Source organism: Sapajus apella, unplaced genomic scaffold (genome assembly GCF_009761245.1).
Source record: "Sapajus apella isolate SASKATOON/1434 unplaced genomic scaffold, GSC_monkey_1.0 scaffold64, whole genome shotgun sequence".
Lineage (NCBI taxonomy): Eukaryota > Metazoa > Chordata > Mammalia > Primates > Cebidae > Sapajus > Sapajus apella.
This window is the reverse complement of record NW_022437004.1, coordinates 5,189,029-5,261,117: the sequence shown is the minus strand read 5'-3', so window position 1 is coordinate 5,261,117 and position 72,089 is coordinate 5,189,029. Positions and strand designations below refer to the sequence as shown.

Genomic DNA, 72,089 nt, shown 5'->3' with positions numbered 1-72,089 from the left:
TGAAACCCTCAATAGACCAATAACGAGGGCTGAAGTTGAGGCAACAATTAATAGACTACCACCCAAAAAAAGCTCAGGTCCAGATGGGTTCACAGCCAAATTCTACCAGACATACAAAGAGGAGCTGGTACCATTCCTTCTGAAACTATTCCAAACAATTCAAAAAGAGGGAATCCTTCCCAAATCGTTTTATGAGACCAACATCATCCTGATACCAAAACCTGGCAGAGATTCAACAAGAAAAGAAAACTTCAGGCCAATATCCATGATGAATACAGATGCAAAAATCTTCAATAAAATACTGGCCAACCAATTGCAACAGCACATCAAAAAGCTTATCCATCACGATCAAGCAGGCTTCATCCCGGAGATGCAAGGTTGGTTCAACATACGCAAGTCTATAAACGTAATTCACCACATAAACAGAACCAAAGACAAAAACCACATTATTATCTCAGTAGATGCAGAGAAGGCCTTTGACAAAATTCAACAGCTCCTTTGCTAAAAACGTTCAATAAACTAGGTACTGATGGAATGTATCTCAAAATAATAAAAGCTATTTATGACAAACCAACAGCCAATATCATACTGAATGGGCAAAAACTGGAAGCATTCCTTTTGAAATCTGGCACTAGACAAGGATGCCCTCACTCACTACTCCTATTCAATATAGTATTGGAAGTTCTAGCCAGAGCAATCAGGCAAGAAAAAGAAATAAAGGGTATTCAATTAGGAAAGGAGGAAGTCAAATTGTCTCTATTTGCAGATGACATGATTGTATATTTAGAAGACCCCATCGTCTCAGCCCAAAATCTTTGGAAACTGATAAGCAACTTTAGCAAAGTCTCAGGATACAAAATCAATGTGCAAAAATCATAAGCATTCCTATACACCAATAATAGACTTAAAGAGAGCCAAATCAAGAACGAACTGCCATTCACAATTGCTGCAAAGAGAATAAAATACCTAGGAATACAATTAGCAAAGGATGTAAAGGACCTCTTCAAGGAGAACTACAAACCACTGCTCAACGAAATAAGAGAGGACACAAACAGATGGAAAAACATTCCATACTCATGGTTAGGAAGAATCAATATCAGGAAAATGGCCATACTACCCAAAGTAATTTACAGATTCAATGCTATCCCCATCAAGCTACCAATGACCTTCTTCACAGAACTGGAAAAACCACCTTAAACTTCATATGGAGCCAAAAGAGACCCCGCATAGCCAAGTCAATTCTAAGCAAAAAGAACAAAGCTGGAGGCATCACACTACCAGACTTCAAACTATATTACAAGGCTATAGTAATCAAAACAGCATGGTACTGGTACCAAAATAGATACAGACCAATGGAACAGAACAGAGGCCTTGGAGGCAACACCACACATCTACAACCATCTGATCTTTGACAAACCTGACAAAAACAAGCAATGGGGAAAGGATTCCCTGTTTAATAAACGGTGTTGGGAAAACTGGCTACCATGTGCAGAAAGCAGAAACTGGACCCCTTCCTGATACCTTACACTAAAATTAACTCCAGATGGATTAAAGACTTAAACATAAGACCTAACACCATAAAAACCCTAGAAGAAAATCTAGGCAAAACCATTCAGGACATAGGCATAGGCAAGGACTTCATAACCAAAACACCAAAAGCATTGGCAACAAAAGCCAAAATAGACAAATGGAACCTAATCAAACTCCACAGCTTCTGCACAGCAAAAGAAGCAGTCATTAGGGTGAACCAGCAACCAACAAAATGGGGAAAAATTTTTGCAATCTACCCATCTGGCAAAGGGCTTATATCCAGAATCTACAAAGAACTAAAACAGATTTACAAGAAAAAAACAAACAAGCCGATTAAAAAGTGGACACAGGATATGAACACTTTACAGAGGAAGACATATATGAAGCCAACAAACATATGAAAAAATGCTCATCATCACTGGTCATTAGAGAAATGCAAATCAAAACTACATTGAGATACCATTTTATGCCAGTTAGAATGGTGATCATTAAAAAATCTGGAGACAATGGATGCTGGAGAGGATGTGGAGAAATAGGAACACTTTTACACAGTTGGTGGGAGTGTACATTAGTTCAACCATTGTGAAAGACAGTGTGGCAATTTCTCAAGGACCTAGAAATAGACATTCCATTTGACCCAGCAATCCCATTACTGGGTATATATCCCAATGATTATAAACCATTCTACTATAAGGAGACATGCATATGAATGTTAATTGCAGCACTATTTACAATAGCAAAGACTTGGAACCAACCCGAATGCCCATCCATGATAGACTGGACAGGGAAAATGTGGCACATATACACCATGGAATATTATGCAGCCATCAAAAACGATGAGATTGTGTCCTTTGTAGGGACATGGATGAACCTGGAAACCATCATTCTCAGCAGACTGACACAAGAACAGAAAATCAAACACCATATCATCTCACTCACAGGTGGGTGTTGAACAATGAGAGCACATGGACACAGTGAGGAGAGCATCACACACTGGGGTCTGTTGGGGGAAATAGAGGAGAGACAGCGGTGGGGGGAGTTGGGTAGAGAGAGCATGGGGAGAAATCCCAGATATAGGGGATGGGGAGGAAGGCAGCAAATCACACTGCCATGGGTGTACCTATACAACAATCTTGCATGTTCTTCACATGTACCCTAAAACCTAAAATGCAATTTAAAAAAAAAATACTATTTTGAGGCAGGGTCTCACTCTGTCACCCAGGCTGGAGCACAGTGGCACAATCTTAGCTCACTGCAATCTTTCCCTCCTGGGTTCAAGTGATTCTCATGCCTCAGCCTCCTAAGTAGCTAGGACTACAGGAGTGCACCACCATGCCTGGCTAATTTTCGTTTGTTTTTGTTTTAGTAGAGGTGGGGTTTCATCACATTGGCCAGACTGGTCTTGAACTCCTGAGCTCAAGTGATCTGCTCACCTTGGCCTCCCAATGTGCTAGAATGAGGCACCATGCCTGGCAAAAAAAATTTTAAATCATACAAATTTAGAATTCTATCAGCACACACTTTCCTGTGACATAGTTCAGACAGCAATAGCGTACAAGAAAATATGCTAACATATATATATAAACTTTGTAAATTAAAAAAACAGAAACAGGCATGATTGAGATACATTCAGTCACTGATAACTAGCTGTGCCCTAAGGGACACTATCAAGAGAAATTGTGCTGCAGTGAAAAGCTATATATAGATATACAAGAAAATAAACTGCAAGATTAACACATGCATGTTTAATATTGGAAAAAAAAAATCACAGCCCTCCAAAATTTCTCCATGTTTCAAGTTGATAGTTACTTTTCTCTCAAAACTTTGAGGATTTAATTCTGTTTCTGGTATTCATTGTTACTGATCACTCACTTATATTTGGTGAAATAAAAATAAGCTCCTTTATAGCTCCTTTCCCTTGCTACTTGCAAAATTGTACTTATGGTGTTGTGTAGGCCACTGAAAAATGTCTTAGGTATGAATTTCTTTTTAATTGTATTGTTTGGGATGTTATATTTACAGGATAAAATGACTTTTTTTTTTTTTTTTTTTGAGACGGAGTTTCACTCTTGTTACCCAGGCTGGAGTGCAATGGCGTGATCTCGGCTCACCGCAACCTCCGCCTCCTGGGTTCAGGCAATTCTCCTGCCTCAACCTCCTCAGTAGCTGGGATTACAGGCACGCGCCACCATGCCCAGCTAATTTTTTGTATTTTTTATTAGTAGAGACGGGGTTTCACCATGTTGACCAGGATGGTCTCGATCTCTTGACCTCGTGATCCACCCGCCTCGGCCTCCCACAGTGCTGGGATTACAGGCTTGAGCCACCGCGCCCAGCTGATAAAATGACTTTTTAAAGAAAGTCATAATTATTGTTTCCTCCAGTAAGGGCCCTCCTTGTTCTTGTAGTTGGTTCCATGTACTCTAATTTAGGTATGTTAGGTCTTTCCATTCAATCCTATAGATAAGGGGTTGGCAAACTTTCTCACATTTTCTCAATAAGAGGTCAGATATTAATATTTAGTCTTTAAGTGCTTTTTTTTTCTTTTTTTTTTTGCATTTTGCTTCTCCTGGTGTCTTAATTTGGATATATCTTCCTACTCATTAATTTTCTTTTCAGCTATGTCTAATTGTTTTAGCCTATCCATTGAGATTTTTAAAAACTGAGTCTATGTCAACATCTTCTTTTCTAGAAGTTTCATTATTTTTTTTTCAAATTTGCCTATTCCCTTCCTCCCAAAAGTCTTATTTTTTGTTTTGTTTTGTTTTTAGATGGGGTCTTGCTTTGTTGCTCAGGCTGGAGTGCAGTGGCACGATCTTGGCTCACCACAACCTCCATTTCCTGGGTTCAAGTGATTCTCCTGCGTCCGCCTCCCAAGTAGCTGGGATTACAGGCAGGTGCCACCATGTCCAGCTAATTTTTGTATTTTTAGTAGACAAGGGGTTTCACCCTGCTGGCCAGGCTGGTCTCGAACTCCTGATCTCAAGCCTGCCTTGACCTCCCAGAGTGCTGGGGTTACAGGAGTAAACCACCATACCTGGCCAAAGGAAAGATTTTACAAACAGCTGTTCTACTGAAGTCCTAGGGAGAATGGGGTGCAAGTTAGTAGGGCTATATTTACTGATCCTTATTTCTGCCATTATTTCTGCTTCTACTTATTATAGATTGCTTTTTAATGTTATTCACCTTTGATCATGAGCTAATTTCTTTATCTTGATCCTGCTTCTGCCAATGGCCAGTCTGGGACCTTTAGCTTCCTTAAGACCTTCATTCAACTTTTCCACCTCACCATTAGCTCATGGCACAATTAGTATGCTAACACGGATCCAAGTTCTGACCTAAAGCAAATCCCACCATCCCAGCTGCTGACTGCTCTGGTTGAGGGTGAAAGACCTCCCTCACCTCTTCTGAGACAGGTAGTAACTCAGAAAAATATATCCATGCAGGATGTATTTGTAAAACTGGAAATAAAGTTGATAGATTTCTAACATTCATTCTAATTAATCTCAAAATTCTAATTATTTTAGTTCACTCAACTTTTACAACTTAGAGTGATTATAAATTTCTTACAGAGTGACAGTTATGCAATTCAGAGATTCAGTAGTAAATAGTGACAGTTAAGCAATTCAGAGGTAGCATAACTGACAATTCATTTGGGAAAAAAGAAAGCTGGCTCTCTACCTCATACCTCATACCACATGTAAAAATTTCTTTAATACATCTGATGTAAAAATTAATTATACCCAGATTTTAAGCGCAAAAGGTAAAGATATATAAGAATATTTTATTTAGCATCTTGATGTGAGAATACATTCCTAAACATGGCATAATAAATTAGACACAATAAAAGTTTGACTATACAAAATTTAAAATTGAAAAAAAAAAAAAAAAAAAAAAAAAAAAAAGCTTTGAGGGACAAGCAACAGTTTAAAAACCAGAGCACAAACTGGTAAGAAAAAGATATCCCAAAAGATTGAGTAGTCAAGTCACATGGCAAACAAATATAAGATGACCAAATTCCATCTGTAGTCCAGAAAATGCAAATTAAAGAAATCTTTCCATTCAAATTAACAAAAAAATACAGGCATAATGGCTCACACCTGTAATCCTAACAGTTTGGGAGGCCAAGGCAGGAGGATCACCTGAGGCCAGGAGTTTGAGATTAGCCTGGGCTAAAACAGTGAGGCACCATGTCTACAAACAACCAACCAACCAACCAATTAGCTGGGTGTAGTGGCACACACTTCTTGTCCCCGCTACTAAGGAGCCTGAGGTGGGAGGATCACTTGAGCCCAGGAGTTTGAGGTTGTAGTGAGCTATGATCTTGTGGCTGTACTGAAGCCTGGGCAACAGAGCAAGACCCTGTCTGAAAGAAGACAAAAACATAGTGACACAAAAAAATAAAGACAATAATATCCAATGCTGCTGAAGATAATGGGAAAGTGGTATTTTCAAAGTTATAAGGGAGTAAATTGCTCTAATATTTATTGGATTTAAAATCTATTAACATTAAAACTATTCCCTTTGACCATACTTTCTGACTCAGCAATCCCATTTTAGGAGCTCCACCCTTTGGAAATATAAGCATAATTATATAAATTATGTGATTATATAAACAGGATATTACCTTCATCATTGCTCATGGTGGGAAAAGGCTGTAATCAACTGAATGAACAGGAACTTATTTAAATTATAGCTATACTAATGAATGCTGTACAGCCTTTAAAAATGAATTAGTGTATATCCATCTGATGACTTAATGCTCAAGATGCATTAAATTAATTGCCAAGTAACATATATAGATGATCATATCTTTGTAAAAACAAGTTCCTCAAATCTTCTACATGTTCATATTTCAATGGGCATAAGTAAGACAGAATAATATATAAGATTTCACATCTCCTTTGGGAGGCTGAGGTGGGTGGATCATGAGGTCAAGAGATCACAAGATCATCCTGGCCAACATGGTAAAACCCCATCTCTACTAAAAATACAAAAATTAGCTGGGGTGGTGGCACCTGCCTGTAGTCCCAGCTACTTGGGAGGCTGAGTCAGGAGAATGGCTTGAACCAGGGAGGTGGAGGTTGCAGTGAGCCGAGATTGTGTCGCTGCACTCCAGTCTGGCGACAGAGCAAGACTCCATCTCAAAAAAAATATATATATATCTATATATATCTATATATAGATATATATATTTCACCTCTCAATTTCTGAAGTGGACAGAAACTTTATTTTTTTAGCTATCTTTACCATTAGATATCTAAAAGCTTTATAATTTAAAAATTACAAAATTCATAATTGGTTATAGCATTCATGTATAAATGACTTGTAAAAATTTTTGGACTGGCAAATTGACTGTTGGCTTCTACACAATTGAGTACAAATTAATAAACTGTGTATAATTTAATAAATTATATAGATAGCATTTATAAATATCCAGAATATACAAAGAATTATAAAGAATCAAGAATTCCCATATAGAGTAACTAAAAACCACTGAGTTTCACACTTTAAAGATATCTTTTATCTTAGTAATTAAAAAAAAATTACTACAAAGAAAAAAAGAATGAGCCAAGGATGTGAGGAGCCAACTTACTGAAGAAAACCCAGAAAAACTGCAGTGTAGTGTGTAAGCTAATAATTATTTACAGGAGGAAACACTGATGGTAGAAACCAGACTCGGTAGAATGCCTTTAGGAAGGTAAAAAATAAGAGATTCCCCTTAACTGAGAGCACAATTTATCCTTTGTAATAGAGGAGATAGCAGAGCATATGAATAGTGATGCTTGTAGATGTGGTTATGGAAGTCTGTGGAAGGTATCCTCAGATTGCTTCTGTTCTCAGTGGAAAAGAAGCAAGAATAGGTAGCACAGACTGATGGTGGGTAGTGTTGATTGGCAATCTGAGTAGAATGGAGATATAAAATAGTTGACTCCCTAGGGTGAGTGAATGGACCATGGAAACAGTAAGATTTCTGAGCAGCATTAAGGTGAATTTATGTTCACAAATTTAAAGTGAGGCTGGTTATCATGGTTGCATATCTTTCTCTAACCACACTCAGCTTTCTGAGTGCAAAGCAGGCATTCATATTTAATAAGGATTTGAGCTTTGCCAAGCAAATACAACAAAGAAAGGAGCAATGGAGTTGACGAGGTATGCAAAGGAGTGATTATTAATAATGTACTACAGGCTGAGCACGGTGGCTCATACCTGTAATCCCAACATCTTGGGAGGCTAAGGAGGGTGGATCACTTGAGGTCAGGAGTTCAAGACAAGCCTGGCCAACATGGTGAAACCCTGTTTCAACTAAAAATACAAAAAAATTAGCCAGGTGTGGTGGCATGTGCCTGTAATCGAAGCTAGTCAGGAGGCTGAGGCAAGAGGACTGCTTGAGCCCAGGAGGCGGAGGTTGCAGTGAGCTGAGATTGTGCCACAGCACTCTAGCCTGGGCAGCAGAGTGAGATGCTATCTCAGATAAATAAGTAAATAAATCAGGCCAGGCGCAGTGGTTCACACCTGTAATCCCAGCACTTTGGAAGGCCGAGGTGAGTGGATCACGAAGTCAGGAGATTGAGACCAACCTGGCCAACATGGTGAAACCCTGTCTCTACTAAAAATATAAACAAATTAGCTGGGCATGGTAGCACACGCCTGTAGTCCCAGCTACTCAGGAGACTGAGGCAGGAGAATTGCTTGAACCCAGGAGGCGGAGATTGTAGTGAGTTGAGATTGTACCACTGCACTACAGCCTGGGTGACAGTAAAAAAAAAAAAAAAAAAAAAAAAAGATAAATAATGTACTACAAACTTAGGATAAGCAGAGAAGTAAGGGCATGAAAGGTGAGGTGCTGTGAAAAGCACTAGGATTGATGGATTGTAGGCCTTGGTTAAGTCTAAGGATTGTTGGCGTCAAGGGCCTACAAGGTGTATGCTAGAAAAAAAGATAGGAGAAAGTAGGGACAGAACAGGATGCTGGAAACTGAGACCAAGGGTTTTTGTTATGGGTAATAACAAAGGAGTGATGACAACGGAGTGCGTGGCTGAGGCTAACCTTGCTACTCAAGATCATTAGCAGAGAGGTCAAAGGACTAAGTGTCATTTGGAGAGTGATGGTGAAGTAGAGACTAAAATCTGAGAACAAGAGTGAACTAGGAATGGTAAATGATGATGGGTGATATAGCCTGATGATCAGGAAAAATTTTAAGCTGGAAGATTTTAGGGAGGAGGGAGGTAAGAAAGAGAATGGTCTACAAGCAGCACTACAAAGAAAAACCACAAGAAAACAAGCTCCAAATGAGAGGCTGCAGGAGAAAGCCAGAGTTCTGTGAGAGCAGGGGATCTCAAACTTCAGTGTGTATGAGAATGACCTAGAGGGTTTGTTCAACTATAGACTGCTGGACCTCACATCCAGAGTTTCTGATTTAGTAGGTCTTAAGTCTGAGAACTTACATTTCTAAAAAACCCAGACACTGCTGATGTAGCTGGTCCAGGGACTACACATTCAAAACTCACAACAAAAACAAGAAAGAAAAAATCAAAAGGATTGACTGCACAGAGAGAACATCATTGATGACTTATCATGGATTCTGGAAAACACAATAAAAATGTTCTAGGAGTTGGAGGGGATGTGAGATGGAGCCAGAAAAGGAAGACTTCACAAAATCAGGATTTAGTTGGAGACAGTTATATGTACAACATTAAGAGAAGCCAAACAATCTTTTACTAAAAATAATGTATACTATAGGAAGGATTGGTTATAAATCAATACCTTTATTTGGTAAACTGACTTCAACTAACCCAGTAAAAGTTTGTTGAGTAACTGCAATGTGCCAGGCCCCTTATAGCCTAAGAATAGGTTAAGTGCCAAGTCGGTTAAACAGAGTAACCAAACATAGCTCTCTATAATTTTTTGTATTATGTAAATAAAATTATAATCTTATAGGACAATCTATACTGTTTAGCCCACACAAACTAATTTCTTAGTTAAAATAGGTATAGTTGGGTAAGAATACACTGTCACTGCTGGGCGTGGTGGCACATGCCTATAGTCCCAACTACTTGGGAGGCTGAGGCTGGAGGATCGCTTGAGTCCAGGAGTTCTGGGCTGTAGTGCGCTATGCTGACCAGGTGTCTGCACTAAGTTCGGCATCAATAGTGTCCTCCCAGGAGCGGGGGACCACAAGGTTGCCTAAGGAGGGGTGAACTGTCCTAGGTCAGAAACAGAGCAGGTCAAAACTTCTGTGGTCAAAACTCCCATGTTCATCAGTAACAGGGCCTATGAATAGCCACTGCACTCCAGCCTGGGCAAAAGAGCAAGACTCCATCTCTTAAAAAAGAAAAAAAAAAAAAAATACACAATCACTTTACTTATTTATTTATTTGGCAGGGTCTCACTCCCATCTCTTAGGCTGGAGCGCAATGGCATGATCTCAGCTCACTGCAATCTTGACCTCCTGGGCTCAAGAGATCCATCCCTGACTCCTACCTTTTAAGTAACTGGGACTACAGGTCCCCACTAATTTTTGTATTTTTTTTTTTTTGTAGAGACAGAGTGTCATCCTGTTGCCCAGGCAAGTCTTGAATTCCTGGGCTCAAACAATCTGTCTGCCTCAGCCTCCCAAAGTCCTGGGATTACAGGCATGAGCCACCCTAACTATCGCTTTAATTCTGGCTGTGTCATGAAGGTCACATTACCATTTAGTTACTAGTTAATCATGTTTTTAAAATTCCTGATAATTTAAAGATATGTCAAAAATTTATATTAATTGTAAAAATGAAGTCAAGAAATTTTTTCTTTCGCTATAATAAGTACATACTTTAAATTTTTACTTTAGATTGTATCAAAACACTGCCTGAATCATGTTACACTTCAAGAGTTCAAAATTTTAAAATACATTAAGCTGATACACATGGTTGACACATAATTGCAACTTGAAATAACAGAACAAATATTTTACAGAATATTTAAATAAAAGTCTTACTGTAGTTAAGTAAAATATTTTTAAACATTCATTGCTATCATATGCATACTAAGAAATGTCTCATAAGTTCATATAGAAACTTACATACATAATAATCACTATTAAATATTACAAATAAATATTTTAGTTATTTTGACTCAAATTCAACATCTTTCAAACCGTAGGCAGTATTTTGTTTTGTTTTGTTTTCTTTTTTTTGAGATAGGGTCTCTGTTGCTGAGGCTGGAGTAAAGCAGCACAAACATAGCGCACTGCAGTCTTGACCTCCTAGGTTCAAGTGATTCTCCTGTCTCAGCCTTCCATGTAGCTGAGACTATTGGCATGTGCCACCATACCTCATTTTTTTTTTTTGTAGAGGCGGGGGTCTCACTCTATCACCCAGGCTGGAGTGCAGTGGTGTGATTTCAGCTCACTGCAACCTCTGCTTCCTGGGCTCAAGTGATTTTCCTACGTGAGCACCCCCAAGTAGCTGGGACCACAGGCATGCACCACCACATCCAGCTGATTTTTTGTAGAAACAAGGTTTCACCATGTTGCCCAGGCCAAAACTTCTGAGCAATCTGCCCACCTTGATCTCCCAAAGAGCTGGGATTGTAGGTGTCAGCCACCATAACTGGCAATTCTGGCCAGTACTTCTTTAAATTACATTTCAATATAAATTTTTAATATAGAACCAGCAGAGAATCTTATGAAATCTGACATTCAATGAAACCAAGTATTATTTGTTAGAATCTAAATATTTTTGAAGGCAGACAAATATTAGTTTTAAAAGTTAAAAATTCAACAAGAACTATGTTTTTTATACAGTTTCATATATTCTTCATTATTTTTCACTAATTGAATAAGAAAAGCCATATTCTTCATTTTTAAACAAGCAGGAACTATCCCTTTTGAATTTTCATTGCTTAAAACAAGGCCTATAATAATACATAATTATTTATAGAAAATGAATATCTGAGAATTTATCCAATTTTTAGGGATCCAAAATTATTAAATTTCCTGTAATTATATCATTAAAAAAATAAGCATATAGCTATTAAAAATGTACGTGAAAACTGTTTAATCATTTTAGAGCTGTCAAAATACAATATAAGATTGGTGTCTTGGTATCTGAAAGCAATCATTTTAGCATATACATTTTGAGCTTTTACCATTCATTTTAAGTTGATGGTTAATTTAAAAACTGAGTTTTAATCAAAGTTGTTTTCAAACATTGTCATAATGTCTCTTTGAAGAGTCATATCAATGGTACCCGCCATCTGTTGAAAAAGCAAAAAAATTTTCATATTACTTTAAAAATGTATGCTTTTATTATAACTATGCAATAATGATTATGCCACATTTGGGAACAGATCACACAACATGAAATTTATTCAATAATAATTTATTATTTTTTTCTCAGTTTGAATAAATTTGTACATAATGATTTCTCTCCAAATTCTACCTGATTTATTAATATATTGTTCATGTGATAAATAAAAAACAAAACCTACAAGAATACTAAGAATAAGTTTGACTCTCCTTTACAAGTTAAAGAGACAGTTCAAAGTTGACAAGAGTGGGTATGAATAAGAACATAAACTCTGAGAGCACATTGCCTTACTTCTAATATAAACATAATGCCAGACACAAAAAATTTCTTTCTGAATGAATCAATATCTTCGTTAGGAGAGAGACGACTATAATATGTAACGTTAAAGCTATGCACTTTCCTTGAGTCTGCCATTTACTGTGTAACCTAGTAAGTCTGTTCTATGTATAAGCATTTATGAAGATCAAATCGGATTAAATATGTAACATGCAAGCAAAATGCCATATTAATCACTGAAAAGCTATTTAAAAAATAAGCCAAAGTAGAGAAGAAGTTAATTAAGACAAGGGAAACAAATGTCAACTATACTCTGAAGCCTTTTCTAAATGCCCTTATAGTTAGATATTCTTTAGCATCTAAGATGACACCAAATATTAAAGTTCACGAAATGATTTTTTTTTTGGAGACAGAGTTTCGCTCTTGTTACCCAGGCTGGAGTGCAATGGCGCCATCTCAACTCACGGCAACCTCCGCCTCCCGGGTTTAAGTGATTCTCCTGCCTCAGCCTCCCGAGTAGCTGGGACTACAGGCATGCACCACCAGGCCCGGCTAATTTTTGTATATTTAGTAGAGACAGGGTTTCTCCATGTTGGTGGGGCTGGTCTCAAACTCCTGACCTCGTGATCCACCTGCCTCCAGCTACAAAATGATTTTTAAAAAATAAATCAATAACAGATCAGAGTGGTAGATAAAAGCACTAATTTACAATCAGTTGGTTGGCTTCTTGAATGGAAATTAGCATTCTCATTAGCTATGTGGGAAAATATTTGGAATTATGATTTGCCTACTGAAAGCATATTTAACTTTTATGTCTGACTCTTATAAACCGTAAAAATTTCCTTAAATCTACCTTAGAGACAAAAGGATACTTCTTAAATCTTAACCTAGACTATATTTTTTTTTTTGCCTTTTTTTTTTTAAAACAGAGTCTCATTCTGTCACCCAGGCTCGAGTGCAGTGGCATGGTCTCGGCTCACTGCAACCTCTGCCTCCTGGGTTCAAATAAGTCTCCTTCCTTAGCCCCCTGAGGAGCTGGGATTATAGATGCACACCACCATGCCCAGCTAATTTTGCATTTTTAGTAGAGACGTAGTTTTGCTCCATTGGCCAGGCTGGTCTCGAACTTGACCTCAAGAGATCTACCCACTTTGGCCTCCCAAAGTGCTGGGATTACAGGTGTGAGCTGCCGCAACTGGCCCAGACTACATTCTTATTTTGTTTCTTGAGACAGAGTCTCACTCTGTTGCCCAGGCTGGAGTACAGTGGCATGACCTCAGCTCACTGCAACCTCTGCCTCACAGGTTCAGGTGATTCTCATGTTTCAGCCTCCCAAGTAGCTGGGGCTACAGGTGCACACCACAAAGCCCAGCTAATTTTTGTATTTTTAGTAGAGACAGTGTTTCACTATGTTGGCCAGGCTGCTCTCAAACTCCTGACCTCAAGTGATCCACCCGCCTTGGCCTCTCAAAGTGCTGGGATTATAGGTATGAGCCACCACACCTGGCCCCAGACTACATTCTTAGCAACCAGTTTGTAGGATGCCAAATGCCTAGCCCAGGTAGTTCCCTAAAGTTCTATTTTAAGTCTCCAATATAGGCATTGGATACGTTGTCCTAGTTTAAGTATCAGGTGATACTGCTGTAAGTATCTGGACATACTGCAAAATTATAGAATATATAATGAAACCTGTTTTTATTTAAAGGTTGTATCAGCTTATTTTAGATTTTCTTATATCTTGACTAAAATCTGTGCATGTAGAACAATTATCAACAGAGAGCTGGTTATTCTCTGTACCAATTAACCTTAGATACCATGGCTTTTTTTTGAGATGGGAGTCTCACTGTCACAATCTTGGCTCCCTGTAACCCTCTGCCTCCCGGTTCAAATTATTCTCCTGTCTCAGCCTCCCAAGTAGCTAGCATTATAGGTGCGCCACCATGGCTGGCTAATTTTTGTATTTTTAGTAGAGATGGGGTTTCCCCATGTTGGCCAGGCTGGTCTTGAACTCCTTAACCTCCAGTGATCTGCCTGCCTCTGCCTCCCAAAGTGTTGGGATTACAGTTGTGAGCTGCTGCACACGGCCAATACCATGACTTTTAATACTAACTAATGCTCCCTATAGCTGACACCATAAGCTGGCTATTCTTCTCTGTGGTCCTAAATACACTCTTCAACTATTCAAATTTAAGATCAAAAGTTTGGTCAAGGGAACTGGCATGAGGTGAACTTCTGGGAGCTCTGAAAAGTGTCAAATTATTATTGCTTTATAGAGTATGGCTCTCTCGACTGGGAGCAAGATAAGAGGCTGGGCTGTCAAAAATGATAGCAGATAGATCCAAGGTCAGGTTGTCAGTTATCAAGCTGCTAGACGTGACATCATTAGTCAACTTTCAGTGGGTTCTTAGTCTAGTCATGTTCCAGAAAAGTGCTTAGGATATTGGGAAATTTATCAGGTTACCTAGTTGTGTTGTTGGGTGGCAACTAGGGGGGCAGTGAAATCACTTGGGGGTGACTTAAGTCAGGCCTCTGTGAGTGCCAACAGAAAAAATTTTTACATCACTACAGAAAGACTTTAGGACGACTACTAATGAAATTTAACGATGAGTTCCTTAAAACCTCCAAAAGACATTACCAAAAAGCTTCTATTAAACATTGAGTTCATTAAAATTAAAGTTTAAAATTCAGTTCTTTAGTTGCATTATCTACATTTCCTGTGCTCAACAGCCCTATGTGGCTATTTACTAACATGTTTGTGTACATAAAGCATAGTTGTATCATTGTAGGAAGTTCCATTGAGATCATACTGCTCTAAAGTAAACTTTACCATATGTTACAGCACAATTAAATGTGACTTGTTTCTACCTTAATATTATGGAATATGTGGCTGACAAAACTTGTTATACCTAGAAAATTAATTTGCACTTTAACCAATACTACAGCTAAAGCCAATGGCTCTTTTCTTCTCAAACTAATGTTCTTATATAGCCTATGAATTCACATGTCTTTCCCAGGATTACAAAAATATCTAGCTCTATGGGACCAAGACTGCTGGAAAAAAAAAAAATCTAGCACCCAACAAGGGAACATTCATGACATCTGGTGTTTATGACTGTCAGTTATGCAAAGCAGCAGAAAAATGCTATTCACAAAGAGACTAACTAACTAGTTGAAACTGACCCAAAACTGACATAAATATTGGAATTAGCAGAGAAGCACATTAAAACAGTTATTTTAACTGTATTCCATTTTTTCAGAAATTTAACAGAGATTCACACACACACACACACACACACACACACACACACACACACACTTACTTTTAATAAACCCAAATCACACATCTACAATGTCTGGGATGAAAAATAATACCCTGGGGATTAACAGAAGATTAGACACTGAAGAGAAGACTGGCGAATTTATCAAAAATAAATTCAAAGGGAAAAAATAATTTAAAAAAATTAAAAGACCAGCCCAGGTGCAGGTGGCTCACACCGGTAATCACAGCACTTTGGGAGGCAGAGGCAGGCATATTCCTTAAGGACAGGAGTTTGAGACTAGCCTGGCCAACATGGTGAAACACTGTCTCTACTAAAAACAAAAACAAAATTAGCTGGACACGGTGGCATGTGCCTTTATTCTAGCTACTCAGGAGGCTGAGGCATGAGATCACTTGAACCTGAGAGGAGGTGGAGGTTGCAGTGAGCCAAGATCATGCCACTGCACTCCAGCCTGGTGGACAAAGTGGGATTCAGTCTCAAAAGAAAAAAAAGAAAAAAAAAAAAAAAGGAGCATTAGTGAGCTGTGGGACAACTTTAAATTTTTAAGTGGTCTAATACATAAATAATTGGAGTCCTCACAGGGAAGTGAGGTGGGAAATTATAACGGCTAAAATGTTTCCAAGCTTGATGAAAACTATAAACATACATCTCAAATAAGCTAAACAAATCACAAGAAACATGAAGAAAACAATTGCTGAAACCCAGTGATCAATACACATGTTAAAGGCAAGTAAAGAGAAACATACTATATACAGAAAGACCAAAGATGATGATAATGGACTTCTCAGTGGAAACAATGGAATCAATGAGACTGTGAACAAGTACCTTTGAAGTACTAAAATAAGAAACACTAACATTCTAGAGTTCTAAATTCAGCAAAAGCATCTTTCAAAATTGAAGGCAGGGCGAGGTACAGAGGCTCACACCTGTAATTCTAGCACTCTGGGAGGCAGAGGCAGGCAAATTGCTTGAGCTCAGGAGTTCAAGACCACCCTGGGCAACACAGTGAGACTTTGTCTCTCCAAAAAAAAAAAAAAAAGAAATCAAAAATTCACCGGGTGTGGTGGTACATGCCTGAGGTCCCAGCTGCTGTGGGGTTGGGATGGGAGGATCTCGAGCTTGGGAGGTCAAGGCTGCAGTGAGCCATGATCATGCCACTGCACTCCTACCTGGGCAACAGAGTGAGACTCTGTCAAAAAAAAAAAAAAAAAAAGTGGCAAATTGAAAAACCTGCACATAAATGTGTATGGCAGTTTTATTCTTAATTGTTATAAGTTGGAGGCAACCAAGATGTCCTTTAATAGGTAAGAAATAACTAAACTGTGGTATATTCATATAATGAAATATTGTTCTGTGCTAAAAAGAAATGACCTATCATGATAGCCAAGATATGGAACTAACCTAAATGTCCATGTGTGGCTGAACAGAGAAAATGTGATATATGTAATGGAATAATATTCAGTCTTTTAAAAGAAAATTCCATCATTTTCAACAACATGGATGAACCCAGAGGACATTATGTTAAGTGAAATAAGCCAGCCAAAGAAAGACAAACACTACATGATCTCACCTATAGGTGGAATCTTAGGTTGAATCCATAGAAGCAGAGGATGAAATGGTAATTTATTAGGGTATGGGGAGGGGTTGGGGTAGAGATAAGATATATTATTTAAAGCATACAAAATTTCAGTTAGACAGGAGTTCCAAGAGATTGAATGTACAACATGGAGACTAGTTAAAAACAATGTATTACATACTAAAAAATTACTAAGAATAGATTTTAAGTGTTCACACCACAAAAGGTGAGGTTAGTCTGATGTAGCCATTCCATAAAACATCAATGTATACCATAAATATATATAATTTTTCTGTCAATTAAAATAATTATTTAAAAAAATGATTGAGCTATCAAGTCAAGGAAATGGAGAGGAACCTTAAATGCACATTGCTGAGTCAAAGACAACAATCTGAAAAGGCTGCATAGTGCATGATTCCAACTATATGACATTCTGGACAAGATAAACCTATGGAGACAGTAAAAAGATCAGTGGTTGCCAGGGTTGTAAGGAAGAATGAATAAGTGGACCACAGGAATGTTTTAGGGCAGGAAAACTATTCTGTATGAAACTGTAATGATTGATGTATACCATTATACATTTGTCAAAATCCATAAAAAGTACAACACAAAGGGTGAATCCTAATGTGAACTACAGACTTTGCTTGATTAAACTAAGGCTGTGTTGACTCTGATGGTGGGAGAGGGCATTTATATAAAGGGATATGGCATATAGGAACTCTATACTTTTTCAGCTCAGTTTTGCTACGAATGTAACTGCTCTAAAAAATAAAGCCTATGAATGGGGAAAAAAGGCCAAATAAAGGCATTTTCAGATGCACAAAAGTGGAAAGAACTGACTGCCAGCAGATCTACACTACAAGAAATGTTCAAAGGACATCCTTTATGCAAAATGAAAATTACACTATTTGGATATCTAGATCTAAACAAAGAAATGGGCCAGGTGCGGTGGCCCACACCTATAATCCCAGCACTTAGGGAGGCCGAGGTGGGTGGATAATCAAGGTCAGGAGTTCAAGACTAGCCTGGCCAACATGGCGAAACCTTGGCTGTAATCCCAGCTACTCGGGAGACTGAGGCAGAAGAATCGCTTGACCCCAGGAGGTGGAGGTTGCAGTGAGCCGAGACTGCGCCACTGTACTCCAGCCTGGGTGACAGAGTGAGACTCTGTCTCAAAAAATAAAATAAAAATAAAAAGCAGGCCAAGAGTGGTGGCTGATGCCTGTAATCCCAGCACTTTGGGAGGCCAAGGCAGGCTGATCACCTGAGGTCAGGAGGTCGAGACCAGCCTGGCTAACATGGTGAAAGCCCATTTCTACTAAAAATACAAAAAATTAGCTGGGTGTGGTTGTGCACGCCTGTAATCCCAGCTACTTGGGAGACTGAGGCGAGAATCACTTGAACCCGGGCGGTAGAGGTTGCAGTGAGCCAAGATCGGGCCATTACACTTCAGCTTGGGCAACAAGAGTGAAACTCATCTCAAAACAAAAACAAAAACAAAAGCAACCTCTCATTACATGTTGCCTACAAAAAATTCCCTTTAAATAATAAACACAAGATAAGGTAAAAGTAAAATGATGGAAAGAATTTTACTATGCCAACACTAGTCATAAAAAAGTGAAGTGCCTATATTAAATCTCAGTGTAATTTTCACAGTAATTATTAACAGAATTAAAGATAATTTCATTATGAAAAAGAAGACAAATCAACTTGCCCCGATTAATGCTCTACTTAACAGCAATAAAATACACATTCTTCATGTGCACACAGAGTATTTACCAAAGTAGACCATAAAACAGGCCATAAAATAAGTCTCAATAAATTTCAAAGAATTCAAATCAGATATGTATATGACCACAATGGAATTAAACTGGGAATCACAAACAGAAATCACTAGAATCAAGCCTGGTGCAGTGGCTCATGCCTGTAATCCCAGCACTTTGGGAGGTTGAGCCAGGTGAATCACAAGGTCAGGAGTTTGAGACCAGCCTGGCCAACATTGTGAAACCCCTTCTCTACTAAGAATACAAAAAATTAGCTTAGTGTAGTGGCGGGTGCCTGTAATTCCAGCTGCTAGGGAGGCTGAGGCAGGAGAATCGCTTGAACCTGGGAGGTGGAGGTTGCAGTCAGCCAAGATCACGCCACTGCACTCCAGTCCGTGAGGCAGAGCAAGCCTCTGTCTTAGGAAAAAAAAAAGAAAAGAAAATAGAAAAAGAAGTCACTAGAATTGGAAAATTCCCAAATATCTGGAAACTAAACACTTACAAAATAATCCATGAATAAAAGAAGGAATCAATTTTAGCCTTTAAAATATTATTTTCTGCATATTAGGACTTCTAAATGAAAGTCAGCTTCCTAATCTAGCAGTCAACTGAAGAAATGCTGACCTGGAACAGATGGCCTATTTTCTGGCCACAATTCAGAAGTGGTTTACAGATTTTTAAAGAGTAATAATAATAAGGGATAAATCACTTCACCTACTGCATTTTCCTATGTGCTTAATACATGTTTATTCATTTCACCTTCACAATAGGTATTATTATTCCCACTTTAGGGAGTTAGATAATTGCCTAGGTCTAAGAGTCTAGTAAATTGGCAGACAATTTTTTTTTTTTTTTTTTTTAAGAGCACCATGTTGCTCTGTCACCCACACTGGAGAGCAGTGGCATGATCATAGCTCCCTGCAGCCTCGAACTCCTGGGCTCAAAAGATCCTCTTGCCTCCAGAACCAACATTTTAGTTGTACTAAAGTACTCAGGTAGTATAGTACTTCCAGGATTGATACTCATTGCATTGTGCTTGCCTCCTTTGACTATGACATTTTTAATTTTAACCTTTAATTTTAGAAACTGATAGTCATTAAAGAGGTAAATTTAGAATTTAATAAAATTCCATCACTGAAAAATTACCCCGAATGCATCCTTGAACACACAAAAGACAGTGCTCTGTTAAATCTTTCCCTTGTTAAATTAGATTTAGTAAACTAAAATTCACTTACTGCTTCTCTCCTCCTCCGCTCTTGTTCTTTCTCCCTTGCTAAATTACGGTCTTTGAGAAGCCAGAGTTTGGATTTATCTTGAGCTTCCAATGACTGCTGATGTTCTTTCTGCTCTTCTCCATAGCACTTGTTTTGTATTTTATTTGAAAAAGATTCTACAGTCAATCCATTCCCAAGATTCCTTAAAGAAAAAAAGTATAGCTCAAAGTAGGTTTCAAGTTCCTTAAAAGTATTACAAAAATATATTATTAAATGGCAAATGTAAAGCCATATATTAGACAACCATTTTCAGGTTATAACATTATTTTTAAGCTTTATTTCTGATGCATCAAATTATACATAAGTTAATCTATATTACTAAAGAAATGGGTTTAGAAAACTGTGACCAAGATGAACCACTATCTTCTTACACATAGACTAGAAAACCTTTAAGACGTTTCTGTAAAGTAATGACTATATAATTTAGTAATATTAGTATCTTTAGTGGCTTAATCCCTTGATTATTTCTGTCTTCAAAAGAGATACCACTTAGAAAAAGTATCAATAAAAATGTACTTTTTGCAATTACAATTTGCTCTGTGTTCTGCTAAATAGTTGAATCATAGTCACTTAACAAATAAGAAATTTAATATATTTAAAATACATTCTATATCTCCCAACGCCTCCTTTAATCCAGTAAATTACAGACCTCTGATTTTCTTGAGAAACTTTTGGTTCCTTTGTATTTTGTTCCAAATGTTTCCGTACGAGTTCCTGTGTCCGAGCTTTTACTTCCTTTTCTATGGCTGCTTTTCTAAATTGGTTGAAGAGCTCATCTGAGGATTTCAGTACACCTGATGGTTTCACTGGTTTGCCTAAACTTTTCCATGAATCTGCATTCTTAATCTTTAGATCCTAAAACAAATATATGGTTCAGTCTATGTCTACAGATATAAACCAAATTTTGGAAGGAAGGAAATATTTTTTGATACAGTAATAGATATGATTTTTCATGTACTTTTACTGAAGTTAAAGGTTACCAAAGTCAGAAAAAAAAATACAAAAACGTAATAGATCATCTAGATCACCTAAACTCAATTATTTATCTGGGGCCAAAGTAAAGTAGCACACTTGCCAATTATTTTAAGACATATATATTAACTGCATAATTTAAAGAAAGCATAAAAATAAATAAATCCCTCAGTGTAATCAAGATACTTATGATCCTATAGGGAAAATAAAACAAATGCTCAAAGGATTAATAAGAGGCAAACTAAGATCATACCCTAAAAATGGCATGGAAGTTTGTTGAGAGCCCTCTGACATGGATATATTTTTCCTTTTCGTGGTTAAGAAGAAGAAACTTAAGATGATGTGACTGCTCTTCTTAAACAAGATACACCATGGTTGAGATCAGTGCTGCCCACCAGAAATATATGTAATTTAATGTTTTCTAATAGCCATATTTTAAAAATTTAAGTAAATTTAATATATATATTTATTTAACCAAATATACCCAAAGCATTATTTCAACATATGATACATTATAACATCTATCTTATACAAGACGTAAGACATTTTTCATACTAAGTCATCCTAATTATTTACATTTGTAGCACATTTCAATTCAAATGCTAAATTCCTACTAGAAACAATTGATCTGTAATCAGATTTAATAAAATTGACAGTTGAAAAAGTAGTTATGTATAGTCAAGCTATTCCAAACACATCTAAGTCTTCCAAAACTGAATTGCGTCCATTTTTAATTAAAAGACAAATATTAAAACTTAGTTCCTTTAGCTACATTTCAAGGGCTCAAGTAGCCACGTGTGACTAGAGGCTACCATATTAGATAAGCACAAGTAAGTCTAGATGACCCTTTCTAACAGTTTACGTGTCCATCTAGAATGAGGAAAGAGGACTATGCAATACTAAAACATCCTCTGTTGAATTTTTAACAATAATTATCTCCTTAATAATTATGCTTGATTGTACTTTTGATATATTTCCATGAAATGTAAGGAGAAAACTTGTCTAGGGTCCCATATAAGGCAAAAGAAAATTTATGACTAGATGTATTTATAGGCCTTTTATTTTTGTCCTGAATAAAAGGAGTCAAAACATCCTTCCCTTCCCCTAAACACAAGCTTCACCAATGTCAATGATCAGCCAGTTGTGCTCTTATAAGTAACCAATAAAATCTGTTTTTGTCTCTAATTATGGAATGGGCTAATTATTAGTTCTAGGACTCATTCAACTTAAGCATCTCACCTTCCAACAGAGATTTGAAACAGAACAGGTAATAATTGGTAGTACAGTCATCCCTTGGTAGCTGCGGGGAATTGGTTCCAGGACTTTCCACAGATACCAAAATCCATGGACACTCAAATCCCTATATAAAATGGCACAGTATTTGCACATAACCTGTGCATATCTTCTTATATACTTTAAGTCATCTCTGGACTACTTATAATACCTAATACAATGTAAATTGTTGTTATACTCTGTTGTCTGGGGGAATAATGACAAGAAAAAGTCTGTTGTACATGTTCAATATGGATGCAATTTTTTCCCAAATATTTTCAATCTTTGGTTGACTCAACGGATATGGAACCCATAAGTACTAAAGGCTGACTATATATTTAATAAAGAATAATGGAAGGATAAAATCCTGGTCTCTGCCTCTGTGTTCTGAAATAATTATTTTATTGCAATGAAATTTTGACAGACACTAAGACAGGAAAGTTTGCATGTGGAATTTTTCAGGTATCACAAAGAACGAGAAGACTTTTGACAAGCAGAGATGAGGATGGAAAGCATTCCTGATGGAAGAAAGCACATAAAGGTCTTGCTAGGTTTATCTGGAGAGAAATTAGTAGTTCAGTTTTAATCGATTACAAGACTCCTTAGTTAAGACTGAGAAGTTAGCTTGGGGTCACAACACAGAGGTGCTTAATTTTCACTCTGGTGTCAGAAGTTGGAAACCACTAAAGCTTTCACACAGATAAGTAATTTAAACAGATCAGCAAATCAAGAGGACTAATATAAGAATATTAAAAGTAGACTAGGCCGAACACAGTGGTGTATGCCCATAATCCCAGCACTGGTTTTTTTTTGTTGATGTTTTTTTTTTTTTTGAGCTGGAGTCTCACTCTGTAAGCCCAGGCTAGAGTGCAGTGGCTCAATCTCGGCTCACTGCAACCTCCACCTCCAGGGTCCCGGTTCAAGCAATTCTCCTACCTCAGCCTCCCAAGTAGCTGGGATTACAGGCATGAGCCACCATGTCCAGCTAATTTTTGTATTTTTTAGTAGGGACAGGGTTTCACTATGTTGGCCAGTCTGGTCTTGAACTCTTGACCTCATGATCCGCCCGCCGTGGCCTCCCAAAGTGTTGGGATTACAGGCGTGAGCCACCACACCCAGCCAATCCCAGTACTTTAAGTAAATCACTTGAGCTCAGGAGTTAGAGACCAGCGTAGGTAACATGGTAAAACCCTGTCTCTACAAAATATCAAAAATTAGCTGGGTGTCGTGGTGTGCACCTGTAGTCCCAAGTACTCAGGAGGCTGAGGTGGGAGGATCGCTTGAGCCTGGGAGGTTGGCACTGCAGTAAACTGTGATTATGCCACTATACTTCAGCCTGGCTGATAAAACAAGACCCTGTATCAAAAAAAAAAAAAAAAGTGACTAGATTAGAACAAGGAGAGCCTCAAGTAAGTCAGACCAGAACCACTTATGAAATGTTAAGAGCTCAGATTTAGGCAATAAGGCTTGTTTCTGTGATGCTAAGGGAAAAGAAGATACCTTTAGGCCAGGCAGCACTTTGAGAGGTTGAGGCAGGCAGATCACTTGAGGTCAAGAGTTCAAGACCTGCCTGGCTAACATGGTGAAACCCCATCTCTACTGAAAATACAAAAATTAGCTAGGTGCAGTGGTGCGAGCCTATAGTCTCAGCTACTCAGGAGGCTGAGGCAGGAGAATCGCTTGAACCTAGGAGGTGGAGGTTGCAGTGAGCTGAGATCACACCACCGCACTCCAGCCCGCAAGTCTGTTTCAAAATGAGAAGATAAATTAAAAGATAAAAATAAAAAAAGAAGATCTCTTTAAAGGTAAAACCCAAATAATTTAACACTTCTTTGGCTGTAAAGAACTAAATTGTCAAAAATGATAAAACTTATGAGAGGTCAGGTCTAGTATGTACGAGTCATCTACATAGCAACTAACTGAAATTTCAATGGTGCACATTTAATCAGAAAAGAATAGTAGTAGGCCCTAGTTTCATGCCCTATGAAGACTCTGGGCGGGATGCAGCTATTTAGAGGTCACTGGCCCCTCTAGGGCAGTGGTGCAAATTACAGGTATATGGGAATACCTAGATGCTAGGTAAAATTAAGATTGACTCTAAGGCCAGGCACGGTGGCTCACACCTGTAATCCAAGCACTTTGGAGACCAAGGTGGGCAGATCGCCTGAGGTCGGGAGTTCAAGATTGACTGTCAACTGGGGGTGATTTTTGTCCCTCATCTCCCTGAAGTGGGATATTTGGCTATGTTAGACATTTTTGGTTTCAAATGGGGGTGGGTTAAAGGGCACTACTAGCATCTAGCAGGTAGAGGGTAATGTTCCTGTTAATCAGCTTTCAATGCACAGGCCCACCCCCAAGAAAAATTTTCCCAGCCTAAAATGTTAATAGTGCTATGGTTGAGAAACTCCAATTTAAGATCTAAACAGATAGTGAGAAAATAAGACAAAAAAGAATAATGGATAGAAGGTATAGGAGCAGGAGAACTCCACAGTAAATCTGTTGAATGAAAGGAAATTAAGAACAGAGATAGAAAGGTTAGACATGGTGAGAACGAATACCTTTTCCTGACGAAGAGGTAAGAGAAGAACCACAAAGCTAAGGGCTCTGCTTAGTAGAAAGATGAGAAGTTGAAAGTCTACTGAGTGTAGCAAACCACCAAGGGACACGGTTACCTATGTAACAAACCTGCACATCTTGCACATGTACCCCAGAACATAAAATTTTTTTTAAAAAAAAAAGTCTACTGAAATGACTAGGTTTAATTCCAGCTCTTAGGCAAGATGCTTGGGCCATCGGGGGTGCACTTTATTCATAAAGACTTCCTCAGATTGCTTTTAGCATCAAAATTCGGTAGCCCACCCCCCTTTTTTTTTATGTTAAAGAGATGGGTCTTGCTCTTTTGCTCAGGCTGGAGTACAGTGGCAAAATCAGAGCTGAGTGCAGCCTCAAACTCCTGGGCTCAAGCAATCCTGCTGCCTCAGCCTCCTGAGTAGCTGGGATTACAGGCATGAGCAACTGCACCTGGGCCAAACCTCCTTTTCAATAAGTGTTAACACTGCTTGTAATGAGGCAACAAGGGTGGGAAATGTCAGGAATGGAAACAATTTGCTTGATCCTTTGCTGTGAAGAGAACAAACTACACAACCCTGTTTCTTCTTAAGCTTTTACTCCAATAGTTTAGTGACTTACACCTGTCGCACAAACTTGAACGGTATGACATAGACTTGTTTTGCTGCTTATTTTTGCTGTAACCTCTTTGTCCTGTTGGACATTTTCTTATTGTTTTGAAACTTTGCTTTGGGCCAGTCACAATTATAAAATTTTGTGAAATTAGAAAAAGTATAGTACATAACGAACCAAATGTTTAAGAAAATTTGGGCTGGGCACAGGGGCTTATGCTTATTATCCTAGTCCCTTATGCATGCCAACAAAATTCCTTATTAAGTCAGTTTGAGCTGAGTTTTCTGTCTCTGGGAGGCCAAGGCTGGAGGACTGCTTGAGCCCAGGAGTTAGAGACCAGCCTGAGCAACATAGGGGAGACCTCATCTCTACAAAAAATTTAAAAAAACAAAAACTTTGCAACACTATTCTTTGCATCTTAAAGGTGATGGAGGATACTTCTGTTGTTAAGTAAAACAAAATACAATAAAATAAAAAAATTAATGTTGATTGTCAGAAAAGCCACTTTTGAATGGTTCTTATCCATACTTATCAATAACAAAATACCCACACTAAATATTGCCAGTCTTTAATGATAATAATTATGAGCAGAGAATTATCTAAAAGAATCAAAGATGTTAAGAAAGCACCAGGGCCAAAGCAGTTTGATCCTCGTATGGCAAAATGGTTTTCTGTCTCCAGACAATAATCTTAAACACTAAGGCTAAGACTTGTCCTCTAAAGTACTTGTAAGGAAAAAATAACAAGTAGGGGGTAACAGAACAGGGGGAGGGAGGGAAGGACGGGGAGAGAGAGAATATATAAAAATATCCCTTTCACAGTTTCTGAAAACACCTTGAACCTCATGTATCTTAATGTATTCCAAACATCTAGAATATCTGTTTAAAGAATGATATCAATGAGTAATTTAAAGATTAAGTAGACATAAGACTCCATTAGGAAATCCAAGGGATTTCCTAAATATTCCTAGAATAGATTCTAAAAGGGTTTTATGACATGCTTTAAAACTGGGATCACTGGCCAATATCAACATTATAGAACTTTCAGGTAAACACAAACAGGAGGGCCAGGCACAGTGGCTCGTGCCTGTAATCGCAACATTTTGAGAGGCTGAGGCAGGTGGATCACCTAAGATCAGGAATTCGAGAAAAACCTGGCCAACATGGCGAAACTCTGTCTCCACTAAAAATACAAAAAATTAGCCTAGCGTGGTGGCACATCCTTGTAATCCCAGGTACTCAGGAGGCTGAGGCATGAGAATTGCTTGAAACTGGGAGGCAGAAGTTGCCATGAGCCAAGATCACACCACTGTACTCCAGCCTGGGTGACAGAGTGAGACTCTGTCTCAAAAAATACAAACGAAACAAACAAAACCACACACAAACAAGAGGACCAATGATGGTGGGTAGGGGAAGGGCGTTGCTCACAAGTACTTTTTAAAAATTACATAGGCAAAAATTAGGCTTAGAGATCCAACACTTCATTTAAGTCAGGGCTTTAAATACCACTTGTACCACTTCTAAACCCAATTTCAAATCCCTTCAAGATTTGTTAGAAAAAATAACATTACTTTTACCTTCTGTACAGGAGCTTGACATTCAGATTCTAACATCGTTGTGTCATTATCACCAGATGGACACATCACAGTTATGCCATTCTGAACAGCTCTCGAATCACCTGGATGCACACATTTTTAGAATAGTATAATTAAAATATTTCATCCTACTTACCCAGAATTTGATTTTAATTTTCCTTCCAGGTCAGACGCTATGAAAACAAAGAAACTAATTTTTTGATGCATCATTTAACTTTGGAATATTTTTAGTTAGGGAAAAACTACTGTAAAATATTTCTCATTGGAAAGTTACCATCTTTGCTCTCTTTTTGTTATTTTTGCTTGTTCTGGTCAGCATGAAGTATAGCTGACATCATGGCTCACCCACCAAAATCTGTTATCTGATCCCCTTGCCATTGCAGCTCTCCATTTTATAGACTGACCTCAGCTCCAGAGGTGAGCTGTTTTTTTTTTTTTTTTTTTTTTTGTTACAGGGTCTTGCTTTGACACCCCAGACTGGAGTGTAGTGGTATGATCTTGGCTCACTGCAGCCTCCACCTCCAAAGTTCAAGCAATTTTCCTGCCTCAGCCTCCTAAGTAGCTAGAATGACAGGTACCCACCACCACGCCTGGCTAATTTTTGTATTTTTTGTAGAGATGGGGGTTTCACCATGTTGGCCAGGTTGGTCTTGAACCCCTGACCTTCAGTGATCTGCCCTCCTCAGCCTCCCAAAGTGCTGGGATTACAGGCATAAGCCACCACACCTGGCCAGGCCTTTAAATTTCAACATGAGTTTTGGAGAGGACAAACATTCAAACCATAGCATAAGTTATTTAAAGCAATTTAGATTGCTAACAAAACCTAGTTATCACTAAACATGTACTGAGCACATACTATGTACTGAGCACTAGGAACATAAGGATGACTAAAACATACTATCTATCCTCAGGTATTACATGCCCAGCCTAGAGGTGGGTTTTTATTAGGCCAAGCCAATCATGGTAATTGTATCTCACCATCAGTAACTCATTTAGGAAGAGCAGACCTAAGCCAATGTAGGGCTTCCAAGGGAAAGATGCTGCCTGGGTGGCCAACTGGAGACGGACAAAACACAGAGAGGGGAACTAAGATATCAGACACTCAAAATAGCTTCCAAGGGAAACAGAGATGAGAAATGCAATTAAGTCTGATTCTAAGGTGAGGAGAACAAACTACGCAATCTTGTTAATTCTTTTCATGGAAATATTCCATTTATTATTATTATTGGTGAAGATTAACTACAGAGTGTGAGCCCTGATCAAGCCATGACTAAAAGATTGGCCTATCTTTAGACTATTGATTATGTATGCCAACAAAATTCCTTATTAAGTCAGTTTGAGCTGAGTTTTCTGTCATTTGCAACATGGAACATCCTGATGCATGAAACTTAATTGACCGTTTGATTCAATTCTCTCTAGTCATTGTCCATAGGTTCTAATTAGTGGCTGAAGAACAAGAGAGACAGATCAAAGCTGAGTTGCTATCTTCTTAACTGACCCAAACTAATAAAATCCTGTCCACTTACATATTATAGGGACTTACATTTAAGTTTTTACCACCTGTCAATCCCTTGACTGATTCTCTAGCTAAATCATACTCTGAGGTTGAGGCTAGAAGAGAACAAGGAACATCAAGGACTAGCAGTGGGCACAGGAGGGCACAACAAAACACTGTCAAAGAATGCATGAACAAAAGCTCAAATTTTTAATTTGTATGTCAGAACACAGCCCCAATGTATCCATGTTTCCTCACTTCAACAAGGAAAGGAAGAATATAGTGAGAAAAGCTGTAAGTACAGGACTACCTTCCCTTTTCTGCTTCCTGTCAGTTATTATTTAGGAAGTAGAAAAGTATGTATGGTAAGTAAAATTCTAAAGTGACCCTCAATTTGCTGACTCTAAGTTAGTAAGTGATGATAGTGCCATTATTAATAATTAAAGAGGAAGAATTTTAAATCTGGGGACCAGGCTGCGTGCACTGGCTTAAGCCTGCAATCCCATCACTTTGGGAGGCCAAGGCAGGAGGATTCATTAAGCCCAGAAGTTTGAGACCAGCCATGGTGGGATCCCATCTCTACCAAACAAAACAAAACAAACGAAGAGACAAAAACTTAGCTGGGCATGGTGGCATACATCTGTGGTCCCAGCTACTTAGGAAGCTGAGGCAGGAGGATGGCTTGAGCCCAGGTCGAGGCTGCAGTGAGCCATGTTTATGCCATTGTACTCCAGCCTGAGCGACATAGGAAGACTGTCTCAAAAAAAGAAAAAAAATCTGGGGGCTAAAAGGGAGAATTCAGTTTTTACATGGCTGTATTTGGAATGCCTATGTGATGTTTAAGCAAAAACATTTAATAGAGTTGTATAAACATGCCTGAGGCCTGGGTACATTTGAATTGTAAAAATGAGACAAGAGGGCTGAGTTCGGTGGCTCACATCTGTAATCCCAGCACTTTGAGAGGCTGAGGAGGGCAGATCTCCTGAGATCGAGAGTTTGGGATCAGCCTGACCAACATGGAGAAACCCTGTCTTTACTTAAAAATACAATTAGTTGGGCGTGATGGCACCTGCATGTAATCGCAGCTACTCAGGAGGCTGAGGCAGGAGAATCGCTTAAACCCAGGAGGTAGAGGTTTCAGTGAGCCGAGATCGAGCTATTGCACTCCAGCCTGGGGCAACAAGAGTGAAACTCCATCTCAGAAAAAAAAAAAAAAAAAAACCCCCGCTCCCAGCCTTTTCCATGTTGTAACATGACATGGAAAAAGCTATAACAACCAGGCGGCGGGGGGGAGGCTGTTCCCAGCTCATTGCTTAAGAGCTGAGGGGACACTTGTTCAGTAAGACTGTGCTTTGAAACATGGTTGGTAAACTCTGGAGTAGGTGAAAAAAAAAAAGAGGCTTAAGGATGCAATTCAGAGAATTATCAACATCTAAAGGGAGGAAGATAAAGAGATATCTGTAAAGAACAGAGAGATGGCATGGTTACGAGAGGTGTCATAAAAGCCTAGGAAGTATGACAAGGGTCCAACTCTGAAAAATATTTTTACATGAATGACTCTGTGACACCTCAAAACACTACAAAACTCATCTTTCCTCAGAAACCTATTCTTCATCTGTGTCCCCAGTCTGTCAGCCTGGATATTATCCACCAAGTATCCTGTGAGCCGCCAAAGCTTATATTCCTGTGTTATTAACCCAGCATGTTTTCATATTTTACAGACCTACCCATTCTACTCTTGTAATTTCTTTGAACTTTCCCCTTCTCTTTCCTTCTATCACATTATGTTATTTTCCCCCTATTACTGCAACAGCCCAACTGGTCTCCTCCCTTCTCTGGTCTCTACTCCCCTTTCCTTCAACTCACTTACATAATATTGGCAGATTAATCACCCAGAGGCACACCCTTCACTCAAAAAACCCTCACTGGCTTCCAACTGATTATACTATTATCATTAAGTCCAAAGTATCTAGACTTCATGGGTTAAATGATCTGAACCTGGACTACCTTTCTAGATTATTTTCCACATTCCTGTTTAATCCAACCAAATGTTTAATCACATGGAATTATGAGTTGGCTAAATACCTTCACATTCATGTTGCTTCCTTCATCCAAATGCCTTTCCATCCTAAATATACATAGGTAAGCCTTATTTTTTTTTTCTCCAATATCCAGCTCAAATGATACTTTTATTCTGTAAAATATGTATATGCCAAACAGATCAGGTGGTTCTGCCTTCTTCATCTCCTTAAAGTTCACTTTAGCTTCTTTCAAGGCACATTATTTTTACGTTATATACCAGTTGTTTATTTCTCCTATGAGATAGCAAACTGCTGATTTACTTTTTCATTTGCAATTATGAATTCATGTTTATATTAACAGCCTAAATATTTTAAAAACTCAATGTAATTTAGTGAAGCTTTTAATGAGGTGGGGGAAGGGTAACTATAAGGATAAGAGTAGTAATCTTTTATGGCTAAAAACTTCAACTTATGCCACCCCCTCCAAATGCCTGCAGCACTTTGGGAGGCCAAGGCTGGCAAATCACCTAAGGTCAGGAATTTGTGACCAGCCTGGCCAAAATGGTGAAATCTTGTCTCTACTAAAAATACAAATATTAGCGTGGCGTGCACCTGTAATCCCAGCTACTTAGGAAGCTGAGGCAGGAGAATCACTAGAACCCTGGAGACAGAGGCTACATTAAGCCGAGATCGCACCACTGCACTCCAGCCTGGGTGACGGAGCAAGATTCCATCTTAATGCAACAACAAAAAACTTCAACTTATAAGGAAAAAAAATTAAACATTATCCATCTCTTGTGGAGACTTCATATGTGGGTAGGGGTATGATGAAAACCAGTAACACTTAAAAATTCACTTTTTAATCTTTTATGTACTCTAACATTTTGTCAAACTATTTTTCCAATAAGAAAACTTCAAGATAAATAGTACTTTCACCATTTAATTGTAAAGTTTAAGAAAAAAAATTATTTCCATTGAGATTTCATTCCAGAAAAAGAAAATATCCCTACATATTTTATAGCTCACATACATTTGCAATTTCCCTTGGGCATAGTGTCACCTACAGATGGCAAATGCAAACCACGTTGTTTCTGAAAATACTGCCAACTACAAAAGAACAGCCACTGTGGCACCATCCAAACTTTCCTCTATACATTAGATTGCTAATAGGCATCGCATAAACAGAATCTCAAGTAATATAACAAACTGATTCTTAATGAAGGTGTGGATATTGGCCTGACTTTTCATAGATAGGGTGCTTTCTTAAATTAGGAATAAGAGAACACCTTGACTACATTCTTACCTTTTTCATAGCCTAGTCCTTTTCAAGGTCAAGGCTACCCTAGCATTTTTCTAAAACATACTCTAGTTAAAACAGTAACTTTTTCCTACTTTAGCTCTTTATAATGAGCCTTCAAATGTTCAAATCTCTCCAATTCAAAAACTCAAAACAACCTCTCCTACTCCTCCAAAAAAATCTATCTTCATGTTAAAGCCACAAATATCTTCCCATCCTCTTTACTAACAAAGTTCTTCCAAGAATGGTTTACATTCACTACACTCAAATTCCATTACTTCTCAATTTACAACAATCTGGTTTCTGCCCCATCACAATGGCTACTAAAAAAAGCTTCTGGAAAAGGAAAAATTCTCACATTCCCAACGTAATCCCCTCTCCCCATTCATTATCCTACTTAAGTGCTCTGCAATATGTGATACTCTTGATTTCCTTCTAAAAGAAGGATCTATCTTCCTGGGCTTCTATTACACTATTTTTCCTTTTTCTCTACCTCTGGTTACCTCTTAACTATTTTTTTCTACTTTTACTGAGGAGGTTTTGTTTCTTAGAATTCTGTCCTTAAGCTTTTCTCTTCCTGCTCTGTAGATTTTCCTGGGTGTTTTCATTTATTCTCATGGCTTCAAGTACCTTTTACATGCTGTTAATTCCTAATTTGTAATTCCTGTTACGCCCTGTTAGTTAGTTCTAGAAACCTAATTCTAGTTTTATATTTCCACTTAGATATTCTGTAACACCTCAAAGACGTCCAAAATGAGTTCTGTCTCCTGTTTTCAATCCAACTATTAGATAATTTCCAAGTAGCTCATTCATTCTAACAAAGTCTATCAATTCTGCCACAAAAATACCTTATACATCCACATCCTTTCTATATTTGCTTTATTAGTTTTGGTCCTAATAATTTCTTTCCTAGACTATAGCATTCAGGGTCCTTACTTGGTCGTAACTACATCAGAGCAGCATCTTAACCCATCCTCTAAATAGTAAGCAGCAATTTTTTACCTATTATAAAATCTGGGGCTGGGTGTGGTGGCTACTGCCTGTAATCCCAACACTGGGAGGCTGAGGTGGGCAGGTCACCAGTCTGGAGTTCGAGACCAGCCTGGCCAACATGGCAAAACCCTGTCTCTATGAAAAATATAAAAATTAGACACATATGGTTGGGCATGCCTGTAATCCCAACTACTCAGGTGGCTGGGGCATGAGAATCACTTGAACGTGGGAGGCAGAGGTTGTGGTAAGCAGAGATTACGCCACTATACTCCAGCCTGGTCAACAGGGTGAGACTCTGTCTCAAAAAATAAATAAAGTAAAATGGAATGAAATCTGACTATGCTTCCTATATAAAGCTCCTTGTTGTACGCAAATAAAAGTATACAAATTTGTATACAATTTGTTGCATACAAATTAATAGCACTGCCATTCAAGGTAACTCATGACCTATAGCTATCATATCTTCCAGTATTCTCCAAGTATCTTGAAAATGTATTTCTAAAAAAAAAAAAAAGTAGATATAAATATTTCATACTTTGGATGTTTGTTTATTCTTCTTGAAATGCCCTCCAGTGTGGCCTTACATATTTTCTCCACTGATCTCCATTCCCTTTCCCACATGAAGAGACGTAATTTTAGATAAGGACAAACTGGAATATTCAAACACAGAGTAGGGAGGCCAAGGCAGGTGGATCATCTGAGGTCAGGAGTTGGAGATCAGCCTGACCAACATGGTAAAACCGTTCTCTACTAAAAAGACAAAAAATTAGCCAGACGCGGTGGCGCACGCCTGTAATCCCAGCTACTCAGGTGGCTGAGACAGGATAATTACTTGAAACCAGGAGTCAGAGGTTGCAGTGAGCCGAGATTGCGCCATTGTACTTCAGCCTAGGCAATAAGAGTAAAACTCTGTCTCAAACAAACAAAAACCACACACAGAATAGTAGGGAGCTTTTATACTGAAAGCTGTGAGGAAGGATCCAAATGTCCCCCTCTTCCTCCTAATCTGTGTTGCAGTAAAACAGCTTGGAAATGTATTCTGCTAGGGAGATACCTCTGCCCTTGGGTAGCCAAGTTGAAACCAGGGCACATCTTGGAGGGAAGAAGACATGGACAAGGAATATTCAGATCTGCCTTCAACCTAGGCCTAAATACATCAGTGTCTCAAGGTTTAGGCATGTTCTAGGCTAAACTCATATCATAAGTACCCTTCGTGCCACACATATCCCTTGATCCACCCCCTTTCAGGAAAACCAAGCTGAGACAGGGAAAACATTCCCTTCCAACAAGATATTAAGTCAAATGAATCTAAAAATATAAAAATTTAACCAGTTTTAGATATATAGGAACTACCATTAGGCTAGTTTTTCTAGTCCAAGTTTCCTTAACTGTTAACTCTTTTATATATCTGTAACTTCATTTCTTTACCTGTAGAATCTCTATGTATCTTTCTCTTACGGGTAGGTAGGTAGGTAGGTGGGGTGTGTGTGTGTGTGTGTGTGTGTGTGTGTGTGTGTGTATGTAAAATGCATGTATATTATACACATATGTGTATATAATTTATATGTAACATAATATTTATATATGTAGTGTATATATATCATACTAATGTACATAATTTACATGAAAGGAAATTGGGTGTGAACTGTATAATTTTCTTTCTTTTAAATATAACAAGTGTCTATAGGTATAAAGCAGATAATTTCTAACGATGTGCTTCAGTGATTATTTGTAACCCAGAATTTACTAGTTATGATTATTTGTATTTCCCAGATATTTAACATTTAAGATGACCATAGCATTTTCATATACATATAAGTTTAGAAGTCAATTTCTCCGTAACAGTTATTTGTTAATTTCTTACCTGAGGGAGGCAGAATTTGTAAAGGTGAAATGTTTTTCACAGTCTGTAAATGTTGTAATTCTTGATAATTAAATCCTAATTGGTGGTGATTTGGTGGTATTATACATGAAGGTGTGGTCTGATGAACAAGGGTAGTATTAGCAGAGGTTGTATCTTTCACAGAATATTCTCTCTGTTAAAACAAAATCAAATAAAGTTATCACTTCATTTTAACACACAAGAAGTACACCTAAGAGAACAGAAACACAAGAGGCAAGAATATAATTTAATACTACCTTTTAAAAATACCATTATTATTTAAGCCACACAAATCTATAATGTATAGTTATTCCTTTTTTGCAGATGAGGAAACTAGGGTTTAAAAGGATTAAATAACTTGGCCATTATATGGCTTACAAGAGGTAGAGTAAGTCAAAGCCTATGATCTTAGTTATGAGTATGCATGTACATATTTTACATGAGTATACATGTATATTAAACCATGCTATTCACTTTTAAAAGCTTTCCTGTAATTACTAAAAAACAAACAAAACAAACCCCTGAGCTTTTCTAGCAAATCTAGAGACCAATTCATTTACTTTAGCTCTTTTTCCTTACTGTATTATAGAGATAAACGGAGAAATTTAAAATTACATTATGGTCAACCCAAAAGACTATCAATAAATTCTAATTCAATATTCAGTTAATTATTAAGTAAAAGCTGTAGTGTAATAATAGCTAACATTTATTTAACGTTTACTATTTGTGAGGTACCAGGGTAAGTCCTTGACATAGCTATTCTTTAATTCTCACAATAATCCTGTGAGTTAGGTATTTTTGTCTCTACTTACATTTTCAATAGGACTTAGAAATAATAGAAGCAGCTTACCTAAAATCTCTCACCTATTCTGCGTCAGGCGAAGTCACAGTACCAAAGCCCAGCAACCTTATCTACTAAGCTCTGAGTTGTAGATAGTACAGAGATAAATAAGACAGTCTTTCTCCTTTGTCTAACAAGGTGTTGGGTTGAGTGAGTAGGCAGGAAAGTGTATGAATAACATCTACGCAAATGTGAATAAAACAAATGCCATAGAAAGGTTTATCCCAATAATATACACCCAGGCTGAAGCTTAAAGCCTAATGTTCAGGTTTAAATCAGGCAAAAAAAAAAAATCACTTTCTAAACTACACAAATATATACTTTCATACATGAACCTATAGATTAATATGTACTATATCTATACATACTATCTTTTACCATAAATAGGTGTTTTTTCTCAGTGAGTGAAAGTGAAAAAATTTTGACCAAAAATAGACCACAGAGGTGGCATTCTTCATGCTATGTATTAAGATGAAAATGCTTCCAGAGTTTCTTCATAACTTGACATAATTTTTTGATTCCACTAATACACCTTTGGCAAGACAGACCATCTATATCTTCTTCCCATTCAAAAAGGAATGGGAAGGCCAGGAATGGTGGCTCATGCCTGTAATCCCAGCACTTTGGGAGGCTGAGGTAGGTGGGTCACCTGAAGTCTGGAGTTCAAGACCAGCCTGGCCAACATGGTGAAACCCCTAATTCTACTACAAATACAAAAATTAGCTTGGTGTGGAGGTGTGTGCCTATAGTTCAGTCCCAGCTACTCCGGAGACTGAGGCATGAGAATTGCTTGAACCAGAAAGGCAGAGGTTGCAGTGAGCCAAGATCATGCCACTGTACTCCAGCCTGAGTGACAGAGCAAGACTCTGTCTCAAAAAAAAAAGTATACATATATTATATATAATAGTATTAATATATTAATATTTAATATAATTATATATTATAATGTATATATGTATCATATATAATGTATGTTGTATATTATATATAATGTATATATAACAGTGTAATACATATAGTATGTATAATACATAGTATATGTTATATATGTGATGTATAATATACATTATATATATTATAATATATATTATACATTATATAGTATATATAACACAGTATATAATTATATATAGTATACACTATATATAATGTATATACATTATACATTAACATATACTATATATAATGTATAATATATATAATTTCACTTATGTGTCCAAAGCCCTCTTGTTATATACTCCAAGCCATCTAATTCCTTATAAATACCCTCAGCTTCCATATTTCTCTGAATGTATTTGCTGTGCTTTTCTATGCTTCTCTTCATACTATTAGTTTAAAAAATAACTCCCTAATCTGTATGTAAACCATTTCTTCCCCTGTTCTTTAAAGCCCATTTTAAGCTTTACCTGTGTGATGCCTGTCCTTTCTTCAGGCAGTATACATTCTTTCTTCATTTTCTAAAAGTAATGATATAGATTATAGAATTAATCATTATCTCTCAACCATGTAATTATATTTCTTTTTCACAAATTCAAGCTCTTTCAAAACAATGTTATTTGTTATTGTGTTCTCTAACTTAGCTGGATGTTAAATACTTCTGTTTGAGAAGAGTACAAATGGAAAAAAATTTATATGGGGATGACAACTTGAGCCAGTAAAAAAGTCACTTCTATTCTTTTCAAAGCACATCAATTGCTAGTCAAACATAGATGTGCTAAAATAGATAGCTGGCAATTATAAGTTTTATCTGTAGAAACCTTAGCTACCATTCTCCTACCATCTTTTGAGAAATTTCACTTAACTGTATGCATAGTTCTGTACACTCACTTGGGATACCAAGGCCATCCCTCTGTATTCAGACTCTCAGAGATAAGCTGAAGCTTCTAGAATTTGTTCTACTTATCTGTTTGGCTTATACAACAGTTATATCTTATTGAGAAATGAAGCCAAATAGTTTCCCTATTTAGTCTTCTTCAGAAAGAAATCATTGAACATTTAGTTGATAAGCTAGAACAAGTGACAACTTTCTTCATGTAAATAAAATTGAAAACAATTTTAAAGAAAGCTACTACTACACCCATGAGTTAAAACATACATACTTTTAAAATTCAGGGTACAAATAAAGAATTAACTTACCTTTACATTCTCTTTAGAAGGAGAATCATCTGGTGTTGCTTCTGTTAACTTGGGTAACATTTCTGCAAATGTATACACATATATATTTTAATATCTATTAGCTTAAAAAATAACCAAGTTATAATTTTTCCATATTAGAAATAAAGTGGGGCCTGGGCATGGTGGCTGACGCCTGTAATCGCAGCACTTTGGGAGGCAAGGTGGGTGGATCATGGGGTCAGGAGATCGAGATCATCCTGGCTAACACAGTGAAACCACGTCTCTACTAAAAATACAAAAATTAGCTGGGTGTGGTGGCCCATGCCTGTAGTCCCAGCTACTTGGGAGGCTGAGGCAGGAGAATCGCTTGAACCTGGGAGGCAGAGATTTCAGTGAGCCGAGATCATGCCACTGCACTCCAGCCTGGGCAACAATGCAAGACTCTTGTCTCAAAAAAAAAAAAAAAAATACAGTGGCGACTTCAAGAAAATGCCTTTAATACCAACCTCTCCTTATAGTCACAGGTTTTTGCCCTCTTAGAGTCAGCTAAAATTTCTAAAGGGATACCTGCTTTCAAGATGTTTCATTTTCCCATAGTGTAATAAATATCCACTCACAAATTTCAAATTACATTATGTTTACGCAAAAAAGTGCAGTACGTTACTTAACAGTAAAGAGCCTGAATAAGTTACAGTTTAAAAAGGAGTATAACAGAGATAATAAGGTTTTAAACAAGCAGCATTCATTATGCTAAAATCATCTTTTATCAAGTAGCCATAAATAGAGCCCTAAGAGGCTTAATTTTTAAAAATCAACAATTTACTATAAGAGAAGGGGATGTCATTTATCTGAGAGGATACAGTCTTTTATTAAAAGCAAAGCTATTTTAGTTCTGTGGAAAGGTCTGCTCTGCTTACTAAGCTCTAGTAAAGATTCTATCTGATTACTTCTAAGCTATTTGGCAGCCTCAGCTATACAGCAACAAATGGGTTTTATAGTATCTCCTCTGTCTTTAGAAATACTGTGCAGCTGATGGTGGCAGTAGGAGTAGACATAATAAGAGCTCTCTCCATTAGGGTGTTGGTGGGTTTCTCTTTCTTTGTCCTACAATTGTTTCTGATGCTATCCTCCCCAGTCATAATCCTGGATCAGTAAGGTAAAGCACCAAACTGGTAATAACTGCTTTGATCTGTCTCTCCACGCCAGCTTTCATGACCACCTGTATATTTGTTTCAGGCTCCAGGACAGCAAGGCTGGTTAACACCAAACATTACTGAAACTTAAAACAGTCTAATTTTAATAATTACCTTCTGCCTCCTGAAATGCCATCAGTTTCCACTGGATGTGTTACTGTTCTTTCCTCTCCTAAAATGTTTGATGCTGGACATTGTTAAAATTGCTAAATGCCACTCAATGACATCCTTTAATTTAAAGAATTCAAGTATTTAAAATGACATGAACCATCTTAATGTCACTCAGCTAAGCATTATTTAAGTGTTGGGGGTTAGGCATAGGGGAAGAGAAGGAGACAGACTGAAAAGATTGAGAATATAGACCAGACTCGCCAACATGTTGAAACACCATCTCTAATAAAAATACAAATATTAGCCAGGTGTGGCAGCATGCATCTGTAGTCCCAGCTACTTGGGAGGCTGAGGCAGGAGAACTGCTTGAACCCAAAAGGTGGAAGTTGCAATGAGCCGAGATCGAACCACTGCACTCCAGCCTTGGTGACAGCGCCAGATACTGTCTAAAAATAATCATAATCATAAAGGAGAAATTATGGTTTCAATTTTGAACAAAAAAACCCAAAAACCAAAAAGACTTCATTAATAGATCATATATGTATATCTATACATCTAAATTATTTAAATATGCACCTAAAACTACTTTATCCTAAAATATAAACTCTTAAGTATAGTACAAATATGACATACCAGACTGGTGTTCTGCCAAAAAAAAAAAAAAAAAAAAAAATTCAATCACCTCAGCTTTCTAGTATGTAAAACTAAGCTCAAAATTATTATAAACTTAGCACCTTAAAATCTAAAGATATTAGCAAAAGGCATCAAGGAATTTTAATTAAAAAAATAAAAATACCTACTACATATGTCTCATGAAAGTCTCAGCATTTTGCTTCTCATTCTAATCTTACATAATTGACTTTTTACAGCATAATAAGCTAAAACTACATAGATATGCTTATTCATGAGTTCCTGGCCTTTGAAATTAAAAGACGAACACATATTTTCACTACTAAACTTACAAGCGTATTTCAATTAGTGAAGAAACTCTATCAGGGCTAGCAAACATCAATTAAAATTGATAACAAGGCTGGGCGTGATAGCTCATACTTGTAAACCCAGCACTTTGGAAAGCTAAGGCAGGCTGATCACCTGAAGTCAGGAGTTCAAGATCAGCCTGGTCAACATGGCGAAACCCTACTGCTACCCAAAATACAAAAATTAGCTGGGCGTGGTGGTGCAAACCTGTAATCCCAGCTACTAAGGAGGCTGAGGCACAAGAATCACTTAAACCTGGGAGACAGAGGTTGCAGTGAGCCAAGATTATACCACTGCACTCCAGCCTGGGTGACAGAGCAAGACACCATTTCGAAAAATAAATAAATAAATAAATAAATAAAAAATCGATAACAATAATGACAACATACACTTTGTCAACTAAATTCTCCAGGGAACTATGACAACATATACACACCTACCTTAAGAGGATCAAAGTGGATAATATATGTATTACTAAACAAATGCACATTGTGTCTCATATTCTAATTTAATTATAAATGTTCTGATTTTACATTTCCCCCCAAAACTCAAAATTTTGATGACAAAGTTTTCACTTAAAGCTGTCAAAAAAAGTTAATCATAGGCCAGATACGGTGGCTCACACCTGTGATTCCAGCACTTTGGGAGGCCAATGCAGGCAGATCACCTGAAGTTGGGAGTTCAAGACCAGCCTGGCCAACATGGTGAAACCCTTTCTTTACTAAAAATACAAAAATTAGCTTGATGAGGTGGCAGGTGCCTGTAATCCCAGCTAACTTGGGAGGCTGAGGCAGAGGTTGCAGTAAGTGGAGATCATGCCACTACACTCCAGCCTGGGTGAAACAGCAAGACTCTCTCTCAAAAAAAAAAAAAAAAAAAAAAAAAAAAAAAAAAATTTAACCATAGAATTTTAAAAAGAGCTGCAATCATAGAGATTTGATTAAAGAGTTTATTTAATACCTATCACCAATCAAAGCACTGAGACAAAGGGATACTAAATATTATCAAGCCAATTTGAACTAAAAAACTTGAAAAGTTGAATAGGAACATATTTAAAAAGAAACGGAATATGATGCCATATACAGCAGAAATAATTACTAAAGACTTTTAAATTAGGAAAAGAAATCACACTTTTGTTATAGAGGACAGATTGTAGAAAATGACTGGTAGGCCAGGCTCGGTGACTCATGCCTATAATCCCAGCACTTTGGGAGGCCAAGGCAGGTGGATCACTTGAGGTCAGGAGTTCAAGACCAACCTGGCCAACAAGGTGAAAACCCGTCTCTACTAAAAATACAAAAAGTGACCAGGTATGGTGGTGCACACCTGTAGTCCCACCTACTTGGAAGGCTGAGGCATGAGAATTGCTTGAACCCAGAAGTCAGAGGTTGCAGTGAGCTGAGATTGAGCGACTGCCCTCCAGCTCTGCCAACAGAGTGAGACTCTGTCTCGCAAAAAAAAGAGAAATTTATTAAAGTCTAAAATAATTTAATAAACTCTAATCATTTATCTTAAGATTTCTAGCTTGAATGGCAAAGATTTAGAGACTTTCCTTGTATACTTCCTCCACTTACTAAATTATCCTCCTCTAAAAAGTTAAAATAAAATCTAGACTTCAACAAAGTTTGTCGGTTTTCAAATCGTGCATGAAAAAAATCATATCCTCGTCACATCTACAAGACCTAGGTTGTAGTACTAAAATTACAAATTTCTTTGTTCCTGTTTTGAAGTCACCCATAACTATGAAAGCTTTTTTTAAAAAAAGAAACAAATATTATTTAAAGAACTTATAAATTTCATTCTCTGAACATTACATTAAATCCAATAAAAAGCAAAAAGTCCAAAGGATGAAGTGACAAATTTAAGACTTTAAGTCTTAAACAGCTAAAGAAAAACAGTGAATTGATGTCGTGACCCTTTAGCTTCTTTGTGTTTAACTGTGTAAAAACTGAAATTAAGTACACCAAAGAAATTCTATTTCACACTAATCAAGTATCTGAGCTTATATTTAGACAGTTCCTGGCATTATTTCCTATAAGGTTTTAATTAAAAGCAGTCCTATTGATGTGCTGTTCTTTTTTTTTTTTCCTCAGTATCATTGTTAGTCACAGGATTAAAGCTATTAGTTATATTACTCCTTGCATATTACTCAAGGTAATCCCAAGGTTGTTGAGCATTAGAAAACCTTCAATAGCTTATGTGTGCATACGAGCACAGCATAGCCAAAATAGGATACATGCATTAGAATTGATTTCATTTTCAAGGCTTAGCTACATCTTTCATGTGACATTTAATGATTTTAGTTATGAAAAATTATTTTAAAATATTTTATATTTATTACGATGTTTAATTAATGTTCTTGACTTATCTGTATATGATGACACCAGTCAAAAAGACAAATGATAAAAGTTAGCCGGGCACGGTGGCTCACACTTGTAATCTCAGAACTTTGGGGGGCCAAGGCGGGTGGATCATGAGGTCACAAATTCGAGATCAGCCAGACCAACATGGTGAAACCTCGTCTCTACTAAAATACAAAAATTAGCTGGGAGTGGTGGTATGCACCTGTAATCCTAGTTACTCAGAAGGCTGAGGCAGGAGAATTACCTGAACCTGGGAGGCGGAGGTTGCAGTGAGCTGAGATCTCACAACTGCACTCCAGCCTGGGCGACAGAGCAAGACTCCATCTCAAAAAAAAAAAAAAAAACATAAATGATAAAACCAAATCTCATTAAAGTTTGCAATGATGTGCTGTTTCTAGTCCATAAAGCCCTCATTTTCATTTTGCAAGGATTTGGGATTTCATTACAACTGTCTTGAAACTGATTTAATATCTTGTTTAAAATGAGAATTAAGTGAATTTCCTAGATTTTTAAATAAAACTTTCCTTGGAAATCAATGCTCCACCATGTGATCAATCCTACCTAACAAAGCAGAATTAAGGAGGTGAGGGTGATCTGGCTGTGACCCCGTCACCCCACTGATCAAAGGGTTGATTTAGCTGATCTGGATGGCTAGGAAGGTATCCCCTTCCTCCCTCATCACTCCATGTATGTCCCTCCCAAAGCTGTGCACTTGGTTGAAGAGGAGCTTCTCTGATAGAGGACTGTTCATCAGTCAAGGGTATATGAGTAGCTGTGCTCCCCTGCTAGAACCTCCAAACAAGCTCTCAAAGCAGAACTAAGCCTATTTTTAAAAGTACTTAAACTGAAGTGTGGGGATGATGAAAGATAACCATTTAAGTAATGTGGAATAATAAATAGCTTCAACACTACTTACAACACTCAAAGATTTTTCAGATATTAAACCTTGAAACATTTGCCACACCTAAACAGAATAATGATATGGTAGTGAACTCATAATACAGTATAAGAAGTCAATATTTAAAAAATTCAGAAAAATTAAAGCCCTATCTCTGGCACAAAAATTATAAAAGACTGACTTATTAAGAAAATTGCCAGGCCAGGCGCGGTGGCTCAAGCCTATAATTCCAGCACTTTGGGAGGCCGAGGCGGGTGGATCACGAGGTCAAGAGATCGAGACCATCCTGGTCAACATGGTGAAACCCCGTCTCTACTAAAACTACAAAAAATTAGCTGGGCATGGTGGCGCGTGCCTGTAATCCCAGCTGCTCAGGAGGCTGAGGCAGGAGAATTGCCTGAACCCAGGAGGCGGAGGTTGCGGTGAGCCGAGATTGCGCCATTGCACTCCAGCCTGGGTAACAAGAGCGAAACTCTGTCTCAAAAAAAAAAAAAAAATTGCCTATAGCCAAACTGCTATAAAAAAAATGCAGGAAGACAGATACTAAATGAAAACTACATTAAGAAAATATTACTAAAGACCAGGCGTGGTCACTCATGCCTGTAATCCCAGCACTGGGAGGCTGAGGTGGTTGGATCACCTGAGGTCAGGAGTTTGAGGCCAGCCTAGCTAACATGGTGAAACTCTAAATCTACCAAAAATACAAAAAATTATTGTGGTGGCACACGCCTGTAATCCCCACTACTTGGGAGGCTGAGGCACGAGAATTGGTTGAACCTGGGAGGCAGAGGTTACAGTAAGTCAAGGTTGCACCACTGCACGTCAGCCTGGGTGACAGAGTGAGACTTCATCTCAAAAAAAAAAAAGAAAAAGAAAAAGAGAAAAGAAGATTATTAAAGGTCAGTATCTTTCTATTAAAAAATAATTTTTCATGAAGCTCTCAGAAAAGTTTCCTCTATTAAAATTTTGAAGAAATACAATTATATCCATATCTTGTCTTTAATAAATAATCAAAAGCCAATTATTAATCAAAACTTTTTTTTTTTTTTTTTTTTTTGAGTCTGACTCTGTCACCCATGCTGGAGGGCAATGGCATGATCTTGGCTCACTGCAACCTCCGCCATCTTGGTTCAAGCAATTCTCCTGTCTCAGCCTCCCGAGTAGCTGGGACTACAAGTGTGCTCCACAACACCTGGCTAATTTTTTAGTAGAGATGGGATTTCATCATGTTGGCCAGGCTGCTCTTGAACTCCTGACCTCAAGTGATCCGCCCACCTCAGCCTCACAAAGAGCAGAGATTACAGAAATGAGCCACCTCGTTCAGCCAAATAAATAACCAAATCCTATTCTCTTCAATAAATAATCAAAAGCCTACTAATCAGAACTCTGGAATCCTGATATCCAACTGCAAGCTTCAGTTCTGGCCAAATCATAATTAATTTTAAAGCAATAGAAATTTATAGGCTGGGCATGATAGCTCACACCTGTAATCCCAGCACTTTGGGAGGCTGAGGTGGGCGGATCATTTGAGCTCAGGAGTTCAAGACCAACCTGGGAAACATGTCAAAACTCTGTACGTTTTTGTTGAAAAAAGTACCAAAATTAGCCCAGTGTGATGGCACACACCTGCAGGCCCAGCTACTTGGCAGGCTGAGGTGGGAGGATGGCTTTAGCCCAGGAGGCAAAGGATGCAGTGAGCCGAGATTGTGCCACTGCACTGTAGTCTGGGCGACAGAGCCACACTCTGTTTCAAAAAAAAAAAAAATCATATTTATATTTTCTTTTTTGTTTTTTTTGGCTTTTGGGTTTTTTTTGAGACTGAGTTTCGCTCTTGTTGCCCAGGCTGGAGTGCAATGGCACAATCTCAGCTCACTGCAACCTCTGCCTCCAGGATTCAAGTGATTCTCCTGCGTCAGCCTCATGAGTAGCTGGGATTACAGACATGTGCCAACCATGCCCCGCTAATTTTGTATTTTCAGTAGAGACTGGGTTTTTCCATGTTGGTCAGCCTCGTATTAAACTCTGGACCTTAGGTGATCCACCCACCTTGACCTCCCAAAGTGCTGGGATTACAGGTGTAAGCCACCGTGCCCAGCCATTTTCCGTTGATTTTTACTGATGTAGCAGATAAAGTTTTTGCTGATGTGCCTAATTTTCATAAATTAGATTTTCTTAGTAAACAGCCCGATTTTGCCCATGCTTGAAACTTTGACATAGAATTTGTCATCCATTCCTTGAGAACGTTATTGGTATAAGAATAGTAGGTGCTTTAATTATTTTTATAGCAGATACTGCTATTGATACAATTTGTCTTGCTTATTTTTTCATAATTTTCAGGGTTTTTTATTATTTGCATTGTTGCTGTTCCCAGGGAAGTAAAAAATGTTCTTAGTTTACACGCTAGAAATTAAAAGCCTTTAAATATTTTAATGGCTGCAACTGAAATTAATATTTAGAACATTAGAACATGTGGAGAAAGGCAAAAAAAATTAGAACAACATTTAGTATTAAGCAAAGATATAATTTTTTCCCATTTGTTTTGCATTTGCAATTAACAACATATATAAAGTGTTTTCCAATAAAGTACATAGTTTGTTCATAAAACAATTAAAATTTCAAAAATAAATAACAACTTACACTATCAGATTAGAAGACAAATTGACCTTGTGTCATGAATTGTGCACTATCCATAATGTAGTTTCAAATATAAAAACTTGCCACTTTAGGCTGGGAGCAGTGGCTCACGTCTGTAATTCTAGCAGTTTGGGAGGTCAAGGAGGGAGAATCAGTTGAGGTCAGGAGTTCAAGACCAGCCTGGCCAACATGGTGAAATCCAATCTCTATTAAATACACAAAAATTAGCATGGTGGCACATACTTGTAATCCCAGTTACTCAGGAGGCTGCAGTGGGAGGATCACTTGAACCAGGGAGGTGGAGGGTGCTGTAAGCCTCGATCACATCACTGCAATCCAGCCTGGGCTACAGAGAGAGAATCTGTCTAAAAAAAACAAAAACCCCAAAACAAAAAAACTTGCTACTTTGATTTTAGCATTATATACTTTTAAATTCCTTTTAATTGAAACAGGTGACATTCAAGAAAAATGTCAGTCATAAAATAAAAATTCAACACAGCAATTTAAAATTTGGATTCTGAGGCTTATTCTGATAGAATGTTAGGAAAATAGAGAATATATATTGCACCATTTTAAGAACACAAGTTCCTGATAAACATTCTTTCCTCCAAGCGACATATAATAATATTGTATCAGAAACTGATAATTCATATTAAGATTAAGGTATTTTATTGAAAACTCTGTATTATATAGTACTTTTCCTCTAATACCTGAGGTATTTATTGATTATAATTAGATAATTCAAACTAACAGGTACAACAAGAGCTTTATCCTACAAATAAAAGACAAAGTGCTCTAACTTATTAGACCACAAATGCTTTATTAGATGAAACTGCAAATGCTAATTACAATTTAAAATACTAAATGCAACTTAAGTTTTCCAGTATTGTTCTATGCTTAAAAGTCAAATATAGAAATACTGTATAATTACAGCCCTACATTTAAAAATGTTCCAATATGACAAATCCAAAAAAAGTAAAAATTCTATTTATTCTCCCAAAATGTTTACCACTATATACTTTGAAATGTAAAAACAAAACACAGCAATCAGCATCATATAAATGCAAACTAAACAGAAATAAGAGTGAAATAGAATGTATTGCAAGTCAGCAGACCCTACTAAGCACACTGAAAAAAGAGAGCTGGTTTTAATAATGCTAAGAATTCCTAATGTCACAATATTCTGTGAGATGTTTCTTAAAAAAAGAGAATTGAATTTCACAAGAAATACCTCATTTAAAATAAGCAAAATTTAGGGACAAAGGTGTCCTGTATTTTGAATTTGCCTTTTGGTCAATAAAGATGGAACACCACTGCCAAGTCAGTATTCTTGGGGTAGTGATTATTGATCAATTGTGTAATCATTAATAGAAAAGGACAAAGAAAGCATAAATGACCTAAGTGTGATAGAACTGCTAAGCTACAAAATAATACGACGCTTGAGCATAGCTAAGAATCTGAATTTAAAGTACATTTTTCTATAGATGGAAGAAAATATTCTACAGTGAAGAAACCAAAGAAGTAGAAAAAAATATCTGATTTACAGTTTCTGGGATGACTGATTTCTTTTTTTCTTTTTTTTTAATTAATCAAAAAGTGGATAATTTTTTTCTTTTTTTTGAGACAAAGCCTCGCTCTGTCGTCCAAGCTGGAGTGCAGTGGCGTGATCTTGGCTCACTGCAACCTCCGCCTCCCGGGTTCAAGCAATTCTCTGGCCTCAACCTCGTGAGTAGCTGGGACTACAGGTGTGTACCACCAAGCCTGGCTAATTTTTGTATTTTTAGTAGAGACAGGGTTTCACTATGTTGGTCAGGCTGGTCTCAAACTCCTGATCTCGTGATCCACCTGTCTCGGCCTCCCAAAGTGCCGGGATTACAGGCGTGAGCCACCGCACCCGGCCACGATGACTGGTTTCTTAACTTAAAAATGATTACTCAATTCAGAACATAGTATCACAACAGGGCAAACCTTGCAACATTAGAGTGATCTGATAGATCATGGAGAATAAAGTGAAAGATGCTCTCAAATAATCTTTCATTTCATAAAACAAGTAAAGATCATTATTATCTTATATATTTTGATATTAAGATTTGAAATTATTTATTAAGAGACTATCCCTCCTTGAGTAAACTTCTTTTCAACATTACAAACCTACATGTCATATACATATAATATGAAGTTTCATTTTACATAGTACCTCTTTTAGGGAAAATATTAAGATTGTCAACATGCAATTAAATAATGAGTATGACAAACAAACCATGGATTCTGGGTAAGTGACAAATATTTGTTCAAAATATAAATCAATATTACAGGAAAAAAAAATGCTCCCACTAGCAGAGGTACACTTAAGGAGACAGCTAACCTGATTGAGAATGACTGCTGTCTGAAGAGCTTGAATCACTGCTGCAACTTTCAGACTCTGATGAGCTGCTGCCACTGCTGCTGGTCTCACTCAGTCGGGAACCACTTCCAACAGCTTTGGGTGGCTGTGTCTTCTCAGCTACAAAACAGAGAAACATTAAAATGCCAACAGAACTGAACAGTTGCAGGAACATTTAAAAACTGCCACCTAGGCTGGGCATGGCCACTCTGGCCTGTATTCCCAGCACTTTGGGAGGCCAAGGTGGGAGGACCACATGAGGCCAGGAGTTCAAGACCAGCCTGGGCAACATCATAACACCCTGTATCTACAAAAATAAAAAAATAAAAATAATAAATATAAAAGCTGCCACCTACATTTTGTTTGACGTTTTCTAGAATTTAACTGATTATTGACATCCAGGAACCGCTTTTCTAACTCCTGTTTTTTCTGTGAGTAAAGTTCTTCTTTGGACATCTTTGCTTTCTTAGCTGTGTGATTTAGGAGGGAAGAAAGTAAGTATAACCAAAAATTAACACAAATGCCAGACTGATTTATATTAATATACAGAAATACATACCAGGAGGTTTTAATGGTCTTTTTCTTAGACATGCTGAAACATATTTTTCTAATTCTCTTAGTGTTGATGCTTTCAGTGTTTCAAAGTCTATCTCTATCTCATCCGGATTGGAATTTCTCAGAGAAGGCTCTCTTGATTGTATTATATGAACTACTCGCCCAAGTTTATCTCCAGGGAGTTTGTTTATATCCAAACTTAACTGCCTTTTCTCATCATAGTTCATAGGTTTAGCGTTATCTTCATCTTCAGGTTTTAGACCAAAGAACTGTTGTTTCCTTTTCTTTGGCTGACTGTAACAAAAACTAATTTTAGTCAAACTTAACATTATTATCTTAATAAGCTATGTTAATAAGAGATACTTACTTTCTCTTGGACTTTTCCTTTAGTTTCATTTGCTTATACGTTTTTCTTGGATTTTCATTGCTGTTATTAACCTTTTCTTTTTTCTTTTCCTTTTTAGACTTTTCTTTTGTTTTCGTTAGCTTATGTGAAGGTGCTTGGGACAAAACCTGGAGCTGTTGATGTACAGCTTTAAGCTGATAAAAGAAAAAAATCTGTAAGCCTTCATGGCTCTAAATAATTAAAGAAACTAGAAAAAAATTAAGTCACTCCAAAGTCAAGAGTGTCTTTTGTGAAATTCATTTCTTATTGCATTTCCTTCAAGTTTTTATTTAACTTCACAAAAGCACTCAATTTTTAAAGGGCATGTATTAAATTACAAAAACTATCTTGTGCTCAACCCATAAACTTAAATATTCATCTACAAACACATCAAGAACAATTAACATTTCCAGGTGGTCTTAAGTTTTTTGTTTTTTTGAGCCACGGTCTTGCTCTGCCACCAGGTGGGAGTACAGTGGTGTTATACCAGCTCACAGCAGCCTTGACCTCCTGGGGTCAAAAGACCCTCCTGCCTCATTTAAAAAAATTTTTTTTGTAGAGGTGTGGCCTCACTATGTTGTTAAGATAACATGATTTTTAAAATAACAGATTTTTACAATAAATATTTGGTTAGGAAAGAGTATTAAACATTACAAATTTGTCAAGAAATAAAGCCAGAGTTATGAAGTGATCTAACTACAACAGCTTCAAATCTACAGAAAAAAATTTAATAGATTAGCAGCTTATAGAAAGAATATCAAAATTTCTGTCAATCAACTACCTGCTCCTGAAGCTTTGCAAGACGCTGAACTCGTTCATCTTTAGAATCATCAGAAGAGTTCCCTTTAGAGAAGCCTTCATTAGTGTTTTCTCTACCAATTGTTTCTGTGATATCTGTTTTGATGCAACATGAAGGCATACTCTCAACAGGTTCATCTGGGATCGTTGCAAAATGTGTTTCAAAAACATCCTATAATGAAAAATTAATTTGTTATGGTTTTTTGCATTTTTAGTTTAATCCAGCAATCATAGCTTTTAATAAAAAGTACATCTCAATGTTATATTTTGACCAGAATTCTTTTTTCCTTTGAGATATATCAGAAGAAATGTATTAAGACTCATGCTTCTCTGCCTGCCAAACTTAACAACTTTTCCCCATTTTTTTTCGGGCAAGATAAACCTCTCAAGTAATACTGGAGATCTTCTTTCAAAGTCCCTATAGTTGGTTGATCATTCTGTTACCTCCAAATGGTTCACCCATTAAGAGTGTCTCGTCAGTGGGACATGGGCTCTAGTCAACCCTATACATCATACATCCTGTCTTCACTAATATTTCCCCAGTTTCCCTTGTATGCAGGGCAGCTTCATTAAAAGATTTGCTACTAAAGGGTGCAAGAACTCAAACAACAACAACAACCCTCTCAGTTTTAAAAGTATAATTCATGAACTGTTTTGCACTATAGGTTGGTGCAAAAGTAACTGGTTTTTGCCATTTAATACTTAGAGGTGTGGGTGTTATTCTTTATCTCTTAAGTTATGGTTCTAAAAAATGTTTAAACTATGTTCAGAGGAAAAACACTTTCAGAGCACAAGTAACAACTCACCTGAAGCATTCTTGCCATTGTCACAACTTCGTGATCTGGAGGATTGTACTTGTAGCAATTCATGAACATTAATCTAACATCCGCTGCAAATTCGTAGGCATCCTTATATTCTTGGTTATCCATTTTCTCCTAAATTAAAGAAAAACTACAAGATTCACAAATAGTTCAATTTAATATTTATTTGAGCACCTATACTGTTTATATTACAAAATAATTCAAATATGGCAGGAAAACAGTTACCCACCATCCAGATTTCACAAATGTTAAACTTTTCTTACATTCGTTTTATGTTTTTTAGACTTTGGAAAAAATCCAGTGAATTTTGGCAAGTAGAGATAAGGAAGGAGGACATTCCAAGTAAAGAGAACAATTGGAACAAAATCACAAAAGCAGAAAAGCAGAGCGTTTTCATATAATCTTTTTTTTGAGACAGTTTCCCTCTGTTGCCAGCCTGGAGTGCAGTGGCATAATCTCGACTCACTGCAACCTCTCTGCCTCCCGGGTTCAAGTGATTCTTGTAACTCAGCCTCTGGAGTAGCTGGGACCATAGGTGTGCACCACCATGCCCAGGTGTGTTTTTTTGTTTTGTTTTTTTGTAGAGATGGGGTTTCACCATGGCTAGGCTGGTCTTGAACTCCTGGCCTGAAGTGATCCACCCGCCTTTGCCTCCCAAAGTGCTAGGATTATAGGCGTGAGCCACTGTACCTGGCCAAAACCATGGACATGTTCAAGTGGAAGAAAATAAAATGATATATTTTTAAATTTTCCCATGACTCACTGCAGGTAGTATGACTCTGGTGATTTTAATTTTCTTGATATTTTTAAAGATTTTTTTTAAGATTTCTTTGCATTGATGAATTACTTTTATAATCAAGAAAAAGAAGTTCTTCCAATTAAGGCAAGATTTACCTTAATAGTTCCAAGATCCATTGGATTTTTGATAATGTCATAGTAGTTATGGAGTCCCAAAGCATTAACATCAACAGGATTATAAAAGGGCCATGCATATGAAAAATGTTTCTTTGCAAGCATTTCTTTAAGAATCTCACTGCAGTGCCTTAATTGTTCAGTTACTTTAACGCTCTTCACATTATATTGTTGCTGAGAATCTAGCAAAACATTCTTCAGTGTATTTTCTTTTATCGGTGGCATTCTCAGTGATTTTTCTGTGAATGTTGGAGAAAATTCACTACTTCTTTTAACTACTGACGTTGTAGGAGTTGTTGTATCTGCTTTCCTCTTCACGCCTAAACACACCTTTTCTTTTGTAACCTAAAACAGAAAAATTTAACCACAAAATATATATTTAAGGTGATATTCTGAGCAATAGTTCCTTATCAGTTAAAAGAAGAAAAGGGAACGATTATCAGCACCAAGTCTTTATATAATTTACACATATTGGTGTCAATCCATGTATTAAATATTGCTAAAGGTTAACTTCCTTTTGTAGGCAAACTAAACAGTTCTAATATTTTCTTCCCACATACCAAAGAATGTCTTGTGCAAACCTTAAGATGAATGAAAAGTAAAAAATCAAAGTCATGGTTATTAAAAAAAAAAGTTTCTGAATACCTGAGATTAGCAAGAACATACGACTTTTAAAATAAAAATATGTAGGTGAACAACTTTTGATATCAATACTATCAAGATACCCAAACAGCAAATAGTCTACCTAAGAAATATCTAAAATTTTGGCTAGCCTCTTAGGTCTCTATTCATAAAATGTACAGAGAGGTGGAAACAGTATGACTTCAGATTGCTAGATGCTAAATGAATTAAAAAAAAAAAAAAAAAAAGATTGCTAGATGCTGAAGACTAATTTTCCTATTAACTGAAAAAAAAAAATCCGAAGTTAAAAAGCAATGATTTTAAAACCCCAAAAAACTTACTTGAGCTACGGTTTGTGAACTAGAGTTGAGTGAAGCTCCTTGTGCCATGTTCAAGGGAGAAATAGATGTCTTAGTAAATACAGAAGGAATTGCTTGCTGCTTAAATATTTTTTCTGTTGCATTGGGTGATGATTTTTCTTTAGCAAAAGAAACAGCTATATTCTGTTTAGTGCCTGGAAAAAGTAAGCCACAGTTAAATACGTGAATGAGTAACGTATAAAACACCACTTTGTTAGCATTCTATTTCACTTCATTTAGTTCAGCTTTCAGCAACATGAACATAGGATACTTATTTCATTTTGAAATCTACACACAAAGGATTAGACAGGTTAGATCAATTTAGATATAATAATGGAGACTTCAAAATTTGTTATTAGTGGTAGGTTTATCAGTTTTATTCAAAAAGGTGCCTGGCTTAAACCAAGACTAATAATAGAGCTGTGTGGTTAGCTTCAGTGAGCTATGAACATGAGCAAACATTTCAGATACTCTAGAGACCAACCATACAGTACTATGTGAGGTCTTCAGAATGCTCTGCACAAATATTCAAGGATTTCATAACTGTTACATATAGTCCATCACAGAATAAAAGATGTGAATATGATTCTCATATCAATACATTCTTCAGAAAATTCTGCCAAAGGAACAACTGTCACATTCTTCTGACCTGTCTGTTGTCACAGAATATTATGACTTAAGACATTTGGATCATATCACTCTGAAATCTGTTATTTCAGAAGTTCAACCTTCCATCAAGGCGACTCCATTCTTCTAATTGTTCACGACAAAAACCTTGAAGTTATCTTTGACTCCACTGTCTCTCAAAGTCCATATCCAACCCACCAGCAAACCTTGTTAGCTCTATCTTCCTATCTAGACTCCAAACACTTCTCACAAGTGGCATTCACTCTGGCCCAAGGCATCATCAGTGCACAACTCAATTACTGCAATAAAATCCAGGCAGGTCTTCCTTCTGCTTTGGTATTCTATAGTCTATCCTCAAAACAGTTACCAAAGTGATCTTCTAAAACTCAAATCAGTGACCTCCAATGGCCTGTAATCTCGCTAAGTAAAAACCAAAGTGCTCATAGGATATGCACGACGTGCTTGTCCTCTTCCGCATACTTCTTCCCTCTTTCCAACCTCATTTCTTATTACTTCCCTCTGTCCTTACCCCACTCTAGCCTACTGGCCTTGCTCACATTTGGTAAGCAGAAGCAGACTATTTGTTTTGCCTAAAAGAAGATATATTTATACCTCATTCCCAAATTTCCTTCAGGTGTTCACTCAAATGTCACCTTCTCAACCACCCTATATAAAATATCATTTTCACTCTACCCTATCCCCACTCACCAACTGTCTAGCTCTTATTCGCTTTATTTTTTTCATGCCATTATCACATTTGATATACAATATATAGTCATTTCTGGCTCTTCAAGTCTTGCCAAACAAACTCAGGAACTAAGTAAATTTGAATTTATTTCAAGATAGGGGTGGTATTCCTCAATATCTGAGTCATCATTACTCACTAAAACTTAGGAATCAAATACATTCAGATAATCTTGCATCCTTTGATATTCCAACTGTTGCTCTTTGAACTCATAGTGAGGAGTACTTAGAATTACTTAATTTTGTCTCTATCCCTCACAAGAATAAAAAAATCTGTGAGCATAAGAAAACTCTGTTTTGGTCACCCCTAAATCTCTTGTGCCTAATGCAGTATTTGGTATATGAGAAAAACACAGTAAATATTAACTGCGTGCCTATTGTGTTGGGCAGCATTTTAGGTGCTAGGGCACAAAAATGAACAAGACAAACACAGTCTCTGCTCTTGTGAAGCTTACTGTCTAGTGTAACAAACAGACAAAAAATAAGTAATCAAACTGAGTACAAGTGATGCTAAGTGTTAGGAAGGAAATAAAGGTCAATGACTAAATTAAGGTGGAGAACTATTATGGAGAGGGTAACCAAGGAAGGTCTCCCTCTCTAAAGCTGACAACTAAGATGTCACTATAAAGGTAAGAAGTAGCCAGCCAGGTCAAGAGAACTATAGAATGGGAAGTAAGCCCACATGACTAGTGTACATATGAAGAAATAAAGGCATTTTTTAAAGTAATTTTTTTTTTTTTAGTGAATGAGAGGTTCTTATGTTGCCCAGCCTGGACTCAAATGCATAGCGCCTTGCCCAAGTGCCAGGACAACTGGCCTGAGCCACCACGGCTCCCAGAAATAAAGGCATTTTAAGAAAGACATATTTTCCCAAGGCAAATACTGACAAAAGTCAAATAAGAATAGAAAAAATACAACTTAAATTTTGCAGCATGAAGAACTACAAGTGACCTTGACTGAAAAAAGGTTTTTGGTGGTGAATTAAAGCTAGAACCTGTACTAAGGGGAGTATATGAGTACACAGGAAGAAAGCAAAAAACAAAAAACAACAAAAAGGAACAACAGCTGGAAGAATACAGATAAAGGAGTATTTTAAAGAAGAGATACTACAGCAAGTTTATAGGGTAATAAGACCAATCCCATAGAGGAGGAGAGATTAATGATGCAAGAAAAAAGGAGGATAACCTAAGGAATAAAATGGTTCAGAAGGCAAGATCCATTCGCAAATAAAGGCATGATGGAGGAGGAAAGGATCTGTTATAGGCCTTTGCTCTAGCTGATTCCTCTGCCTGGAATGTTCTTCTTTCAAATCTTCACTTCTCAACAAGGCCTCCACTGAATCTGTCATGTTTGTCTCTCTCTTCCAACTAGAATATGAATTCCAAGACGGCAAAGTTTTTGTTTTATTCACTGATACACCTCAAGAGCACCAGTGTTGTGGTACGTAATCAGCACTTGAGTATTTGCTCAATCATATTATCAATTTAATACTCAGTTTTCTTTGCCATAAACTAGCAACATGTAAGTAATCACATTTATTTATTTATTTATTTTACAAAGTAGTTTAATGAACCTCCCACCATGTGGCTTCAAGCCACCAAGACACAGGCCCACCACCTCCCACCAACACCCTTAATCTTCTCCTCAGCTCTTCTGCTGAAGAATTTAGCCTTCACAATGACAGGCTGTTTTGGGAGCTTTCCCTTTCCCAGAATTTTGTAGTAGCCCGATCGCACCACATCAATGATGGGAGCAGCCCCAGTCTTGTTTTTAGCAGGATTCACCTGTGTCTGCCCATTGACCAAAGTCCACAATTTCTCAAGGTTGACAGTTGGACGGGAGCTCTGGTTCCTCTTTTTCTTTTTTTTTGACAAAGTCTGGCTTTTGTCACCCAGGCTAGAGTGCAATGATGCAATCTCGGCTTGATGTAACCCCTACCTCCTGGGTTCCAGCAATTCTCCTGCCTCAGCCTCCCAAGTAGCTGGGAACACAAGTGCACCCCACCATGCCCAGCTAATTTTTTTTTTGAGGTATTTTTGCCCCCCTAACGGCAGAGGTGGTGGACATCAATTTTTTGTATTTTTAAGAGAGACGAGGTTTCTCGCTGCAATCTCCAACTCCTGGGTTCTAGTGATTCTCATTCCTCAGCCTCCTGAGTAGCTGGGATTACAGGTGCCTGCCACCACGCCCAGCTAATTTGTATTTTTAGTAGAAGCGAGTTTCACCATGTTGGCCAGGCTGGTCTCCAGCTCCTGACCTCAGGTGATCTACCCGCTTTGGCCTCCCAAAGTGCTGGGATCACAGGCATGAGCCACTGTGAGCCACTGTGCCTGGTGCTCTGGTTCCTCTTTAAGTGGTAATGCCTCATTCCAACTTTCCTAAAGTAACCTGGGTGGTATTTGTCGAAGTTGATCCTGTGGTGATGCATACTACCAGCATTACTGCAGCCTCCGGGGTGCTACCGGGGCTTGCTGATTCAGCCATGGCCATGGTCCCAAAGTTTCTGGGTCTTCCTCAGTCTGGATGGCATGTTGGTGGTCCAGACGAAAGAGGGTAACCACATTATTTTAAACTAGCTATCATCATATGACAATTTCCCTACCACTGTGACTAACAAAGACATGACTCTGGTAGTGGAATGCTTCTGTCAAAAGTTTTTAAAACTTACACATTCACTCCTAAGCCAAATCCTACCTATCCTTTGAGGTCAAATTTAAGTTATATCCCCTCTAATGCCTTTCCCAACTTGTCCAGCATGACATGGTTTGTCCTCTCCAAATCTCATGTTGAAATGTGACCTCCAATGTTGGTGGTGGGGTGTGGTGTAGGAGGTGTTTGGGTAATGAGGGTGGAGTCCTCATGAATCTCTTGGTGCTGTCCTGGAAGTAATGAGTGAGTTCTCTTGAGTTCACATAAGATCTGGTTGCTTAAAAGGGCACCTTCTCCCTACCCCACCTCGCCATGTGATTCGACAGCTCCCCCTTTGCCTTTGACCATGATTGAAAGTTTCCTGGGGCCTAACCAGAAGCTGAGCAGGTGGTGGTGTCATACTTATACAGCCTGCAAAACCTTAAGCCAAATAAACCTCTTTTTGTAAATTACCCAGCCTGACTTTTTTTTTTTTGGAGACAAGGGTCTCACACAGTCACCCCGACTAGATTGCAGTGATGTGATTATGGCCCACTGTACTTTCAACCTCCTGGGCTCAAGCAATCCTCCCACCTCAGGCTCTTGAGGAGCTGGGACTACAGGTGCATGTCATGACGCCTGGCAAATTTTTAAATTGTTCTGTAGAGATAGGATCCTCCTCTGCTGCTCAGGTTGGTCTTGAATTCCTGGGCTCATGTAATTCTCCCATTTTGGCTTCCCAATGTGCTGGCATTACAGGCATGAGCCACCATGCCCAGCCAGCTATTTCTTTACAGCAATGCAAAATGGACTAGCACATATCACATATCAGTTTCTCACTCTTGGCCATGCATGGTGGCTCATGCCTGTAATTCTAGCACTTTGGGAGGCCAAGGCATGAGGATCATTTGAAGTCAGTAATTCAAGGCCAGCCTGGGCAACAGAGACCCCAACTCTATAAGAAACAAAAGAATTAGCTGGGTGTGGTGGCACATGTCTTTAATATTGGCTACTTGGGAGGCTAACGTAGGAGGACTGTTTAAGCCCAGGAGTTTGAGGCTGCAGTGAACTGTGATCATGCCACTGCGCTCCAGCCAGGGTGACAGAAAGACTCTGTCTCGAAACAAAATTTCTCATTCTTTTGAAACAGCATACATTACTCGTAATTTCATCTGACATGTATCATAATGCATTGTCACAATTTTTTTCCATAATGCATTGTCTTATAATTTTTTCCAAGCTTTATTTCTAAAAACTTAAATGTAGACCAGGCTCAGTGGCTCATGCCTGTAATCACAGCACTTTGGGAGGCCAAGGCAGGTGAATCACCTGAAGTCATGAGTTCAAGACCAGCCTGGCCAACATGGTGAAACCCCATCTCTAAAAAAAAAAAAAAAAAAAATTAGCCAGGGGTGGTGGCACGTGCCTGTAATCCCAGCTAGTCAGGGGGCTTGAGGTAGAAGAATCACTTAAATGTGGGAGGTGGAGGTTGCAGTGGCCGAGATTGTGCCACTGCATTCCAGCCTGGGCAACAAGAGTAAAACTCCGCCTCAGAAAACCAACCAACCAACCAAGAAAACCTTAAATTTAGCTCGAGGGTTAGGGTGGTTATATTTCTTTGGAGCTCCGCAAAATGTGCCTTATATGTGACAATTATCTAAATACGTATTGATAGAAAAGCAAAGTCAATGAACTTCTAAGGGAAATATGCTCTTAGCATTTACCTAATAAGCATCTGAAACAAGTAGCTACAACTTAAATATCAAGAAACACTTGAAAGTTGTAGTTACTTCTTTTAGATGCTCAAGTAACTAAGAACATGTTTCCCTCAAATAAAAGATCAATAAAAAGATTAATTTTTACCTTCTAGCAACATTAAATGGAAAAAATAATTTTTATCTCGCTAAGGATAATAATTTAAGTCAGCAACAATTAGTACATTGGTTTTACAATTTAAATACCATGCTGATCTATGTGTTATCTACCTCACAAGGGCTTATTTAAATCTTCCTGTAGAAGCCCAGGTCTCACACTGTCAGACATTAGATCAACCTTTCTAAAATAAGAATAAGGACTTAAATAATCAGTGAGTATCTCATAAAGCACTATAAGTCATGACCCACACTAAAGATCTATTAACAATAAAGAAGTATATATTACTATCAGTAAAAACCTAAAAAATAAATAAATAAACCTCTGACATGAACCTATTATAGGTCTCCTATATCTGAGGCACTTAATTATATACTTTATAAACATTTACAATCACGAAAGATAATTATTTTCCTTAAATGAGGAAACTAACATGGAATGACTAAGTACTGAAAGATTATACTGTTTAAGTGATCCAAAGATAAACCAACATTTACTACATTCTTAGTTAACCTCTACAATAAATCTACTTGAATACTTAAGATTTTTCAAACGTCATATTTAAATGATATGATTATTAGTTATAAAGATGAATTCCTCTAAAGCTTTTTGTGACTGAGGAAAAAAAAAAAAAAAAAATCTTCCAAACCAATGGTAAATTTCATTCTAAGCTATGGAATTTTTTTTTTTTTTTTTAAATACAGAGATCACTAGCAATTTGGGCATTCTTACCAGTATAGCACAGATACAAAATTCACTGAAAACAGTAGTAACGGCTATGATTTTCTGGGTCCCTACTATGTGAATGGCATTATGCTACAGGAAAGCTGGCTCCAGGGTCATAATCAATGCAGTCCTCCCTATTCTTGAATGATACCATCCTTGTGATCAAGGTTTAGCACATTGTTTAAATGGACACTTTATCAACAGAATAGGAGGTAGGACCTCTTGGACGTGTTTCCTTTGGGGAATTTAGACACACACACACACACACACACACACACACACACACACACACACACACACTCACTCACTGCAGGGGGAGAGAGAGCCATAAAGTGTTTATCTCCTGCCTTACCTTTCTTGATTCTTTCCTTAACACCCACAACTTGTTCTTCTTGTGGCATCTGAGATAATTTCTGCATAAACAACTCCTCTAGAGCTTGTCCCATAAGAACAACGTCATCTCCAGGCTATAAAATATATTAAATATACAATAAGGATACACAGTATGGTCACTGTACCAAATGTCTTAAATTCAGGCCACTTTATTGAAGGCAGTAACATAGTACTCCTAGACAGTATTCATCTAGTGAGGCTGCTCACATTTTATTTTCTTATTCTCTATGGTTGAAAGCAGCTCACATTTAAAATTCTACCATTCTACTCCTTCAACTTCCAAAAAGTTACTCATGACTGTACCAAGTATCTCACAGCTTGAAGTAATTGTTTAATTAACTAATTAATAAAATCACACTGCAACAGTGACTCAATTTTTAAATATTTTTTATAAGCCAACTCTACCAACATATTCAATTTTTTTTTTTTTTGAGACAGAGTCTTGCTCTGTCACTAGGCTGGAGTGCAGTGGCATGATCTTAGCTTACTGCAACTTCTGCCTCCTGGGTTCAAGCAATTCTTGTGCCTTAGCCTCCCTAGTAGCTGGGATTATAGGCACATGCCACCACACCCAGCTAATTTTTGTATTTTTAGTAGAAACAGGGTTTTACCATGTTGGTCAGGATAGTCTCAATCTCCTGACTTTGTGATCCGCCCACCTTGGCCTCCCAAAGTGCTGGGATTACAGGCGTAAGCCACCATACCCGGCCCAATTTTTAAATCTTAACTATTTGCTTACAAGTCTTCCTCTTGCTTTAATTTACAACTGAGGAAAAACTAAGTAATTTACAAAGCAACAGCCTAAAAAAACATTTATTTCTAAGTTATGTAGCTCAGGAAAATTACTAAACTTCATTTAAAAATACTGCATCTCAAAAGACCCTTTGGAATTAAAGTTAAATTAAAATGAAGTTGCCAATGGTACTGGTTTTTTAAAAATTCACATTGGAGCTGGATGCAGTGGTGTGTGCCTATTATCCCAGCTACTTGCAAGGCTGAGGTGGAAGTATCACTTGAGCCCAGGAGTTCAAGTCCAGCCTGGGCAACACAGCGAGTCCCTGTCTCAGAAAAAAAATCATTTGCATTGGTTAATAGTTTTAAATCTTTTATACATATAAGGTGGCATTGGTAGTTATCTTGGGAGCCAAATCCTTTCAGTGTCATTCACTAGTGATTCTGAATAAACAAAATGCCAAATACTTAAAATTCTCATATTTAAATGAGATATAACCTGTAAAATATTTAGATACCCTTGAACAGCTAGAAAAGGACACAGTACTGTAGAAAATGGGAATATTAGATGAAAGAAAACCAAATAAACAAATTCAATTTTATGGATGACAGTCAATATGAAGATTAAGTTCAAAATGTCTACATACATCATATAGGCAAACTCATTAACACAAATCCAAGTACTACTACTGGGACAGAACAAAGAACTATCTGATCTTTAAATAAACTTGTTGTGAACTTTATAAGTACGCAATTTGTTTGCCTTTTTAGATTATGGCCAGGGATCCAAACTGTGAAAATTTAATCAAGATTAGTGAATACTAAGGCTTTTCCTTTATCTCATAACTAAAATGAGAGGAATGCAATAGAAAACATTCCGAATTACTTTATTCACAGAAACCAGCTCTCATTGGTATTTTTAAAAACATAACAAGCCATTACAGCTATTTGGGCAAAAAAGAAATATTTTAGCAAATAGATTAAACAGTTGGTATGTGAAAATTATAAAATCCAGTGAAAAAGTATTATTCTTAAAAATATGTAACATGTCAATCAGACCAGAGGATGAAAAAAAAAATATGTAAAAGATCGGCACAGTGGCTCACGCCTGTAATCCCAGCACTTTGGGAGGCCGAGGCAGGTGGATCACGAGGTCAAGAGATGGAGACCATCCTGGCCAACATGGTGAAACCCCGTCTCTACTAAAAGTACAAAAAATTAGCCAGGCATGGTGGTGCGTGCCTGTACTCCCAGCTACTCGGGAGACTGAGGCAGAATTGCTTGAAACCAAAAACGGAAGTTGCAGTGAGCCGGGATGGCGCCACTGCACTCCAGCCTGGCGATAGAGTGAGACTCTGTCTAAAAAAATATATATATGTATGTAAAAGATCTTGGCTGGGCACAGTGGCTCACACTTGTAATCCCAGCACTTTGGGAGGCCGAGTTGAGTGGATTACCTGAGGTGGGGAGTTTGAGGCTAGCCTGGCTAACATGGTGAAACCCTGGCTCTACTAAAAAATAAACAAACAAATACAAAAAATACCCGGGCAATGTGGCAGGTGCCTTTAATCACAGCTACACAGGAGGCTGAGGCAGGAGAATCACTTAAACCTCATAGGAGGAGGTTGCAGTGAGCCAGGATTGCGCCACTGCACTCCAGCCTGGGTGACAAAGCCAGACTACATCTAAAAAAAATACACACACACACACAGACACACACATATATAAAAGATCTCAAAGACTTGAAATGTGGGTGGGGGGGGTTGAAAAAAAAAGAAATGTGAAACGATCACCTGATTTTATACATCTCTCTCCTATATGTAATGGCAATATTAGCAAGTATAACATAAAGCTTACATACCTTGTTATATAAATAACAATTTGAGAACATTGTATTGAAGTCTTCTATACATTCTGAAGCCTTCACATAATATTTATTCTCCAAGCGCTTCTTAATTGTATTTAAATCCATTGGGTTTTTTATAATGGTATAATAATCCTATAGTTTTGAACAAATTCTAAATGTTAGTAAGAATGAATACTGTACAACTATTAGTACACAAAGAAACTTAATACATTATACACCTGTAACTACAGAGAGCAACTGATTATCTTTAAAAAACCATATTTTGGCTGGGTGCAGTGGCTCACTCCTGTAGTCCCAGCACTTTGGAAGGCTGAGGCAGGAGAATCACTTGAGGCCAAGAGTTCAAGATCAGCCTGGCCAACATGGCGAAACCCATCTCTACTAAAAACACAGAAAATTAGCCAAGCGTGGCAGCAGATGCCTGTATGCCCAGCTACTTGGTAGGGCAAGGCATGAGAATCGCTTGAACCCACTAAATTCTAGTCTGGGTGATAGAGTGAGACTTTGCCTCCAAAAAAAAGGGCCATATTCTGGAAACAAGAACTTTTAGTAATGAGAAACAAAGCTGATTATGGCATTATTTTTAGAGAAAAAAAGCAAATAAAGGTGAAGACAAAAATTTCAGAATAAAATTATCCTGGAAAATAAAAAGGGCATAAGGAAAAAGAACCTTGTTTTTATGGAGTCTGACTCCATAGAATAAAATCCCAGCTTAGGTTTACTAGCTATATTATAAATTACTCAACCATTCCATGACTGAATGGCTAAAAATTCCTAACATAAGACCTAAGGTCAAATTCTGTATGTGATGCAACTAAGCCTGCCAGAAGTGTCAAGAGAAACTTCATAAAAAAGGTAAAATTCAGGATAACTCTGCAACCAAAAGGTGAAGTGACATATGCTATAATAAGAAAACATGTATTACAATTTATCACAAATTGTTAAAATAAGAATGCAAATGCTCAGAAAAATTACGTTTGTTTTTTGGGAAAAAAAATACTCATTGGGATAGACTTTAGTGATGCTAAATAAATCAGGTGTTTGTTAAATGTTTTATAATATTAAAAACTAGTTATGTCTTACAGAGATATACAGGATTTTTCTTTTTTTTTTTTTGTGAAACTAACATAGTTTAAGACATACATACAGGCAACTTTAGTTTCACAGCATCCACAGGACGTTGAAAAGGCCATGAGAAATCATGCTTCCATAAATCCTTTAGAATAACTTTTTGTAGGTACTGAAGTTGATTTGTCAATCGCCCATTTTTCTTAGTATTTATATACTCTGGTGGAGGAGGGTTAACAATAATAGCTGTTTGTCGACTTGGTAGAGACATTCTTAACTGCATCGAGTCCTGTCTACAAGTATATGTCCTGAAAAAGAAAAACTGAGTACCTTAGAAGCACTTTAAGAATGGTTTCCACAGGAGCTGAAAAGTGTTATTTAAGAGTAACAGAGGCCGGGCACAGTGGCTCATGCCTGTAATCCCAGCACTTTGGGAGGCCAAGGTCATGAGTTGGAGACCAGCCTGACTAACATAGTGAAACCCCGTCCCTACTAAAATGCAAAAATTAGCTGGGTATGGTGGCGCTTGCCTGTAATCCCAGCTACCTGGGAGCCTGAGGCGGGAGAATTGCTTAAACTCAGGAGGTGCAGGTCCCAGTGAGCCAAGATCGTATCACAGTACTCCGGCCTGGGCAACAAAAGTATATCTCTGTCTTTTTAAAGAGTAACAGATACTGCATTTTAAAGCACATCATGATTAAGACAGGATTAAAAAAAAAAAGCCAAATGGCAAAAGAATCAAGTTTTTAACAAACACATTTTCTATACAAGTAGTGTAAGTTGTTTGATTATATAGGCTTTAATCTTGAATGGTTTAAATTATTTCAACATTTCAGTCATTCTGCCTTTCTAAACACAAACTGAAGTCTTAGCAGAAAAAGTCTATAAATACGTAGTAGGAAAAAATAATAGCGAATGTTAAAAATATAATCAGTATGTAAGTATTCTACAATTGTTAATTCAACTAAGAGAGAAAAGCAAAGTAAAAAATTTTCCTGGCTAGCAGGGCGTGGTGGCTCACGCCTGTAATACCAGCACTTTGGGAGGGTGAGGTGGGCCGATCACCTGAGATCGGAGTTCGAGACCAGCCTGACAAACATGGAGAAACCCAGTCTCTACTAAAAATACAAAAAGATTAGCTGGGTGTGGTGGTGCATGCATGTAATCCCAGCTACTCAGGAGGCTGAGGCAGGAGAATTGCTTGATCCCATGAGCCAGAGGTTTCAGTGAGCCAAGATTGCGCCATTGCACTCCAGCCTAGGCAACAGCAGCAAAACTCCATCTCGATAAATAAATAAATAAATAAATAAATCCTGGCTAATTTGAATTAAGTGATTTATTTATGGGTTTTTTTTTTTCTTTCTTTTTCTGAGATGGAGTCTCACCCTGTCACCCAGGCTGGAGTGCAATGACGTGATCTTGGCTCACTGCAACCTCCACCTCCGAGGTTCAACCGATTCTCCTAAGCCTCCCAAATAGCTGGGACTACAGATATATGCCACCACGCCAGGCTAATTTTTGTATTTTTAGTATAGACAGAGTTTCACCCTGTTGGCCAGGATGGTCTCAAATTCCTGACCTCATATAATCTACTCACCTCAGCCTCCCAAAGTGCTGGGACTACAACCTTGAGCCACTGTCCTCAGCCAAAGTGATTTTTATTTTATTTTTATTTTTATGTATTTATTTTTTGAGACAGTCTCACTTTATTGCCCAGGCTGGTGTGCAGAGGCACAATCTTGGCTCACAGAAACCTCCGCCTCCTGGGTTCAAGTGATTCTCCTGCTTCAGCCTCCTGAGTAGCTGGGACTACAGGTGCGTGCCACTATGCCCAGCTAATTTTTGTATTGTTAGTAGAGATGGGGTTTCACCATGTTGGCCAGGCTGATCTGGAACTCCTGACCTCAGGTAATATGCCCTCCTTGGCCTCCCACAGTTCTGGGATTACTAGCGTGAGCCACTGTGCCCGGCCCAAAGTGGTTTATTTTAAAACCAAATTTATTAGATTAAAATGTTACTCTGTGGCACATATTGCTACATCTAGAATAAAATATATAAAATATTTTAAATTATAGGTGTTTCAGAAAGACAGTATTTACTATTCCTATACAGCATCATTACTTTAAGGATAAAGATACTACCAATGTGCACATAATACCTCAAGTACACGTGCCAAATGAAAAGTAGTTATGAAATAAATTGCTCAGGCCGGGTGTGGTGGTTCCCACCAGCAATCCCAGTACTTTGAGAGGCCAAGGTGGGCCCCTGAGGTCGGGAGTTCAAGACTAGCTTGGCCAACATGAAGAAACTCCTCTCCACTACAAATACAAAAATTAGCCGGATGTGGTGGCAGGTGCCTATAATCACAGCTACTTAGGAGGCTGAGGCAGGAGAATCTCTTGAACCCAGGAGGCAGAGGTTGCAGTAAGCCAAGGTCACACCATTGCACTCCAGCCTGGGCAACAAGAGAAACTCCATCTCAAAAAGAAAAGAAAAAAAAATTGCCCATTTTTAGAAACTAGTGGTAACACTTAGCCAATAATATATCTTTGTCTGCATTTTTTAATATATTTTTTAAATTTTGTATCTGGCAAAATGTCTGCATTAAAGTAGTATCAGTTCTCACCTCTTGTTACATATTTAATTGTAGATATTTTTGAATTGTGGCATAGTACACACAAAATTTACCTTATTTACTCTTTTTAAGTGTACAGTTCAGCAGTATTAAGTACATTCATGTTTTATGTGAAACCAATCTCCAGAACTTTTTCATCTTGCAAAACAGAAACTCTATACGCATTAACCAACAACTCCTCATTCTTCTTTCTCTCCTGAACCTGGCAACCACCATTCTGCTTTCTGTTGCTATGAATTTGACTATTCTAAATACTTCATTAAAGTGACAAATTACATATTGTCTTTTTTGTGACTGGCTTATTTTACCTAACAAAGTCCTCAAGATTCATCCATGTTTTAGCATATGTTAGAATTTACCTTCCTTTTTAAGGCTAAATAATATTTCACTGTTTGTGTATCATTGTCTTTATCCATTCATTCATTCATGTTACTTGGGTTGCTTCCATTTCTTGACTATATTGTGAATAGCACTGCTATAAATATGCATTTACAAGTACTTCAGAACCCTGCTTTTAATTCTTTTGGATATATATACACAAGTGGAATTGCTAGATCATATGGCAATTATATTTCTAAGTTTTTTAGGAAGCCCATCCCATTTTCCATGGCTGATACATGATTTCACATTCCCATTAACAATGTACGAGAGTTCAATTTCTCCATATCCTTGCCAATAGTAATTTGCCATCCTAGGCTGGGTCCAGTGACTCATGCCTGTAATCCCAGCACTTTGGGAGGCCAAGATGGGCGGATCACGAGGTCAAGAGATCAAGACCATCCTGGCCAAAATGGTGAAATCCCGTCTCCACTAAAAATACAAAAAATCAGCTGGGCGTGGTGGCGCGTGCCTGTAGTCCCAGCTACTCAGGAAGCTGAGGCAGGAGAATCGCTTGAACCTGGGAGGCGGAGGTTGCAGTGAGCCAAGATCATCCCACTGCACTCCAGCCTGGCGACAGAAGTGAGACTTCATCTCAAAAAAACAAACAAACAAAAAAAAACCACCACCCATCCTAATAGGTATGAGGAGCTGTGGATTTTTTTTTTTTTGGAGACACAGTCTCATTCTGTCATGTCACCCAGGCTGGAGTGCAGTGGTGTGATCTCACTCGCTGCAACCTCTGTCTCCCAGGTTCAAGTGATTCTCCTGCCTCAGCCTCCTGAGTAGCTGGGATTACAGGTACATGCCACCATGCCTGGCTAATTTTTATATTTTTAGTAGCAACAGGATTTCACCATGTTGGTCAGGCTGGTCTTGAACTCCTGATGTCGTAATCCATCTGCCTCGGCCTCCCAAAGTGCTGGGATTAGATGTGTGGGTCATTGAGTCTGGCCAGATCTTTAAAAATACCAATGCTCAGGTTCCAATCTCTGGAGATTGGGCTTGGGACTCAGTTTTGTTGGCTTTTTATAAATTCCATTTACTTCTGATGTGCAGCCAAAATTGAATAAAACTACTCAGAACGAACTGAATTGAAGGTGGTTATCAATCTTATGCTTTCATGATTTTCATGTTACACATATATGGAAATAGGAAATTTAATAAAAGTTACAGGCTGGGCACTGTGGCTCATGTCTGTAATCCCAGTACTTTAGGAGGCTGGGGAGGGAGGATGGCTTGAGGCCAGAAGTTCAAGACCAGACTAGACAACAAGATGAAACTTCCTATCTCTGCAAAAAAATAGAAAAATCAGCATGGTGGTACATGTCTGTACTCCCAGCTACTCAGGAGGCTGAGGTGGGAGGACCATTTGAGCCCAGGAGGTAAAGGCTGTAATGAGTCCAGATTGTGCCACTGCACTCCAGCCTGGGTGGCACAGCAAGGCCCTGTCTAATAAAAGAGCTCAGGACTTCAAGACCAGCCTGGGCAACACCGTGAGACCTCACCTCTAAAACTAAAAAAAAAAAAAAAAAAAAGAGAGAGAGAGATAAAAAGGGAAAAATCATTAAGAACAAAGATGGAGCTATTCTAAGATGTCACAACTAAACTGGCTCTTATCCTGGCTTTATAATTATTTAAAGCTAACCTACTTTTTAGGTGCCCTAGTCATTACATCCACAAAGGATAACCACTCCACTGACCTATCACTATAGACCAAGCTGTGACCATTTTTGAACTTTACAGATAATATTATTTACTATGTATTACATTTTACCTAGCTTATTTTCCTCAACATTATGTTTGTGAGACTCATCCATGTTATTCCCTATGTAGCTTGTTCATTTTTGTTGCTGTAATCTACTGTAGAATTATAATATCCTAATGTATCCATTCCTGTTGGGACTTTGGAGCCAGTTTCCTGCTTTTGACTATGGCAAACAAGGTTGCTATGAACATGCTTATAGTGTATACATGCATGCATTTTTACACTGCGATAAAACCCCGTCCAACCCAGGAGTAAAGTTACTGGGTCATAGACATACGAACTTTAGTAGATACTACCAGTTTTCCAAAATGTTGTTCCAGTTTATACATACAACATGAGTCTGAGGCTTCGTTACTACATATCCTTGTTAAAATATTTGGTAATCATCGGTTACAATGATCATCAAACCTGTTATCCCAGGACTTTGGCAGGCCAAAGCAAGAGAATCACTTGAGTCCAGGAGTTTAAGACCAGCCTGGGCAACATAGTGAGGCCTCATCTCTACCAAAAAAAAAAAAGTAAAAAAATTTTTTTTAATTAGCTGGGTATGGTGGTCCGTGCTTGTAACCCAGCTACTCGGGAGGATCACTTGAACCCAGGAAGTAAAGGCAGCAGTGAGCTATGAGTGTGTCACTGTACTCCAGCCTTGGCAACAGAGCAAGACAATGTCAAAACCAAGTATTTGGTATTTGCCTGGGCATGATGGCTCACGCCTATAATCCTAGAACTTTGGAAGGCCGAGCTGGGTAAATCATCTGAGAACAGCAGTTTGGAACCAGCTGGCCAACGTGGTGAAACCCCATCTTTACTAAAAATGCAAAAAATTAGCCGGGTGTGGTGGCACTCTCCTGCAGTCCCAGCTACTCGGGAGGTTGAGGCAGGAGAATCACTTGAACCTGGGAGGCAGAGGTTGCAGTGAGCAGAGACTGTGCCATTGCACTCCAGCCTGGGTGACAGACTGAGACACTGTCTGGGCGTGGGGGGGAGGGGCACAGTTGCTCACACCTGTAATCCCAGAACTTTGGGAGGCTGAGGAGGATGGATTCCCTGACGTCAGAAGTTTTGAGACCAGCCTGGCCAACAGTAAAACCCATCTATACTAAAAATACAAAAAATTAGCTGGATATGGTGGTGGGCACCTGTAATCCCAGCTACTCAGGAGGCTGAGGCAGGAGAATCACCTGAACCCAGGAGACGGAGGTTGCAGTGAGCCAAGATCACGCCATTGCACTCAGCCTGGGCAACGAGAGCAAAACTCTGTCTTGGGAAAAAAAAAAAGAAGAAGAAATCATCATCTCCTCTTGATCTTAGCCCCCATCATCCCTCAACCTTTTTCTTCCCTAAACTTTCCCCTTTGCCAGATAATGACACTATCATGTAACCAACTGGTCAAAAAACAAACAAACAACAACAACAAAAACCAAAAACCGTGGGTATCTTCCTACTTCCTTTTTTTTCCTTCAAGCCTCCCTCTACATGAATCAATTCATTGGCAATTCCTCTAGTTCCTCCTCCAAAATAAAATAAAATTCTCACTACTTTCACCACAACCCTAGCCCCAGTCATCATCTTTTACAAGGACTAATGCCATAGCCTCCAAACCAACCTGAGACCTCCAGGATCTGCAATGTTCCTTCAACCTCACCTCCTTTCACTCTCCCCACTCAATCACTTCACTCCAACCATACTCTTCTTTCAGCTCTGTGCAAGGCATCAAGCCAGTTCTAGCCTCTGGGCATTTCACAGTCAGCCGGAAAATGCTCTTGTCCCAGACCTATTATTCGCAACCACATTTTTTCAATTTGTTTGTTTAGACAGGGTCTCACTTTGTAACCCAGGCTGGAGTACATGGAGCAAACACACCTTACTGCAGTTTCCAACTCCCAGGTTCAAGCAATCCTCCCGCCTCAGCCTCGCAAGTAGCTGGGACTATAGGTACGTGCCACCACACTTGGCTTATGACATTTTTTTCTCTAGTTTACTTTATTGGAAGAATACAGTATATATAACTGTACAGTATATATTATATATAACATACAAATATATGTTAATTGACTGTTATCAGTAAGACTTCAAGTCAACATCAAGATATTAGTTGTTTTTGGAGTGCAAAGTTATCTGTGAATTTTCCACTGTAAAGGAGTCAGCACCTGTATCTTTGTCACTTAAATATATATATGTATTTTTTTTAGACAGAGTCTTGCTCTGTTACCCAGGCTGGAATGCAATGGCGTGATCTTGGCTCACTGCAACCTCTGCCTCCCAGGTTCAAGCAATTCTCCTGCCTCAGCCTCCTGAGTAGCTGGGACTACAGTCACACGCCCCCACATCTGGCTACTTTTTGCATTTTTAATAAAGACAGCGTTTTACCCTGTTGGCCAGGCTGGTCTCGAACTCCTGACCTCAAGTAATTCACCTGCTTCGGCATTCCAAAGTGCTGGGATTATAGGCATGAGCCACCACGCCAGGCCCACTTAAAGATTTTTTAAATAAAAATATATTACACAGTATACTTTCTGCAGTCTTATGGTTTCATTTTCTACTTTTTTTGAGTCAGGGTCTCACTGTCACCCAGGCTGAAGTGCAATGGCATGATCTTGGCTCAGTGCAGTCTCAACCTCCTAGCCTCAAACAACTCTTCCACCTCAGCCTCCTGATTATCTGGGACTATAGGTGCATGCCACCACATCCAGCTAATTCAGGGTTTTGCCATGTCGCCTAGGCTGGCCTTGAACTATCAAGCAATCTGCCCTCCTTGACCTCCCAAAGTGCTGGAATTACAGGTAAGCCCATGGTTCCTGCCTCATTTTCTACATTTAATTTTTTATCTAGCATTACTTTCTGCTGGTATATTTGGCTACAGACATGCTCCAGCTTTGATTTTTCTTAAAAATACCTTGCCACACAAAAAACTTATACAAGGATGTTTATAGCAGCTTTATTCATATTTGCCAAAACTTGAAAATAACTAAGATGTCCTTAAGTAGGTGAAGGGGTAAATACACTCTACTACATTCATGCAATGAAATATTATTCAGTACTGAAAAGAAATGAGCTATCGGCTGGGCATGGTGGCTCACACCTATAAGCCCAACACTCTGGAAGACCAAGTTGGGCAGATCACCTGAGCCCAGGAGTTCAAGACCAGCCTGGACAACATGGTGAAAACCTATCTGTACTAAAAATACAAAAACTAGCTGGGTGTGGTGGTGAACACTTGTAATCCCAGCTACTCAGGAGGCTGAGGCATGAGAATCCCTTGAACCTGGGAGAGGGAGGTTGCAGTGAGCCAAGATCCCACTGCTGCACATCAGCCGAGGTGACAGAGTGAGACTCCTTCTTAAAAAAAAAAAAAAAAAAAGACACGGACTATCAAGTCATGAGAAGACATTGTGAAAACTTTAAGTCATTCTCAAAAAAGGCAAAACTTGCTAGGCGCAATGGCCCAAGCCTATAATCCCAGTACTTTGGAAGGCCGAGGCAGGTGGATCATTTGAGGTCAGGAGTTCGAGACCAGCCTGGCCAACAGTGAGACCCCTGTCTTTAATAAAAATACAAAAATTAGCCAGGTGTGGTGGCACATGCCTGTAATCCCAGCTACTCTGAGGCTGAGGCACAAGAATCGCTTGAATCTGGGAGGCAAAGGTTGTGAGCCAAGATGGCCCCACTAAACTCCAGCCTGGGCGACAGAGAGAGGTTATCTCAAAAAAAAGAAAAAACTATAGAGACAGTAAAAAGATCAGTAGTTGCCAGGGGTTTGGGAAAGAAAGAATAGGCAGAGCACAGAGGATGTTCAAAGCAGTGACACTATCTTGTATGACACTATAATGGTAGATCCATTTGTCAAAACTCATAGAATGTGCAACACCAAAACAGAAACTATGTAAACTGTGGACATTGGGTGATGATGTGTCAGTCTAGTTCATTGACTGTAACAAAAGTACCACTTTGGTGCTAATACCTGGGGAGGCTGAACTAGTGTTGAA

The 72,089-nt window shown here is 38.1% G+C and overlaps 1 protein-coding gene and 1 pseudogene across 3 annotated transcripts; both read right to left on the bottom strand.

The window, feature by feature from the left end:
* Window positions 1-11,549: 11,549 nt before the first annotated feature.
* Window positions 11,550-63,617, bottom strand: BRDT (bromodomain testis associated). 3 transcript variants are annotated; one of them, XM_032247879.1, is made up of 18 exons: window positions 63,402-63,617; window positions 62,249-62,386; window positions 59,615-59,729; window positions 52,648-52,820; window positions 51,668-52,015; window positions 50,759-50,887; window positions 49,936-50,124; window positions 49,137-49,309; window positions 48,774-49,063; window positions 48,571-48,684; window positions 48,197-48,334; window positions 37,676-37,737; window positions 36,946-36,996; window positions 34,681-34,852; window positions 26,993-27,093; window positions 20,642-20,847; window positions 19,954-20,134; window positions 11,550-11,769 (listed from the first exon to the last, which is right to left on the bottom strand). In XM_032247879.1, the coding sequence occupies exons 1-18, from the start codon at window positions 63,603-63,605 to the stop codon at window positions 11,701-11,703; spliced, it is 2,853 nt and encodes a 950-aa protein (XP_032103770.1). In that variant the 5' UTR covers window positions 63,606-63,617; the 3' UTR covers window positions 11,550-11,700. The 3 variants fall into 3 exon arrangements, with proteins under 3 accessions (XP_032103770.1, XP_032103768.1, XP_032103769.1); XM_032247877.1 differs by having other exon boundaries at window positions 52,648-52,822; window positions 59,605-59,729; window positions 63,402-63,593; XM_032247878.1 differs by lacking the exon at window positions 62,249-62,386 and having other exon boundaries at window positions 63,402-63,593.
* On the bottom strand, window positions 55,626-56,566 carry LOC116529947 (annotated as a pseudogene).
* Window positions 63,618-72,089: the final 8,472 nt, after the last annotated feature.

Bases quoted from the DNA above. Each gene is read 5' to 3' on its own strand.
- BRDT (XM_032247879.1), bottom strand. From the start codon at position 63,605: ATGCAGTTAAGAATGTCTCTACCAAGTCGACAAACAGCTATTATTGTT. The intron at 50,888-51,667 runs GTAAATCTTGCC...TCTTTAATTTAG, and splicing joins TGGATCTTGGAACTATTAAG to GAGAAAATGGATAACCAAGA. The intron at 11,770-19,953 runs GTAAGTGAATTT...CTTTTTCAACAG, and splicing joins AGCGGAGGAGGAGAGAAGCA to ATGGCGGGTACCATTGATAT.